This window comes from Bos indicus x Bos taurus, chromosome 15, assembly GCF_003369695.1.
Source record: "Bos indicus x Bos taurus breed Angus x Brahman F1 hybrid chromosome 15, Bos_hybrid_MaternalHap_v2.0, whole genome shotgun sequence".
NCBI lineage: Eukaryota > Metazoa > Chordata > Mammalia > Artiodactyla > Bovidae > Bos > Bos indicus x Bos taurus.
In genome coordinates this window covers 11,203,126-11,275,214 of record NC_040090.1, presented here as the reverse complement: position 1 = coordinate 11,275,214, position 72,089 = coordinate 11,203,126, and positions in this window count along the sequence as shown.

The following is a 72,089-nucleotide window of genomic DNA, read 5'->3' as shown; positions in this document are numbered from 1 at the left end:
CAGGTCTGTGAAGGCCAGGGAAGATACAATTTTAAGAAAGTTCCTTAAAATAGGCCTCAGGGAGAGGTGGCATTTGAGGAATGATCTGAAGAAACTGAATTAGTGAGCTATGTAGATATTTAAGGGAAGACAATTCCAGGCAGTATGTGTCCAGGGTCAGAGTTATACTCTTGAGTTCTTACAGAGAAGAGAATGACCAAGATGAAGAGAAAGAGGCAATGAGATCAGAAGAGTAGTAGGTGGGTAGAAAGCTATTACACGAATGACATACTTTGGTTGAAATGGGGAATCAAGGCAGGACTTTTGAGCAGGGAGTAGCAAGATTTGACTCAGGATTTTAAAGAATCTCTTCAGCAGTCATGTGAACAGAGTGTAAGGGACAAAGCAAAAATGAAGTGAGAGTACTTTGGAAGACAGATAATAATGACTCAAAGCGTAGTGGAAGCAGAGGAGATACAGAAAAAAACAGAAAGAGGAACACACGAAGTCAGATAAACACACATATCTAGACTGTGGAAAAGAGGTCCTGATGAATATATAGATTTGAGAGTCGTGAGTATAGAATCGATATAATCCTGAATGAAATCATGAAAAAGAGAGTAGAGAGAAAAAAGAGATAAGAAACAAGGTTGTATTCAAAGCAAGAAGATTGGGGGGAAAAAAGAGTTCAAAGAAGAGATTTCAGAAACAGAGGTTTTGCCCACAAACCTATCTATGTGTGTGATCTATCGATCACAAACTCCGGATGTCATAGTGGAAAAGATTCAGCAGTTTAGAGAGTGGACAGTTAGGAGAAACAAAGAGGATACGCAGAGCATTAGAGTAAAAAGAACCAGGAGGTAAGGAATAACCAAGCTGCTTCAGGCTCCTTGTCATGACTGACGGAAAGGATAAGGTTCATGATGATATCAGTGCTGGTCAGGTGGAAGCAGACAGCACGGTAAGTGAGAGTATTATGAAGTCAAGAGTTGTGAGTTTCTGGAATTTTTCTCTTGATCCTCTCCACTGGGGAAGCAGGCTTAGTTCCAGGCTGTGAGCTATTATTGTGGAGGGCATAAATCTAAGAGACATTATCTAAGAGCATATATTTAGAAGGTACTAACGTACCAAGGTGAAACAACACGGAATGATGAACTAGCTAAGCAGCCTCCACATTGAGAGCAGGGCCATCTGACATTTCCTAAACCATTTCCTCCATTAATAGATCATACCAATATTTTGTGAAGCTCTTTCCCCAGAGTCAGCTTAGACTGACTTCATCTCTGTGTATATCAGTTTCCCTCTTAGGAAAATGTAGTGGAAAATGTAGTTGAACCCTACCACAAAGGGTCGTTGGGACAATTATGAATTGGTGTTCACAAAGAAGCTAGTACAAAGTCAGAAAATTTTTAAATGTCTATAAATGTTATATTCTTGATATTATATATTCCACCAAAATAGCTTTCAAATCTGCCACCCTTCCAATTCTATATACTTCTACTGCTACTGCTTTAGTCCTGGTCCCCATCGTCACTGACCCTGAACTGCTGCAATATGTCTCTAAATAGGTTGTCAGCATGAACACTCCCATGGTGGCTCAGTGGTAAAGAATCCACCTGAAATGCAGGAGGCCCATATTCCATCCCTGGCTCAGGAAGACCCTCTGGAGAAGGAAATGGCAACCCACTCCAGTATTCTTGCCTGGGAAATCCATGGACAAAAGAGCCTGGTGGGCTCCAGTCCATGGGGTTCCAAAAGACATGACTGAGTCAATAACAACAACATATAGTCTTTACAGAAATGTCTGTTCAAATTACAGCCCATTTTGTGGCTGATTTGTCTTTATGGTTGAGCTATAAATAGTCTTATTATTCTGGATAAGTGTCCCTTATCAGATATATGATTTTCAAATATTTTCTCCCAATCAGCAGATTGTCTTTTCACTTCCTAAGGGCAATCCTTTGATGTAAATATGTTTTTTTTTAATTTTTATGAAATCCAACTTGTCTATTTGCTCTCTTGTCACTTCTGCTTTTGATGTCAGAATTAAGAGACTGTTGCCTACTAAAGGTTCTGAAGATGTACTCCTATGTTTTCTCCCAAGAGTTTTCTATTTTTAGCTCATATTTAGGTCTGTAAACCATTTTAAAATATTTTTGGAATAGAGAATAACATAGGGATCCAACTTCATCCTTCTGTATGTGACTATCCAGTGGTTTCTGGACTATTTGTTTTCAAAACAAATTTATTTCCCCGTAACATGGTCTTGGCATCTTTGTCAAAAGCCAATTGACCGTAAACATAAAGATTTGTTTCTGGACTCTGACGTCTCCTTCACTGATCTGCATGTTTACCTTTATACAACTACCACATTGTTTGAGTTTTATCACTTTTCGAAATTTTCCAATCGTGATGTGTAAGCCCTCAAATCGTTCTTTTCCAGATTTTTTCTGTCTCTTTTTTTTGCTATTCTAGGTCCCTTAAAATTACATGTGAATCTTAGGATCAGCTGGGCTTCCCTGGTGGCTCAGACGGTAAAGCATCTGCCTGCAGTGCAGGAGACCCGGGTTCGATCCCTGGGTTGGGAAGATTCTCTGGAGAAGGAAATGGCATCCCACTCCAGTACTCTTGCCTGGAAAATTCCATGGACTGAGGAGCCTGGTGGGCTACAGTCCATGGGGTCGCGAAGAGTCGGACACGACTGAGCGACTTCACTTTCACTTTCACTCATTTCTACATACAATCCAGATGGGATTTTTGCTATGAATTGCACTGAATCTGTAGGTCAATTTGGAGAGTACATCATTTTTTTTTTTTAATGTTTTATTCCTTTATTTCTCATGTGTTCCCCATCCTGAACCCTCCTCCCTCCTCCCTCCCCATACCATCCCTCTGGGTCGTCCCAGTGCACCAGCCCCAAGCATCCAGCATCGTGCATTGAACCTGGACTGGCATCTCGTTTCATACATGACATTTCACATGTTTCAATGCCATTCTCCCAAATCTTCCCACCCTCTCCCTCTCCCACAGAGTCCATAATCCTGTTCTATACATCAGTGTCTCTTTTGCTGTCTCGTATACAGGGTTATCGTTACCATCTTTCTAAATTCCATATATATGCGTTAGTATACTGTATTGGTGTTTTTCCTTCTGGCTTACTTCACTCTGTATAATAGGCTCCAGTTTCATCTACCTCATTAGAACTGATTCAAATGTATTCTTTTTAATGGCTGAGTAATACTCCATTGTGTATATGTACTACAGCTTTCTTATCCATTCATCTGCTGATGGACATCCAGGTTGTTTCCATGTCCTGGCTATTATAAACAGTGCTGCGATGAGCATTGGGGTACACGTGTCTCTTTCCCTTCTGGTTTCCTCAGTGTGTATGCCCAGCAGTGGGATTGCTGGATCATAAGGCAGTTCTATTTCCAGTTTTTTAAGGAATCTCCACACTGTTCTCCATAGTGGCTGTACTAGTTTGCATTCCCACCAACAGTGTAAGAGGGTTCCCTTTTCTCCACAACCTCTCCAGCATTTATTATTTGTAGACTTTTGAGAGTACATCATCTTAACAGTACTAATTCTTCTTATCTATGAACACAGAATGTCTTTAATTTAGGTCATCTTTAGTTTCTTTCAACACTTTGTAGGTTTCAGACTATACATTTTGTATTTTTTAGTGTGTATGAAATTTATTTCTAAGTATTTATTCTTTTTGATGCTACTATAAAGGGAATTAATTTTGTTTCTATGTTTATAGCTAGTATGCAAAATTGCAGTTAATTTCTATATATTGAGCCTATATTTTCCAATCTTTCTGAACTCATTTATCAGTTCTAATAGATTTGTGTGGATTTCTTAGGAATCTCTCAGTACAACTTCATGTCATCTGTGACCAAGGATAGTTTTACTTCTTTCTTTTTCTTTGAGATTTGTTTTATTTCATTTTCTTGCTAATTGCTCTGACTAGAATCTCCAGTGCAAGGATGATTACATGCGAGTGCACATCACTGTGTTGCTTCTGATTTTAGGGAGAAAATGCTAAGTCTTTTATTTCTTAGTATGATACTAGCTGTGGTGTTTTGTAGTTACCCTTTTTTCACATTGAAGAAATTCCTTTCTTTTCCTAGTTTATTGAGCTTAATATCATGAATTTTTCAAGTGTTTATTTTGCATTTATTGATATTATCATATGATTTTTATCTATTATTCTATTTATATAGTGTATTACATAAATTAGTTTTCAGATGTTAAACTAAACTTTTATTCCCAGAATAAATTCCAGCTGGTTGTGGTATAAATTTTGTTTTATGTATGTTGCTTGCTTTAGTTTTCTATCATCTTTCAAAGGAGTTTTGCATCTATATTTAAAAGAGACATTGATCTGTAGTTTTCTTCTCTTGTGATGTCTTTGTCATGTTTTTATATCAAGGTAACACTGACCTTGATATTCTGTATCAATAACAAGAATACAGAATATCTGTATTGACATTTTATATCAATGTATATTCTGCTGTTGTTGGATGGAATCTTCTATAAATACGTGAGGTACAGTGAGGTTACAGTGTTTTATGAGCCTTTCATTTCCTTGCTAACCTTCTGCCTACTTTGTTATATCCATTATTGAAAGTGTGTTATTTAAGTCTCCTATTTATTATTTCATTTTTGCATGTTCAGTTTAGCTAAGGTTTTGTTAACTTTGTTGTTTTTTTCAAAAAAATATTGCTTTTCCTTTCAATTTTCCCCATTTTTGCTTCACCTTCACATATTTTGGGGCTCTGTTGTTAGGCACATATATATTTACACTATTTGTAAACCACTGGACGTTTTCCTTTGGTTCTTTGAACATATTCATGACAGCTGGTTAAAGGCTTTGTAGTAAGCCTAATATCTGGACTCCCTCAGGGACAATTTCTCTTGCTTTTTTCCCTTGTGTTTAGGCCACACTTACCTGTTTCTTTACATGCCTTCTAACATTTTTATTTTTAAAACTGGACATTAAAAATACTTTGGCATGTAAATAATTATACTGTGGCAACTCTGAAAACCAGAACCCCCACACCCCACAGGGTTTTTGTGTTGTTGCTGCTTTTGTTACTGTTTGTTTAGTGAATTACTTTATCTAATTCTGCAAAGTCTGTATTCCTTACTATGTCTGACTACTGACTGAAATCTCTCCTTAATTATCTCTGCAGCTGCTGCTGCTAAGTCGCTTCAGTCGTGTCCGACTCTGTGCGACCCCATAGACGGCAGCCCACCAGGCTCTGCCATCCCTGGGATTCTCCAGACAAGAACACTGGAGTGGGTTGCCATTTCCTTCTCCAATGCATGAAAGCGAAAAATGAAAGTGAAGTCGCTCAGGCATGCCTGACTTTCAGCGACCCCACAGACTACAGCCCACCAGGCTACTCCGTCCATGGGATTTTCCAGGCAAGAGTACTGGAGTGGGGTGCCATTGCCTTCCTTGAACCAGGCAGTCTCTCACTCTTTGCGATGGGGCTCTGATAGAATAGTAGGGTGCATCCTCAGCCCCTCAAGTTTACAAATCTGTCTCCACCTTTACTTCCCGCTTGTACAGATCTTTAAGGTCAGCAGAGGTGAAAGGACCTTTTTCGGTCTTTTTGGGTGGGTGCACTGCCCTGTACACATGCATGGCCTCCTAAATCCCCAGGAATATTTCAGAGCTTTCCAAAGCCCCCCATAGACATGTTATATACCAGATTTTTTCTTTCTTTTTTTTTGGTTAGTCTCTTGTTTCCCTCAATTGGCAAAATTGCCTTAGGCAGTTATGGTGTTAAACAAATGTCAATGATTATCAGCAGATGCCCTGAAAAAGGGAGCTTTTCCCACTGAGTGATCACTGAGTCAGATCAAAAATAAACAAGCTCTGTGAATAGCTTTTTCCAGGGAGCTGCCAGGCAGGTCAAATAGGGACAACTCTCCGAGGATAAGGCTTTTTGAGAGGCTCCATAACCTTTGCACGCCTTCCAAGGGCTGCTAGCCTTCTGGATTTCATAGCTACCATGTTTGCAAGGCTGCCATTTTCAAAGCTATCCGAGAGCTGGGGAGTGGGAGACAGGAATGAGGCAAGCTAAAACACACCAACTCATTGTTCATATTGAGTTTCAACTATTTTTCTTAATAAAACAGTCCTTAAATTTTTGCAAACCTTTGGTTAATCTTGAGTTCAGGAAAGCTGATTTTTGCAATTCTTGCCACTATTTCTTTTATAAAGGAGTGGGTTTTTGATGTTCTTACTTTGTCATTCTGGAAACTCTTTTCCTAAAGCAGTATCTTTAAAAGATGTCTCAGTATTTAACTCTTCTTAAAATTATGCAATAGCTTCCCTTTAATTTTCAGGTAAAATCCCCAAAGTAACCTACAAAGCCCCCAAATAATCTGGCCCCTCCCTCCCTCTTAGTCTCAAACTTCATGTTCTCCCCCTGGACCTCCTTTTTCAGTCCCTATCATAAACCTTTTTCCCACTGGCCTTTTGCACAAATCATTTTTTCACCTATAACTCCCTCTTTCCCCTTTCCACCACTCATTCCTATCAACTAATTCCTACTTCTCAGTTCTCCCAGTAAATGCTACCTCCCAGGGAGCCTTCTCTGACTCACAAGCTAGATTCAATCTATCAAAGGCTCTCACAAACGCCCAGCCTGTTTCCTTCCTAGCACTTATCATAATCGTAACAAAATGCAATTTGTGTATGTGTTGAATTTTAAGATCCACGATGCCAGAGATTTAATCTGGTTCAGAGGCAAATGTTCAATAAACATTTGTTTAAAACAATGAATGAATAAACAGAAGAATAGAATATAAATGCATGGTGCAAATACCTGACCACAAAAGTAGTTCTATTTTGGTGAAAGGTGACAGAGGAAAGGGAAAAGCAACCTCACTTTAAAGCAGCTCTGAAGCTTCATGCACATGTTACTGCTTCAGTGAGTGCAGCTCCTCAAAATATCTATGTTGAAAATTAAAGAGGATTATAGTCTTACAATGAAAATCTTTAAGTCCCTCATTTTCTAAATGAACATACCCACTCCAGGGGAGCAAGGAACTTTTTCAAGAGTTGCCAGACTGCAAACTACACAAGGAAAAAAATTTTAAATACCGCAATGGCACCCCACTCCAGTACTTTGCCTGGAAAATCCCATGGATGGAGGAGCCTGGTAGGCTGCAGTCCGTGGGGTTGCTAAGAGTCGGACACGACTGAGCGACTTCACTTTCACTTTTCACTTTCATGCATTGGAGAAAGAAATGGCAACCCACTCCAGTGTTCTTGCCTGGAGAATCCCAGGGAAGGAGGAGCCTGGTGGCTGCCGGCTGTGGGGTCACACAGAGTCGGACACGACTGAAGTGACTTATCAGGAACAGCAGCCCAGATCACAGTTCCAGAAACTGTCATAATTTGCCCTTCACTGTGACCCAAGAACATGGGTATCCTTGAAAAGCCCACTAAAATTCTCCCAATGTGCAGCCAGGTTTGGGAACCATTAGAGATAAAAAGTATCTTGTATCAGGTTTGTTCCTGTCAACCTTCCATTCAAGGTGCTCCAGTCCTTACAGCGAGGAATGTAACAAGATCTGGGGACAATGTGATAAATGACCACCTTAGATAGATAGGAAGATAAGCCACGTGGGTGTCCCTCAACCAAAAAGACTAAAGCAAAGCGGCTCTTCGCATTGGAAGTAACAGAAAAAGCTTGTCACTGGGGCAAGAGACAACCTGTTTCCTGCTAATAAACTCTAAGGTGGCTTTTGTGGCTGCCTTGATTAATTGGTGACGATGAAATAACCAGTGCTCAGGGATACATGAGATGGCAAAGGATTGTAAGTGACAATCTGCTGTTAAAATTCATCGGCCCCTGCAAAGCGCTGTGATTAATGAAGTCTCTGTGCCTGCCTGGGCTCCGAGGAGGTGGGGCCGCTGTGGGAGGGAAGGGAAAACAAATTTGCAAGGATGCTCTCGCTAAAGAGGTTCGGCACCCGGTTGCATTTAATCTGTCTGCTGTTCCATTACGCCTGTACCTTCTCCCTCTCGATTGTTCACTGGCGCTGCCATTAATCACAGACTATTGTAAAGAGAAGGAGCGTAGGGAGGAGGGAGGGGAGACCGAGTTCTCCTTCCCGGCTTGTAGCGGGGGAGGATGATGCGTGAGCAGGGGGCCCAGGCGGGGGACCGCTGGGTTATGACCAACCAGAGGAACTTAAAACCAGATTCACAGAGTTGAGCCTCAGCAGGCCACAGCTGGACGCTCCCCGCCTGCCGCGGCCTCTGCGGAGGTTCTTGGTGCAACATCGCCATCTACAGCCAACATAGTGAACTGCTCCGAGGGAGTTGCTGAGCGCCAGAGAAAGCGCCTATTTCAGATCTCTTGCAAATCCGTTGGTTTTAGCAAATCCCTGCGTTGGCCAGGAAGGCAGGATTACTACACTGGCTTCCATGACACAGGACTCCCTTCCTTACTTGGTGTTCGGACAGCGTGTTCTCCTGCACAAGGGTCAGCTACTGCCAATGGAAATATGTCATAAAGTACAGGTTCCCATAAAATCAATTGAAGGTCCTCTTTTGTCCCTAGAGAAAAAACAACAGCAGCCTGTCCTCATATTCGCAGTTTACTCAGCTAGAGGAGCCTTCTGCAGTGCGTTGGTCCTTTCTTTGAAAACAGTCTTCAAAGTTTTCAAAGTTAGTGTTAAAATCTCTTTATGTTGCTATATTCAATATAAGGACATCTCAGTTCAGAGTTCAGTCGCTCAGCAGTGTCTGACTCTTTGAGACCCCATGAACCACAGCACGGACCAGGCTTCCTTGTCCATCACCAACTCCCAGAGTCCACCCAAACCCATGTCCATTGAGTCAGTGATGCCATCCAACCATCTCATCCTCTGTTGTCCCCTTCTCCTCCTGCCCTCAATCTTTCCCAGCATCAGGGTCTTTTCAAATGAGTCAGCTCTTCACATCAGGTGGCCAAAGTATTGGAGTTTCTGCTTCAGCATCAGTCTTTTCAATGAATATTCAGGACTGATTTCCTTTAGGATGGACTGGTTGGATCTCCTTGCAGTCCAAGGGACTCTCAAGAGTCTTCTCCAACACCACACTTCAAAAGCGTCAATTCTTCAGCCCTCAGCTTTCTTTATAGTCTAACTTTCACATCCATACATGACTACTAGATAAACCATAGCTTTGACTAGATGGACCTTTGCTGGCAAAGTAATGTCTCTGCTTTTTAATATGCTGTCTAGATTGATCATAACTTTCCTTCCAAGGAGTAAGCATCTTTTAATTTCATGGCTGCAATCACCATCAGCAGTGATTTTGGAGCCCAGAAAAATAAAGTCTGTCACTGTTTCTACTGTTTCCCCTGTATTTGCCATGCCGTGTTGGGACCAGATGCCATGATCTTCGTTTTCTGAATGTTGAGCTTTAAGCCAACTTTTTTACTCTCCTCTTTCACTTTCATCAAGAGGCTCTTTAGTTCCTCTTCACTTTCTGCCATAAGGGTGGTGTCATCTGCATATCTGAGGTTATTGATATTTCTCCTGGCAATCTTGATTCCAGCTTGTGCTTCTTCCAGCCCAGCGTTTCTCATGATGTACTCTGCATAGAAGTTAAATAAGCAGGGTGACAATATACAGCTTTGACGTTCACCTTTTCCTATTTGGAACCAGTCTGTTGTTCCATGTCCAGTTCTAACTGTTGCTTCCTGACCTGCATACACGTTTCTCAAGAGGCAGGTCAGGTGGTCTGGTATTCCCATCTCTTTCTCAGTTTTAAGTTTATAGAGTCATAGTCTCCAAGTCGCATTATACTTAACACCTGAATATTTTCTAAAATGTGATGAATAACAACTCAATATTTGAACGGCCCTAGATCCTAGTATACCAGGAATGGAAGGGTCTATTTGGAATTTCTGTTACTCAACAAATTCCTAAAGTGTACTAAGAGTTTACGGACATCATCTCATTTAACACACACAAAATCTAAGTAATAGAGGAATTCCCAATGTATAGATGAGAATAATTTAGATGAGAGGTTTTCAAAAATATCTAGGTAGCTCCCTCAAGATCCCACAGCTACAAATTTCATTCAAACTTTGGTTCAATCAATAATATAATGTCATCCTCCCAGGTTCCATGAACACTGCTATTCCTCTCTGAAGACAATGGGGCTAATATCCCAGCAAAGGATGTCATCCCAGCTCTGCTAGTATAAGCTGTGTGACTTTGAACCAGTCACTTGACCTCTCTGAGTCTTCCTTATTTTTGCCTGTACACTGATAAGGTTGGGTGAATGAATTAGCTTTGGGATGCTAGAATATAAGTTGAACTTGTTTTAAAGATACTGAAAATTGGAAGTGATTCAGTGATTGAAAGTAGCTAAATACAATTGGACTATTAAACTGTTTATGATAATACAAGGCACTGGTCATCCCTGGACAGCCCCGATCCACCTCTCTGCTTTGGGCAGGAGGTCAATTATTGACAAGAGGAAGCATCTTTCTATCCTTGCCTCTGACATGCAGTACGGGAGACCGCTTTGAATTTGATGGCCTGAGGAGCCTGTCTGCCTTCCTGCTTCGTAGCATTCAGAGAAAGCTAGCCTGCACAAGTGTATCTTGGCAGCACGTGGCCACCTCTGAGCCCACTTCAGAGGACTACACCTCAGAACAAGATGTGGGAAGCAGCTACTCCCTGGCAATGTTCAAACAAAGGAAAATGTATATTCTAAGAATCTGAAGTTTTTTTTTTTTAACAATCTTTTTAACAAAGCCACCTTGGGATAGGACATGGTTGACAGCATCTCCCCAGACAGAATGTAAAATATTGCATTCAAACCAGAAAATGACTCATTGATTTGCCCTGGAAAAAGATAAATGTCTATCTGACTCTGTTCTACTCCAGTGTGGACTTTATCATTTTTAGTGAAACAGTCTGAGCCAGCCTCCCTAATGAAGCAACAGAGCGCATAAACATGGCAAGCACATGAGGCAGGAACCAGCCCTTGCCAACCACACTCAGCACCCCAGAAGGCCACCCACAGGCGCTGAAAGCAGGCTGCACACACCAGCTTAACAAGGTTGTCTTCACTACCCTGGCACAGCGGCAGACACAGCCCAGGAGAAAAACAGAGGTGGCAAATGAAAACTCTGGCAAAGGATGGAGCGGAAGCAACAGCTTATCATTCCCTGCCTCAAGAGCCACGAAAGTCACCACCGGTTCGGCTTTGGCGCGAGACAGTTTTCATAACAACAGGTGACTGCCATCTGTAGGACCCTGCCAGACCACATATGCCTAATAATGGTCTCTCATTTTTACCTCGTGCTTTACAGCTCACAGAGGGCCACCGCGTGCCCAGGCTCATCTGATTCTCTTAACAACCCTATTAAGCAGGTGGTGCAGGTCCTGACTGCAGCGGCTGCGTTTTGTTTCTCAGAGAGATGCTGTCAAGTAGCACTGTGTGTCTGAGTTGGTTCGGCGAGCATGAATGGAGGGTCAGGTTGGTTCTAGGGGCTGGGGGCGGGAGAGATGCAGAAGCACAGAGAAGGACGCAGAGAAAGCAGAGGTGAGTCAAATATGACCTCCCTGTCAATGTTTTCAAGGAGTTAATAAATCTCAAGAGGAGGCAGATGGGTAAACAGATACCTCTAATTGCATCTGGACAGAACTGAGAGGGAGGTATGCATAACCCTCAAGGGAAATGCAAGGGAGTAGTGATGTGGTTATGATGAGTTTTCTGAATGATCAAAGGAGTTTGAGTATATTTTTCACTCTGATTCTTAGGAGAGAATGTTACAGTTATGAAACAACATGCACTCTGAGTTTCAGACTAGTTAACGAGCTTATAAAATATTTTATTGTTGTTTATTTTCTTGAGACTAACAACAAAACCTCCAGGTAAGATGAGCAAGCACTTTTATCCTTATTTTACAGAGGCTTACTGAGGTCTAATGGCTTGTGCGAGGCAATAGGTCAGGAATTCTAATTTACTAGGGAACTGCTTGATCTCAGTTTGAATCTGGATTCTAATCTGGTGTTTCTCAAAATTAACGAATCTAAAAACCACTTGGGGATCTTGTTCCCCCAGATCTTGTTACAGATTCAGGTTTATTCAGTCTGAAGTGGGGTCTAAAAGTCAGTGTTTCTAACAAGCTGCCCGACAACACGGATACTACTGGTTCATGGGCCTGGCTTTAAGTAACAAGAATCCAGAGTGATGTCCTTGCCCCAAATGTGTGCATTATATGGGGAGCGGGGGGCGGGAATCAATACCTGAATGCTAGCAATGGTGAATTAGTTTATCATAAACTAGAGGGGAAGATAGTAGAAAATTGGGGGAAAATCAAACTTAAAATTTAAGGATGGGCCCAGGGTTTTGAAGACCTAACTTAGCTGAAGGGACCTTAGACAAAGCCAGTAGTATGTAACCTGGAGTTCTCAATTCTCCAGGGGTCCAAGGAAGCAGCGGGGAAGGTCTTTGAATTATTTTAGATATTAAAAAAATAACTACAAGAAGTTGAATATTTACACAAGATAAGGCCGCATTTACCAACGAAAACCCAGACTCATTAAAAAAAGATTCACCACTGCTTTGTTCGTATTCTTGGCTTAATTCTACTGTCTGTGCTGTCTGCTCATATATATGTATGATTAAGAATAGGAAAACAAATTAAGTATTAATAATGCAGTTCAAGTAGTAGATGGAAATTAAGAAGAGGAATACTTGGTAGTGAAAATGTTGGGAACTAATTCAAACCCCTTATTTTATGCAGTTGTTTTTATTTGTTGCTTTGCTTTATATTTTGTGGGGTTTGTGCACTGGTTTTGCTTTAAGAAAGAGTTATTCACTCAGTCGTGTCCAGCTCCTTGCAAACCCATGGACTGTAGCCCATCAGGCTCCTCTGTCCATTGGATTCTCCAAGCTAGACTCTGGAGCAGATTGCCATTCCCTTATTCAGGGCATCTTCCTGACCCAGGGATCAAACCCAGGTTTCCTGCATTGCAGGCGGATTCTTTACCATCTGAGCCACCAGGGAACCCCAGTTTTGCATTAGATTAGGCCCATAAATATTAAATAACTAAGCAAAGGTTTAAGAGTAAGCAAAAAGAAGAACCAGAATCAGATCCCAATTGTTTTGACTTCAAGTTAATAATAGGTACCATTTATGAACAGCCTATAATGTGCCAGGCACCTGCATTAATTATCACATTAAATCAAAATAACTGTGAGAAAGTAACTTAAATCACCATTTTATTTTATATGTATATTTTTTATATCACCATTTTATAGGCAAAGAATCTGAACATCAGAGACGAGCAGTAACTTGCCCAGGAAAACACAGCAAGTAAAATCTTTATCCAGGAATAGAGCTGAAATCTCTGCCCCAAAGGCCATTCTTGTCATTGAAATCCCAGTTTCAATTCTCTCAAGTTGCTGTTAGATTCCAGGATCGTCATACTGGGTATTTGAGCTCTGAGGAGAAGTTACTGGTTTGTTTATTTGAACCTGGCCTCTTTGCGAAACTGTCTGTGAGATCTAGAGGAAGCCTGAACAGAGTCACCCAGAGTTCCACCCATAACAAAGTTCCCCTCAGCAGCAGATCAGTGTGTTGCCATTTCTCTAAAAAACTCTGAAACTTTCACTCCTACAGACACACAAAGAGGGGCATATATTCGTGGAAAGAGATTGCTGAGAATGGCAACTGAATTTTCTACCTTTTACCCTATGGGTACAGCAGAATAAACACAAGTTTAGGAATCAAATAAACCCAGATTTTCATCCAACTCCCCATGTATTGTACAGACTTGTGATCACTGACAGATCACTGGCCTCTCTGAGCCATTTTTATCATCTGATAAAAGAGAAATAATACCACCTGCTTCACGGGATGGTGGTGAGGATTAAATACCCTTGTGTAGGTAAAAGCCTCTGGCATAGGTCAAGAACTAAACAAATGTGTCAGTAGCCCTTATTTGATGAGCTAGCAATCACCTTAGAAGACACAATTTAATTCTGCCGTGTCTCAGCCAGGCATGGGCTGCCAACAGAAGTTGCCCTCATGGCTTGAGATAATCCAGTATGAAAAACCTGAGCATTTGTTTATCCAACTTTATTTCGGACATATTCCAAAATACTGTGCCCGGTGACCATAGGTTTATGACAGTATCCATTTTGAAAATAAATGTCACTTGGCAAAGACCACTAGTGTGACCAGGGTGGAATCACAGTAACCAGACTGAGGATAATGTCCATTTCTCAGGTTAAGTATCAGACTCTTATTGTTTAGTCGCTCAGTCATATCCAGCTCTGTGCAACCCCATGGCCTGTAGCCACCACGCTCCTCTGTCCATGGGATTCTCCAGGCAAGAATACTGGAGTGGGTTGCCATGCCCTTCTCCAGAGGATCTTCCCAACCCAGGGATCGAACCCATATCTCCTCCATTGGCAGGCAGGTTTCTTTTACCACTGAGCCACTTGGGAAGCCAAAGTATCAGACTGGATATCCTAGTTTGGACTTCATTTTTAATCTCTGTCTATTGCCAACTAAAAATTGTTACTGGACATCAGCTTCTGTAAGAATGACATCGCTAATCACTGCAGTTCCTGACCTTTAACAGAGGCTGAAAGAGTTGAAGGAGGAGATCAGGAATGAGGCACTCTGTGCTCTGGAAAAATCTGGCAGAATGGACCTTCAGAGAATTAGATATTTTCTGGAGAGGATTTTATGAACCCAATTGCTCGCATCTTCTCATATCTACAAAAGTACTAAAAATCATTAATGGGGACAGCTCTCCCTCGTGACTAGGAGTGACCTTCTTGTGACTAGGAGAAAACCTCTACCAAAATGTGTGCTTGACTGCCCATATCCCCCTTCACCAAAATCACGTCTATACTGACCTTCCCTCCAGAGCAGTTCCGCAGAGCTCTCTGAGAGGCTGTCTCCTGGGCTAGAGCCCATGTTTTGCTCCAAATAAAATTTAACTCACAACCCCCACATTGTGTTTTTTTTTCTCAGTTGACACTGTCGAGGTTGCAAAGTGAAGTCATGTCTCCCCTGGCTTCCTCCAGCCCAATCATGTTTTGTTTACCTCACTCATCTGGGAAAAAAAAAAAAAATCAATTTTCCCAACTAGCAATCCAAACAAAGGAAGACAACATGAACAGAAGAACCCTGTGGTGCCAAAATGGTTATACTGTGACAACTTGGAAAGTAAAGGGGTGGGTGCTGAGACACAGCAATGCAACCCTGTTCGCCTGCCTTTAAAAAGAGAATGATGGCTTTGTTCAGGGAACTAAAGCAAAACCCTAGGGTGTGTGTGGGGGGAGGGGGGAGTTGTGGACACAACTTTAACTTTCTACGACTTCCGATGCTCAGTGAAACCAACTGATGCCTGATTCTTTGGCTCTATCCAGATTCTCCTTGCACAGCCAGCACCAGACCTCCCATATTCAAACAGACTGATGAATACTGATTGTTAACACTGCCAGTGAAGGACTCCTTAGTCAGCTCTAGGGAACACATGTGTGTGGAATGAATTTTACGTGTTAAGTCAAGTCAGCCCCGGCTGGATCCCTTCTCCTGCTGCCAAGGCAAGCCCAGTGAGGCAGCCTGGACCCCAGAAAAGGGCAATCTTCTACCCAGGGTGGCCACAGCTTTCTGAAAATCCCCTGTACTTCCTAAGACATAGGTCACTCTACAGAGTCAGAAAGGGAACTACAGGATAGACCTGAGTAAAAAGATATTTGGGATTGAAGTGGATAAAGTGAGTGTTAGTCGCTCAGTCATGTCCGACTCTTTGTGACCCCATGGACTGTAGCCCGCCAGGCTCCTCTGTCCATGGGATTCTCCAGACAAGAATACTGGAGGGGGTTGCCATGCCCTTCTCCAGCAGATCTTCCCAATGCAGGGATTGAACCTGGGTCTCCCACACTGCAGGCAGATTCTTTACCTTCTGAGCCACCTGGGAAACCAGATGAACAGTAGGGAATTCAGGAGTCCCTTCTCAAGGCTGTGAAAAACTCAGAAGTTCACCAGGACTTGACTTAGCTCGCTTCTCCAGTCCCATGACTGTACTTTCCTGCCCTTGTAGCTCCAGCCGGTTGAATCATCGGTTCCTTGAACTAGCCATGCCTGCTCTCATATTCCACGTCTGCTCAAAAACGTGTCCTCCAAATACATCCCCTTTTAGTAGCCCTTATCCCAGTGTATTGCAAATGCCTTTTTTTTTAACCTCTCTTGTCCCTGATACGGTGAGTTCTTTGAGCCTGATGGGCTGGATCTTTTTCATTCTTGTGCCTTCAGTGCCTAATAATTTGCACTTATTAATATTTTGACTAAATACTAAATCTCTGAGTGAATGAATAAAAGAATGAGAAAAGGCTGTTTCCAGCCCTATCACTGGTAGGCTCTTGAAAACATATTAAGCCATACCATGTATTGAGTTCTCACTTGTGCTGGTAACAGCTAAGTGCTTTATATACAATGTTCCTTTTCATCTTCACACTACCACTGTGAGATAGTAAAAATTATTAGCCTCATTTCAGCAGGAAAAAAATAATAATTAGAGGCTCTGGAAACAGAGAAACTTACACAAGTTCACACGTTTAGAAAGCAACAGTCAGGATTTGCATCACGATGTGCTGTCTCCCTTTGTTCAAGGTTTGAACAAAGGCTGGGGACACTCCAGGTATAGAATATTTAAAGTTCCTCTCTTGAAATATTATTTTTCATTCATTCGTTCATCCACCAATTTTCATATCCATTTGGTATTTATTTGGAAACTACCTTAAATGAGGTCTGTGTAAGGCTTCCCAAGTGGTGATAGTGGTAAGGAACTCACCTGCCAGTGCAGGAGACATAAGAGATGGGAGTTTGATCACTGGGTCTGGAAGGTCCCCTGGAGGAGGGCATGGCAACCTGCTCCAGTATTCTTGCCTGGAGAATCCCACGGACAGAGGAGCCTGGCGGGTTACAATCCATAAGATCACACAGAATTGGACACGACTGAAGCGACTTAGCGCACAGGCGCAAGAGGCTCCATGAGGGTGCAAAAATGAACAATACCCCTTATTTTCAAAGACCTTGCTGTTTAAATGGAAAGATGATAACTCAGCTGCTGTAAAAGTTAAATCCCTCAAAAGCTATGACAGGTAATAGAAATTAAAGCAGAAAAAAGTCTCGATCACAGCAGTTTTCAACAGACCCTTTTGTCTCTTTCCATTGCCCAAATAGTCCCCCAACTGCTCCACCAGCAGGGATCCGAGAAGAAGCACCTCTTTTATTTAATCAATTAAAATGCATTTTGATCAAGGTACTGCCTGTTGTAAGGGAGGAGGAAACTTTCCCCTCTACCTTTCTTAAAATCTTCTGGCTTGGACTAACAATAAAATTAACATAAAACAGATAAAGAGAAAAAAATGAAACAAATTTCAATTTGTGTGCAATTTGTCTCATAGAAATAGGACCTAAGAAGTAATAAAAGCAAACAGTTCTTTTTTTTGGATTGAGAAGCAATGCATTTGCAAGAAATTAACAGGACAAAGAAACTTGGATTTTGGGTGCTCAATTAATGATGACTCTACACTGCAATGGCAACCCACTCCAATATTCTTGCCTGGAGAATCCCAGGGACAGAGGAGCCTGGTGGGCTGCCATCTATGGGGTCGCACAGCATTGGACACGACTGAAGCGAATTAGCAGCAGCAGCAGCTACACAGAGTTTGGGTTTGGGGTGGTAAATTAAAGAAGAAACAAGATCTGTTTATATAGGCTTTGAGGACTGAATTCCCTGCCTCTGTTACTAGATGTCCTTCCTTCTCTAGATTCAGGTACTGCACCTTTCACACGGGAGATTTATCTCCTGCTGTCAGCGAGGGTCAGAATTTACCTTATTCGCTGGCCGTTTCTTACATAAGTTTACGTAACTTTAATTCAAAATAATCAATATACCATTGTGGTATATTCCAGGGCAGTCTACCCTGAGCCCCCAAACGTTCAGTGACTTCTCATTATTAAGCAAAAAACGCTGAACTCGTTAAGAAGCTGCTACATTCCCAGGTTTATCTCCTTCCTCTCTTTTAAAAGTCCTGACTGGTTGTCACCATTTAAAAAATCTACCCTGCACCCTCCTGCTTCTGCATTTTTGCTCCAGTTACTTGCATTGGGGTGAGATTTATTCTTTTCATTTAGGCTTTTCTGCCACCTGTACAATTTCTCCTGGATTCTCCTAAAACATTTTTCTTCATAAAGATATCTCCTTTTTCATACAACTTTGTCAGAAAATATTGCATTATCCTAGGTTGGAATTAACTGTTTATATCTCAGAGTCCTGTTCTAGACTATGAACATCTTAATAACCACAATAGCGTCTCATCTATCTCCATATCCTCAGTGTCTAACACAATGGCATCTGCTGCATACTCGGTGAATGTCTGCTTAAATGGATGAACTGACTGGTCTTGTGTAACATTTACTTGTTCAGACAGCCTATTTCCTATTCAGTTTGGAAGCTTTGTGAGAGCTGAGACTGTATGTATGTTTTTGCATCTTTCACGTTCACCTCACCATAGTTTCCAGTACAGCCTTTGTATACGGAAGGCCACCAGGAAATTTTTTTTTTTTTTTTTGATGAATGGAAAAATTGTCCATTTTATGAGAGGAGTGATTTTATCTAGTTTACTCATTGCGGCGTTTCTTTGTGTCTACCCACGGTAGATAGTCAATAAGTGACTGTAAAGTACATGGATTGTTGTTGTTTAGTCGATAAGATGTGTTCGACTCTTTTGCAACCCCATGGACTGTAGCCTGCCTCTGTCCATGGGATTTTCCAGGCAAGAATAAGGGGGTTGACATTTCCTTTTCCAAGGGATCTTCCTGACCCAGGGATTGAACCTGTGCCTCCTGCGTTGGCAGATGGATTCTTTATCGCTGAGCCACCAAGGAACCAATTCCCAAATGTCTAGCCAGGGAATGAGACAGACATACTATTTGCCTGACCTGCCCTATTCTTCTGGGTCTTTCCCTCCTCCACATATGGTAACTCCAGAAGCAGACCTTTTACAAAAGGTGTGACTTTCTCCCAACTGGAGTTGATGAGTCCAAGGAAGAGAAACCATAATCAAACTGCTAATTCCAGCTCTTTCCTACAGTTTTTGGAATTACAACACAATGAATGAAGTTAACTAACTAGAGTTGTTAGATGAACAAATTAAGGCAGGAGATAGTCATGATGACCCCAGGTTTTTGAGTGCAACTGTCCCTTAGGTGAAGTTGAAAATTTGTTCTTTCCCTGACACAGTTGTGTTGTACGGTATCTGGGAAAACAAACATCCAGTGTTTTTTTCCTCAAACTGTTCAAGGTGGATTTTTGTCACTTATTTCCAAAAGAGCCTTAATGATCGCAGAGATCATTCTGATAAAAGACGCAGGTGATGTTAGAACCTGAGGGATAAAGAAGGATGACTGATGGAATTCTCCAGGCAAGAATACTCGAGTGGGTAGCCATTCCCTTCTCCAGAGGATCTTCCAGACCCAAGGATTGAACCCACATCTCCCATATCGCAGGCAGATTCTTTACTGTCTGAGCCAGTAGAGAAGCCCCAACACTAAACTATAGAACTACAAACATTTATCAAGGACTTCTCTGAAACAGGGCCTTCCCTCATAGCTCAGCTGGTAAAGAATCCACCGGCAGTGCAGGAGACCTCGGTTCGATTCCTGGGTTGGGAAGATCCGCTGGAGAAGGGATAGGCTACTCACTCCAGTATTCTTGGGCTTCCCTTGTGGCTCAACAGGTAAAGAATCTATCTGCAATGCCAGAGACCTGGGTTCGATCCCTAAGTTGGGAAAAATCTCCTGAAGAAGGGAAAGGCTACCCACTCCAGTATTCTGGCCTGGAGAATTCCATGGACTGTATAATCCATGGGGTTGCAAAGAGTCAGACATGACTGAGAGACTTTCACTTTTCCAAAACAAGGGGACTCACACAATCACGAAAGCCACTAAGAGGTTGTATGATAAAATAAGACACTGTTTGATAGTTTTATTTTTAAAATTTCTAAGCAATAGATAAACGAAGCCAGACCAGGAAATGTCAACAGTATTCAATGAGAAATGATCAGCAGCCCAACTGGATTTGGAATGACAGAGATGAAGGTAGAGGATGACAATGGGAACTTGGCTAAGTGCCTAATTTGTCACTAAGAAATTCCTTCCTTCCTTCCTTTCTTTCATACACACACACACACAATATCTTGTATATGCCAGGCATACTGTGTGTGCATGCAAAGTCACTTCAGTCATGTCCAGGTCATAGTGACCCTGTGGACCAGAGCCCTCCAGGCTCCTCTGTCCATGGAATTCTTCAGGCAGGAATATTGGAGTATTCTTTCCAATATTGGAAAGCTTGTCTTACTCAATAACCAGAATGAGTAGTATATTCTCTCTGCTCCAGAAGCAGCAGGGGAGGAGAGTGTAATTTCATTAGCACTAAATATTTTCTTCCTAGTGAGGCTATATTCTAATGCTCAGGTAGCAGATTCAGTATCAGTTCAGGTCAGCTTAGTCACTCAGTCGTGTCTGATTCCTTGCGACCCCATGAATCGCAGCACGCCAGGCCTCCCTGTCCATCACCAACTCCCGGAGTCCACCCAAATTCATGTGCATCGAGTCAGTGATGTCATCCAGCCATCTCATCCTCAGTCATCCCCTTCTCCTCCTGCCCTCAATCCCTCCCAGTATCAGAGTCTTTTCCAATGAGTCAACTCTTCGCATGAGGTGGCCAAAGTCCTGGAGTTTCAGCTTTAGCATCAGTCCTTCCAAAGAACACCCAGGACTGATCTCCTTGAGAATGGACTGGTTGGATCTCCTTGCCATCCAAGGGACTCTCAAGAGTCTTCTCCAACACCACAGTTCAAAAGTATCACTTCTTTGGCACTCAGCTTTCTTTACAGTCCAACTCTCACATCCATACATGACCACTGGAAAAACCATAGCCTTGACTAGACAGACCTTTGTTGGCAAAGTAATGTCTCTGCTTTTTAATATGCTATCTAGGTTGGTCATAACTTTCCTTCCAAGGAGTATAGGAAGCATAAAATCAGTGTTAATGAGGCAAACAGTCAAGATGGATGGGGTTAAATGGGAGTTGACACTTGGCTGCCATTTTGAGAGGCAAGAGGGAGTGGTGAAGACTGTGTCCAGGCAGATAGTACAGGGCCTGTATACATGTACAACACTCTTCGGTTCCAAAAAATTGTTGTCATGCAGGAACACAGCCTCAAAATTTCTAGATCTTTCTTATTGCCAAGCGGATACAGATTGTGTGGATGTAAGAAATTTCCTGACAGTAACTTAACACTCCATTTCATGAATGTCAGTCTTTAAGTTACACAAAATACTTCTGAAAGTCAGAAACATATCGGAGCCCTATAGCTTGTGATGTTTGAATTAAAATTTAGATGACAGACATGCTAAAAATGTATCTCAATCATCTGTCATGAATCTCTCCCTTCTAAGTTTGAGTTAAACTTCAGAGTTAATTGGTATGTGGTATAGTGACTTTTTTCCTAAAGGAAAAAACCTGATTTTCCCGCATTTCTTTATATCCTAAGATCTGGCCTAGACTGAGAATTATTTTGGAATTGAATAGGGATGCTCTCACTAAGTAGCACATGGCATCCTGAATAACCCTGATATTTCTCAAGTGGCCGATATAATACTTAGGAAAGTCCAGATCTTAGAACTTAAGGGGACAGGAAAATTTGGCTTTTATGGTTTTTCTTTAAAGAAAATATCGAAAACCATAAAAGCCAAATTTTCCTGTCCCCTTAAGTTCTAAGATCTGGACTTTCCTAAGTATTATATCGGCCACTTGAGAAATATCAGGGTTATTCAGGATGCCATGTGCTACTTAGTGAGAGCATCCCTAACTACAGAGTCGGGGGAACAGAAGAGAAGCAGGCGATGTAAGAGAAGAATCCTTATAAATATCTATTCTTGCTTCATCTCTCTGCTTATACTCACCCTAAATGCTCCCTGATCTGCCCTGTACTTATTACCCCTAAATGCCATTCACATGGCAAGGAATATTAGGTTTTCACCATCACCTGCCTCCATGGAAGACATAAATGGTTCATGTCACTGTGTTAAAAAGAGTGATTAAGTAGAACAAATGTTACAGTTATGGAAATTGAGGCTCAGAGAGATCAATAATAATGTTTGGCATTTATGTGATGCTTTTAGTCTTCCAGGGGCGTTTCTACCACCTAACTCCTGTGACATATGTGATAAGGTTTTAGGTAAATGGGGCAGAGATTATCATCTTTATTATGCAGAGGAGACTGAGATTTCAAGCAAGTCACTGCTCTAACCACACATTAAGTATGTGAGATCAGACAAGGTATCTTACCTCTATGTATGTGTCAGTTTCAAATCTGAAATAGGAACATTAGTTGAACTTATAAGGAATGAAATTGGGTCATTTGTAGAGAGGTGGATGGACCTAGAGTCAGTTGTACAGAATGAAGTTAAGTCAGAAAGAGAAAAACAGAGTATTAACGCATATACATGGAATCTAGAAAAATGGTACAGATGGCCTTATTTCCAGGTCAGGAATAGAGGCTCAGACAGAAAATAGACGTGTGGACACAGCAGGGAAGGGGATAGTGGGACAAATTGGAAGACTGGGATTGACATATATGCTCTGCTGCTGCTGCTGCCGCCAAGTCGCTTCAGTTGTGTCCGACTCTGTACGACCCCATAGACGGCAGCTCACCAGGCTCCCCCGTCCCTGGGATTCTCCAGGCAAGAACACTGGAGTGGGCTGCCATTTCTTTCTCCAATGCATGAAAGTGAAAAGTGAAAGTGAAGTCACTCAGTCGTGTCCGACTCTTAGTGACACCATGGACTGCAGCCTACCAGGCTCCTCCGTCCATGGGATTTTCCAGGCAAGAGTACTGGAGTGGGGTGCCATTGCCTTCTCCACATATACGCACTATCATGTGTAAAATAGCTAGCTAATGGGAACCTGCTACAAAGCACAGGGAGCTCAGTGTGGTGCTCTGCGGTGACTTAGAAGGGTGGGATTGGGTGGGGAAATGGAAGGGAGGTCTGAGGAGGGAGGGATATATGTACACATTGAGCTGATTCACTTCACCATACAGCAGAAACTAATACAACATTTTAAAGCAATTATGCTCCAATTAAAAGAAAAAAAAGAACTTATAAAGTCGCTGTTTTAAAAACCAGAAGAGACAGTTCATGGGAGCCCAACGCTCATCTTCATGCAAGGGCTCAAAAATATCAGCTTCTCTTATCACTGCTATAATTAAGGTGTTAATACTATCTTGGAATACAAATACAATACAAATCTTGGAATCTCAGTGGCTGTACCCACTTATATAAAGTCCAGTTGGCAGGCAGAGTGGGGTGAGCAGATTAGGGAGTAGAAATGCTCTTGACTCCACTCAGGAAGCCCCAAAGTCTTTTGTCTGTTTCTAGGTGACCCTAGAAAGATCCCCTGTACTTGGCCTGCATGAGGAAAAGGAGAGACAGAGAAGGGAGGTTTTTACATTCTACGCCTGTAAGTGGCCTTCTTTCCTTCCACCCACATCCCATTAACCAGAATTTAGCCACGTAACCAAACTGACTACAGGGAGCCTAGGAAATGCAGCCCAACTGTGTTTAGGAAGAACAGAGAATCACTTTGTATGAACACAGGGCTGACTCATTGGAAAAGGCCCTGATGTTGGGAAAGATTGAGGGCAGGAGAAGTGGGCAACAGAGGATGAGATGCTTGGATGGTATCATTGACTCAATGGACATGAGTTTGAGCAAGCTCCGTGAGATACTGAAGGACAGGGAAGCCTAGCATGCTGCAGTCCATGGGTTTGCAAAGAGTCAGACATGACTTAGCAACTGAATAGCAAGAGCCATCCGTGCCACGGGAATGACTTTGCCCAGGTCCACCCAGCTGCTAACTGTGAAAGCTGGAACTTTAAAGCAAGTCATAGGACTCCAGGTCCAGAACTCTTCTCTCTACAATCGCCCAAGGTCCGACATGAAAACAGCGACCAGGTGTTCAGATTTGGAACTCCAGGATCTTTGCTGCCACTCGCTGTGCCTGGCAAAATCATGTTGATGAATTATAAATGGCAGGGCTCTTTCCATCACTACGCTGTGCTTCATTACAAGCTCTGATAGTCAGCACATTTCACTAAGCCGTAACAGTAACCCAAGCTTTCTCTTCTTTGATGGCTGAGATCACCAAGAATGGTCTTACCCTGTATCTGTTTCACGTCTCCCTTGTGGGTGACAGAACCGACCATTCGCTTCCCTTAAACGAGAACAATTTAGAGCAACAACTAATTACACAGGGAGTGTTTGTGTGGGGGGGATTTATGGTATGAGGTCACACTGCTTCATCATTTTTCTGCATGCTGCAACTGAGGATAATTGGGCTGTTTTTCAAAGCCAAAGGAGTGTGGCTTTACTGAGAGGTATAAGCCACATCCAGATTCCTCGTTACTTGCTCTTGGTCCTGCTTTAGGTTCTTTCTTTAACTTTGGATCATGCCAGCCTCTTCACCTGCTTCAAGGTGAATTTAGAATGACTCAGGGAGAAGCCCTTCTGGATGTTCCAAGCTAGAGGGTGCCAAGGCCCAATCGGAGTGCATCTCACCCATCGGTGTCATGACTGGCCTCAGGCAATCCGACCAAACATGCCAAGCCTGCCTGAGAGACACGGCCATTTCTTCCCAGACATGAAACCTCTAATTCGGGGAATTTCCCCTGAGTTAGCTACCATACCAGTTTTTAAGCTGTGGGCTTTCCTTAACGCTTGGGAACTGAGAACCACCATCTAGCAGGATATGTTCGGGTTTCTTTCTAATCTCAAAACTTGTTAGGGAGAGGGCAGATATGAATGCAGAGTGTATATTCTCTGAAGGCAGACAAAACACATTTCAAATAGTCATTTTACTTCGTAATCACTCCAACCTATGAACCAAATCCGTCTCATCATCTGCCTTAGAAAATAAAGTTGTGTTGGAACAGGGCCACATCCATTTATTGACGTATTGTCCGTGGCCGCTTGCCCTGCATGCTACAAGGCACATGTGGGTGGGACCTATGTGCCTGCAAAGCCATAGAGCCTCTGGCTTTGTCCTCTTACAAAAAAGATTGTGGATTTCAGTTTTCTTTTCTCAGTTAAGTACAGGTAATTATAACACAAAGCTGTGGTGAGAATTACATGCAAAGAGTTATAAAAAGCACCTGGGGCAATTCCCAACACAAAATAGTTTCTCCCTAAGGAGGGGGTTCCTTTTCTCCAGCTATTTTGCGTTGTAGTACATTTGGGTGGCTGGAGCACAGAGGCTCAGGGACACACAAATTCAACATTTCACACACAGAAGTAACACTGTTCAAGGAGTAACCCTCTCGTCCCCCTACCCATGTGCAACTCTTGGGCTAAAAGAACAAAGGCAACAAAAAGTGAACACTCTCTTTCTTTTACTAAAGTATAGGAAATGGCAACCCACTCCAGTATTCTTGCCTGGGAAATCCCATGAACATGTAGCCCTGGAGGGCTACAGTCCCTGGGGTCACAAAAGAGTTGGAAACAACTCAGCAACTAAACAACAACTAGAGGTGATCCACAACGCTGTGTTAGTTTCTGGTGTATCGCAAAATGATTCAGTTACACACATATGCACTGTCTTTTTTCACATTCTTTTCCATTATGGTTTATTATAGGACATTGAAAATATCCTGTTCCCTGTGCTGCACAGCAGGACCTTGCTGTTTATCTATTTTATATATTGCAGTTTGTACCTGCTAATCGCCTGCCCCTAATTTATCCCTCCCTCCTCTTTCTCCTTCAGGAATTATAAATTTGTTTTCTATGTCTGTGAGTCTGTTTCTAGAACATGAACACTTTTCTAACGTTAGCTGTATTCATGAAAAAGGCAGGGAGATCAGGAAGGGGGCCTTCCATTAGCTTAATATTCACTGTTACAGGGCAAATCAGCCCGTTTTAATGTTCTTTTATCTTATCTACCTGAGCTTCCCTGGTACGTCAGATGGTCAAGAATTTGCCTGCAGTACAGGAGACCTGGGTTCAGTCCTTGGGTCAGGAAGACCCCCTGGAGAAGGGAATGGCTACTCACTCCAGTATTCTTTCCTGGAGAATTCCATGGACAGAGGAGCCTGGAGGGCTACAGTCCACAGGGTCTCAAAGAGTCAGACACGACTGAGAGACTAAAACTTAACACTACCTTATCTACCTAAGAAAGAAGTATATAGCAATTTTGCACTAAAACCTCCTCCTCCAACAATCCATTTTACTCTGGAATTTATTACATGCATCCTTTTATGCATTTATTTATTATGCATATGCATTTATTTATTATGCATATGCATTTATTATATGCATCCTCTTGGAATTTAGTATATACATACTTCCTCCAAGAGCCAAATATATTCTGTAATTCAGAGGAAGGAAAGTATTCTCAGTGTTCTAAGACCCATCATTAGTAACTGATGCATGCGGCTCTAGATTAGGCCATTTATCAATAAAATTGCACCTTCTCAACAACCCTTTAAGACATCTATTAGCATTCTGAATCTACTGATGAAGAAATTGGGAAATGGAATAACCTTCTAAGTTTGTGCAACCAGTAACAGGCATAGTTATAATTCAAAGCCACTCTAAGTCTCTTCTGAGTCTGCCTAATCTTTAACAAAATTGGCAGGGTCAGGAACTGCAAAAGGACTGGATTTTAACTGAACCGAAACAATATTGTCAAAAGCCTGGACAGCTGGCAAGAGGGCAGAAGAAACAACTTTTACAAATATACTCTGAATAACAAGCGTCGATATATTTTAAATCCTTTCTATGGGTACTTTATATCTCTCACTCTCAAATAAAAGTGTGGTGAGAAACCTTTGTATCAGAAAAACTAAGTCCTGGGCTCTAGTAGTGATTGAACCATCCCCCTGCTCTCAGCTTTTCTATTTGTAAATGGAAAACTCAGACGGTCTTCCAGGTCACTCTATCTGAGTGTTTAGATACATTCCAGGGAGAATGTACCTATCTCAGGTACCAGGGAATGATGCCTAAATGTGCAGCATCCTCCTGTGAGCCTGGTCCAGGGCTCCTGCCATGGGGAAAGACATGCACACACACACAAGTACCTATTTTCTGCTTGATTTAAAACATATACAAATTAAAAGAAGTCAGAGACAGAAAAATAAACTCCATAAACATGCAGAGCTGGGTGGATAAAGGAAGAAAATAGAAACAAGATATTTGCTTAAGGTTTTCTGACACTGATTGGGAATAAAATATACATGAAAAGACAACAAAAATGAAAGCATACCAATTGACAAAAGCAAAGAAAAGCTTAATCAAAAATATGTGCCTGTGTGGACACACACACACACACACACACACACACCCCAAAGACATACTCCCTCTATGAGCAAACAGGAAAAAAGTGAAATTTTTAGGTTTTCTCAGTCCAGGCACTTACTTGAAGAAGAAAAAAGACCAAAGTGGGCCTGGCTAACACTTATCAAGGGACTACCCTGGGCTAGACCCTGGACATAGCTGACTGACACAGTAGCATTTTCAGGGCAGCCTAGCCCAACTAATTTTTCTCACTTAGAGACGCAAACATTGCTCATAGGGGTGAATGTTTTGCCCAAGGCTACACTGCGAGTTTCACTATTCTTGCCTGGAAAACTCCATGTACAGAGGAGGCTGGCAGGCTACAGTTCAGGGGGTCGCAAAATGTAGGACCCAACTGAGCACTGCACTGCCCTTGACAACTAACCAGCATTCTTTCCTGGAGAATTCCATGGACAGAGGAGCCTGGAGGGCTAACCAGCTCGTTCACGTCCGACTCTTTGCGACTCCCAGGACTGGAGCCCACCAGGCTTCTCTGTTCATGGAATTTTCCAGGCAAGAATATGGGAGTGGCTTGCCATTTCCTCTTCCAGGGGATCTTCCCACCCCAGGGACTGAACCCACGTCTCTCGCATCTCCAGCAAGGGCAGGCGGATTTCTTACCACTAGCGCCACCTAAGAAGTTCAGTTAGTTGTTAAATTGACCATCAAATTCAGATCCAAAGATCATGTTCTTTCCTCTCATACTACCTTACAACCAAGAAAATTCTCATCATCATATTAGCCTCTCTTAATTTTTAAAATGTAAGACTAGGAGGGCGGATATTAGATTTAAAAAGAGAAACTAATGCTTAGAAATGTTAAGCACCTTGCCTAAATTCACACACCAAGTAAAAAGAATGATACGAATCCATATGTTCTGAGTAGTAAATAGTTCCTCAGCTACCATTTTATGATGAGACTATTGACTACATGGCAGGCTTTTTCTATTGAGAGGCACATGTCACATGTCCAGAGAATAGATCTTAAGAGTTACATGAATCCGTGTTGAAATCTGAGCATCAGTACTTTTTGCCTATTTAGGAAAAATAGGCAAAAATTAATGTGTTCCTCTGTAATGGAGGGTTAATGATATCTATCACAAAGGGTTTTGTGTAAGAATGAAATAACAGTGTGACTGGAGCAGCAGTGCTTGATTGAAAGCTAGCGGTAGGCTTAGGTAGGGCTCTTCAGAAGCAGACCATGAAAGGAGGATGTGTGCTCCCAAGAGAAAATGAAAAGGGAGTGGGAGATGCAGGACAGGTACATGAAAAGAGCCAAGTAAAGGCTTTTCTTTCAGGAAAAACTCCCACTACAGCCTGATCCAACAGGAAAGGACAAGAGAACAGATTATATCTCAGATTTGCCGTACTTCCCACCTTTTCGACTCCTGTCCCGCTCAGTCACTAAGCAAAACTTGTGGCCAGAGAAGTGAGGAAAGATAAGATGCCAAATCCCAGGACCTTCTGGCTCTGCTAGTCTGCAGGTAAACTAGCTGGCATAACGGCAGAGTTACAGGACAAGACGGGGCAGGAGCAGAACTGGAAGGAGAGAATGTTATAAACAAGTAAAAGGAGATTCTAGGGCCTGGGTTGGATGAAGCAGTGTCTGCTACATTGACATTATTATCATTATTACCTTTTATTAGGATGGAACTGCATCTTTCCTTTATGTGCCTCATTTCGATGAATACTGGGAAAACCCATATATTCTCCTTGAGTCCAAGGTAGAAATCAAGCCAAGACTGGGAAAAGGATATTAGTTCACAGGAAGATATATCCATTCCAAATGATGGTCGAAAATGGAAGCCCTAAGCTGAAAGCTTTATTAGGCAACCTGCGGCATCCATCGTAGGCACTGTTCCCAGCCAAGGGACTAGAGTCCAGCCTCTGTGATTTATTGGAGATGAGATGCAATGAAACAACACAGAAAATGGAGACTGGGAGAGACAGCTCTTTTATCACAGTAATAAATATATGTTCCCAGAGCCACTGAAACCTTTTTAAATTCTCCACCCCTTATTTAATACAATTAAAGCCTGAATTAATTGTACAAGGGGTAAACAAAGCCATATACTGCTGTCCAGAGACTCAAAAGGAGATCTAGATTACCTTCCTACATTAATGCTACCTAACAAATAAACCTCTGGGCTGGACATAGGTTAGCACTAGGCATACATTGAAAAGAAATTAATCTGCCCCCCAATTTTATGGTCCCAGCTAGTTTCCTGTAATAATTCTTTTAAAAAAATGTGTGCTTTTTATGCTTCACATTTTTCTCTGAACAGGACATGTTATCTCCTAATTTTATGAGAATAGGCCATTGGGTAAAAAGTAAGGAGATGGACACCTGCAGATTTTTCCTAAGTAATGACTCAGAAGTCCTACTATGTCATGAAGAAAACAAATCTGACCCTAGCTTAAAGAAGTAAAACTCCATGATTTTGAGTTTTGTGCTGTATTCATGGCATTCTTTTGGGTGTGGAGAGCCTTGATTAATTACAATTGGTTCTTCAGGGTGGAGGAAGATTTTTTCAAAGTGGCTCAGTGGTAAAGAATCTGCCTGCTCATGCAAGAGACACTAATTCAATCCCTGGGTCAGGAAGAGTCCCTGAAGAAGGAAATGGCAACCCACAAAGTATTCTTGTTCTGGAAATCCCATGGACAGAGGAGACGGGTGGGCTATTGTCCATGGGGTCATAAAAGAGCCAGACATGACTTAGTGATTAACACTTTCTTTCACTTACCTCATTGTATGGTTTTGGGTCAGCCTTGAAGGCTTGGAAAAGTCTAAAAAAAAAAAAAAAAGTCAGCTGATATACCAATGATCTGAAAAGTAAACTAGCTAGAAAAAATTCATGTTAGTTGTATGACATCATTGGGAAGGTAGTTCTAGGGAAAATCATGTGAAAAATTACTTGGTTGGAGTGTATCTTAGTTTTCTCTTGCTATATAAAAAAAATTACCACAGATATAGAATAACACACACATTGATTCTTGCAAAGTTTTGTGGGTCATGAACCTGGTCATGGCTTAGCAGTGTCCCAAAGCTGTAATCAAGGTTTGTTTTGAGCTATGTTCTCATCTGAAGGCTTGACTGAGGAAGTATTCATCTTTACACTCATCCAGGTTGCGGCCAGAACCCACTTCCTGTGGCCAGAGGATTCGGGACCTGGCTTCCTGTTGGCTGTGGGCTGGAGGCTGCCATCGGGTTGTGGAGGCCACCTGCAGTTCCTTGAGGCTACCCACAATGCTTTGTCACGTGGGCTGTCCAACCTGGTCATGCACTTCATCAAGCCTCTGTGTAGTGCATGGTGATGGAATCTTATTCAGTTTAACACAGTCACTGGAGTGATTTTAACAGAGACCATCCATTACCTTAGTCATATTCTATGGATAGAAACAAATCACAAATCCCACTTCTACACCAATGGATGGGATTATACAAAGATGTGTGTATATAGAGTCTGCCTCCATCTTTTTTATATTTGACTGATGACAACTTTTGAGTCTCACCCCTTCCTCTTTCCTTTCTGCCTCATATCTGGGCAAGCCGATAAGAAAGCCTGCATACTCTCCCACTTGACGCTGGCAGGAAGTTCAAATCATACAAGCCTCTGGCCATGCGCAGGAACCCTCACTCCCTGCTTCACCCCTTAAACTCCGTAAAAACCTCAAGCCATTTCAGACCTTCTTGGGAGCCACCGTGGCCTCCCTTGAAAGCCTCATTATGTGCATAATGAATATTTTCATACTCTCTTGGGCTGTGTGTAGTGTCATCAGTCTTGACGTCTGAATCAAATTTCAGGCAGACGTCCATTTCCACTCTGTGTGGGGGCTGTAACTGTGTAGTTATCTCTGGGAGGGGCCATGGGGGACAACCTAAGGGCAGAACACCAAAGTATGATTACTGCCAATGTCAGGAATCTGAAGTTTTCTAAATTATGACTCCAGCTGTGTCTGGGAAATTTTTAAAGAGCTTAGTAGTTTTAAGTGTAAATGTTTTAAGAGGAACTCTTTAACTGCTGGGAGAATTAACCTACATATTTTGTTCATTGATTCATGATTTCATCCACCCTTTCATCCTAAAAGGAGTTAGTGAATGTCTGTTGTGCACCAGCCATGTGTCTGATGCCAGGGATACAGTAAAACACAACATGCAGTATCCCTACTTTCATATACTTCCCACTAATAGAAACTGTAGAGGAGTGAACAATTGCATCACTTAAATGTTGTGACCTGAAGTGAGAACTGGAAGATGAGTAATAGTCGAGTAAAATGTATAACCATAAATACGGGGGAGAGTGTTATGGAAGAGCAGCTGGGGGCATGGGGGAATGGTTCCAAAAGATAGGAAAGCATGCGAAGATGTCCAGTAGCAAACAAAGAACTGGAATATTCAGGGGACTAAAGCGACTTCACTTTCACTTTTCACTTTCATGCATTGGAGGAGGAAATGGCAACCCACTCCAGTGTTCTTGCCTGGAGAATCCCAGGGACGGCGGAGCCTGGTGGGCTGCCGTCTATGGGGTCGCACAGAGTCAGACACGACTGAAGCGACTTAGCAGCAGCAGCAGCAAAAGTATTTCAATAATTTAATGTAATGACATAATGTGACTGTTATTTTAATCCCTAAAGAGCTGCTCTAAAATAACATGGAAAGCAGAGAACATCAAATGTTAGGAATAGAGTCTAAACTTTATATTCAGAAAGGTTTGAGTTTTTTCTCAGTTCTGGTGCACAAAAAGAATATCTAAAGATTTTGCATTAAAAACTTTCTAGAAATTTTTCACTATTAATTGGGGATTCTAACAAAGGCCTATTGGATCTCCTGTGTAACTATTAAGATGGGTTCAATTCTCCAATTTTCTCTGGAATAATCACAGTGGAACATGGAACACCTACGTGCATGATCATCATGGTGAGTGCTCCGTACATTCAGATTCATAGTTTAGCTTCATCTCTTAAGAGCTATGTAGTCTGGGGTTTCTTTGATTCCCAGTTGCTTCATTTATGAGCAAATAACAATAATATTTGCAAAGATGTCACTTAGGAGAATATCGGATTTCTTTGATTACATGAATTCTTTTTGTGTTCCATATTCCAGAGTTTTGTCATTACAAAGTTGGAAAGGATGGAAAATCTCTCCAGAGAGAAAAACCAAACATGACTTCACAATGACGTCTCCTTCGATCTGAGCGGTGCAGAACTGCCACTGTTGATTCATTTTGTGCCAGAAACTTAGTGAATTGTGTTTATAGTTATGCTGGCATTTGGAATCTCAGGAGATGTGACTGAGGTACTAAAAAAGACAAGGGAAAACAGAAAAAAAAAGGGCCTTCTAAAGCCAGAGCAGGTGCTAAAGTTTGTTTCTTCACTTTGGATTGACGTCTAAAGAATTCAAATATAATTTCAATTACTATTTACTGAATCTCAATGTGTAGGGGCTTACTTTCTTAAAATGCTACCTAATTTCTTAATTTTATGAAATAGATCTATGCAGAGTAAAATTTGTCCAAGCACAAAATCAGAGGCAGGAAATTGGGAGTCTTGACATAGTTTCTATGAGAACCTGACTCTGCAGATCATACATGTTCTCTGAGATTGGCTGAGAACAGGAGAGGATAATAGATCAAGGTTAGTGCAATGGGGCAAACCAAAGGACCATTGTCTTCCTTCATGAATGATTCCCAGCAGCAGTGAAACACTTCTGTCCTCAAACTCAATTAAATGAGCATGCCTGCATGCCAACACAATCCTTATGTATCTTGAATTTATTCAAAAGAGAAGTCTAGCCAGCAAAACAGCCTATTTAGCCCTTCTGGGTGTTCTTTCCCCTGGAGAAGGGAATGGCTGTCCACTCCAGTATTCTTGCCTGGACAATTCCATGGACCGAGGAACCTGGTGGGGGGGGCTACCATCCATGGGGTCACAAAGAGTTGGACACAACTGTTCTTTATTTCTTGATCAGCTTGAGGAAGAAGGACCTTATGGATGACGAAAGAAAAGGCTTCAGGTTTAAAAAGGCTGCAGTTATGAAGTCTGTGAGCTTCCCAGGTGGTGCTAATGGTAAAAAAAAAAAAACCCAACAGCCAACACAAGAGATATAAGAGACATCAATTTCATCCCTGCCGGCAGAAGATCCCCTGGAGAAGGGCACAGCAACCCACTCCAGTATTTTTGCCTGGAGAATCCCATGGAAGAAGAGCCCGGCAGGCTACAGTACATAGGGTCACAAAGAGCTGGAAATGACTGAAGCAACTCAGTACAACACATGAACACTGAGCTTCCATTTCACTACCCAAGCTTCCAGTTTAGATGGTTAAAAGAACCATCACGCCCTTTGTTATTTTGTTACCCTTACTCCAGATGGCACTTCTAGTTGTTCAATATGGTAATCATACATCCCATGAACATTTTCAAAATTACCCTCTTGCACACCAGTGATGAATCTATCCCAAAGATTGACAATAACAGCCCCCAGAACTGAGCCCATTCTATCTTTTTATGAAAGAGCAAAACAGTGGTTCCTGAAAGATGACCCAGCAGGCCCTGGAAATTGGTTCAAGTGCTTTCAGAAAATCAGGACTGTCAATAGGGCTCATTTATAATAATGGAGTTGTAAAATCAACCTAATTGTCTAAAAGCAGGGGATCAATTAAGTAAAATATGCCATAACCTTAAAATGAAGTTCCACACAGTCGTTACAGTAAAGACATATTTGATAGCAAGGGGAACTTAAACACTCCTGCATTGTTAAATTACAGAAGACAATGTGCAACCCTGTGATTCTATTCTTGAGGTAAATTAATGTCTATGACTCAGTAAAGAATTTGCCTGCAATGCCGGAGACCCATGTTCCATTTCTGGGCAGGAAGATCCCCTGGAGAAGCGTGTGGCAACCCACTCCAGGATTCTTGCCTGGAGAATCCCATGGACAGAGGAGCTTGGCAGGCTATAGTCCATGCAGTCATGGGGTCGGACACAACTGAGTAACTAATACTTTCACATGCCTAGAATGTTCTCTTTTTCTCCCCCGACCTCTCTCTAATTATCTCTCTCCCCACCCCTGCCTGCCCTGTGTGTGTGTATGTGTGTGTGTGTGTGTGTACATGTGCAAGTGTGTGTGTGTAGAATGTGTACTCACTCTTACAAAAATCAGCCAGAACTCACTTTTTCTCAACCCTTCCCTGGACACTCCATCTAAAATCCCACGCTTTTCTCAAACACTTGTTTATATTTCCTTTTTAGCATTTATAACTTGTAGCATACTAAATGTATCTGTCAAAGGCTTAGAGAGAAACAGATGGCACCCAGAGTATAGTCATTGAAAAGAATTTAATGCAGGGACTGTTTACAAAGGTGTGGGCAGAGTTAAGTAAAACAGTGCAAAGCATTCCAGGATGAGCAATAATGGAAGAGCCAATGGGAGTGAAGGAGTTAGAGGCAAGTGCAGTTATCAGAACCTGGAAACTAAGTGGTAACTGCAGACAAGGGCTGCCAGACAAGTGCTTTGGTTTCAGCGAAGGAGCAAAGCCTCTGTATACCCATGACCCATGAGCATTAAATAGCCTGGCCTCTCTCGCTTTCCACCTCCTGATCTCTAGCCAGTGCCTCACACTTTCTGAAGCCAACCAGAAGGCAGAGGACAAAGGAGCTGGTTGATGTGGTTCTTAAATAAAGTTCATTCTCCCACCGCAGTGTGGAAATATCCAAGCAGAGTATCCAACAACTGCCAAGTATACTTATTTATTTACATATTACTCACCCCCACTAAATCCAGTTTCTAAGAGGGAAGGGGTTTTTTTCTGTTTTGGTCAGTAGATTTATTCCCAGCGCCTGGAAGACTGCTTATGTCTGGTAGATGACTTAGTTAATAGTTGATGAATGACTGAATGTTGAGTGATACATGGGCTTCCCTGGTGACTCAGACGGTAAAGAATCTGCCTACAATGCAGGAGACCTGGGTTTGATCCCTAGGTCAGGGAAATCCCCTGGAGAAGAGAATGGTTGCCCACTTTAGTATTCTTGCCTGGAGAATTCCAGACAGAGGAGTCTTGAGGGCTACAGTCCATGGGGTTGCAAAAGAGTTGGACACAACTGAGTGACTACCACACACTGAGGGATATATATACAGTGTTTGTATCTGGGTCATGAGTGAGTTTAATTTGTTCACGAGCCTTTTTATATTTTCTGAGTTTCTTCAATAAACATATTTGTTTTACATTCAGGCTAGATAGGTAGATAACTAGATAGATAGACAGACAGACAGTTTGGAGTCTAGCAAGAAAGCAGGGAGGAGGAAGAGGAGGAAGGCAATCTGCATTCTGGAATTCATCAAATAATACTCAGGTGTTCCTCAGCTCTGGACCATTAAAACTCAGTCATGTCTAGGAAGCACTGATCAATATCACCTTTCCAGACTTTACAAATACTCCAGACCAATTGCCTATATATTATTTACGCTGTCAAGATAATATTTAGGCAATACATAATTAAACAACAGCCAACTCTGGAGACACAGGCAGAGCACTGATCATGGAAGAATCCAGCTTTATTTTGACAAAAGGAAGGAAAGGCGTCCTTCAGGGTTTGACAACTACTTTTTAATAAAACCAGACAAGCAGCTTGGCAGTTCTTTTTTCCTGGCAGGGCCCCCAGTCTTTAGCAGTGCATGTCCCAAATGAATATCATTAGTTACACTTTTATCTAGTTATCTGTAATTTATAGTTACCTGTATTACGAGCCCAATTGAATCACTGGTCCCCAAACACAAGGCCAGAAATGGATTCTAGCAATGTGTTTCCAAAGGCAGAAGTTATTCTGTCAGCGTCAGAAATGATGATTGGATGATATGAAATTGCATTTTATTAGTTGACCCAAAACATATATAGTAAAATTCTGTTAAAGACGCCTCACTGTACCCAAGTTTTACTTGCCCTGGATACTAGGTGCTCCATCATACAGCTGTCACCAAAGGCCTACCACAGAGTTGTTATCTTATACATTCATAGCAGCCTTATAATAGGGCCTGCCAGGATTTTGAATGCAATGTAATAGATATTGATTTGCACACCCAGGTGTGAATGTTGTGCTTTTTCTTTTACCACCTTTCAGCTTGGAAATAAATGAGCTTCTATTTCTGTTCACCACTGCCCCGTTCCTCACTCCAGATGTTGCTGCTTGCTTTTCGGTATGATAATTGCACATCTAAAACCTGAACACTTCTTGAATACAGAAAAAAATTACACAAAAGTGTTTTGTCAATCAATACGAAGAAAAAGTCTTAATGTAGTTCATAAGTTAACTTGCTTCATCTACATTATATATTTGCTTATTCATTTGTTGGTATATTTATTGACTTTTTCTCATATTTATCATGCAGTTTTCTGAACAGTATCTTTTACTCCAAGAACAATTCCTATTCAGGTCAATGGTGATAAGAATGTAAAACAAGGCAGTCTGCTAGGAGCAAGGGAGAAGATATGATGGCTATTGCTACCTGCTATTTCCGGACACAGCATTAATCCACTGAGAGTCTCTGGCTAAAGACCATTAATACACGTTCCAAGGTTCCACAGAGACCTGGCAGGATTTCACCGGCTCACCAGGAGTGGCAGCACAGGAAGCAGCATCGGTACCTTTGATTGGAGTGAGGAATTGATTAATAAGTAGTAACCAGATTTATACAGTGTGACGATGATTAATTTGACATGCCAGTTCATCAGGGTAGTATCTTCATGCTAGATTAGCAATGGCAGCTTCAAGAAAGGGGAAAGGTCAGGGCTAAGAAGAAAATACAGTAGCCAAGGTAAGAGCATAAAGGCCTTTGCTAGGAATTGAAATGGAAAAGGAAAGAGAGTTCCTTGGTAAATCCTTCACTCTGTGGCTCAGCATCATTTAGAAAACTAATTGGTATGTTCTTCTAATTGCCTTTTATGCAGTGAGCAAAAGTCACTAAAAGACTAAAGCAAATAGAGAATCAAACAACACTGAGAAGATAGATATAGATGTGTGTATGTAATAAATTAAAGATCCATAAAGATATACATAGAGAGAGAGACCCTGATGCTGGGAAAGACTGACGGCAAGAGGAGAAGGGGGTGAAGAAGCCTGGTGTGCTGTTGTTCAGTCGCTTGGTCATGTCAGATTCTTTGCAACCCCATGGATTGTGGCACTCAAGGCTTCCCTGTCCTTCACTATCTCCAGGAGTTTGCTCAGACTCACGTCCATTGAGACGATGATGCCATTCCAACCATCTCATCTTCTGTCACCCGCTTCTCCTCTTGCCCTCAATCTTTCCTAGCATCAGGGTCTCTTTCTCTATGTGTATCTTTATGGGTCTTTAATTTATTATGTACACACATCTATTATCTATCTTCTCAGTGTTGTTTGATTCTCTATTTGTTTTGGTCTTTTAGTGACTTTTGCTCACTGCATAAAAGGGAATTAGAAGAACATACACATTAGTTTTTTAATGATGCTGAACCACGGAGTATAAGAAAGCAAGCCCATATCAAATGAATGAAGGATTTGGCTATGGTTTTGATAATATATATCATTTGACTAACATTCCTAAGTATCTACTAGGTACTACAAATCCTGTTAAGCCTTGGAAAAATATGAAGTCCTGTGCCTCACAGAAGCTCAGTGCTGGTGGAACTTAGCCACTTCAACAAGGCCTGAGATACAAAGAGATGGCAGAATGTACAAGGTAAACTAGATACATTAAGGGAACTAAAGTAATTCTAATAGCTGGAATAAAGGGTGTTTTTAGCCAGTGAAGTGATTTGGAGAAATCACTTTCACTTTGCTTCATGCAACACAGTATGGAGAGTATGGCCAGACTTAGAACTGAGTCCAAACCCTCAATACATCACCTAATAGCTCATAACTCTGGGCAAATTATATAACCCCCTTGAGCCTTAATTTCCTTATGTGGAGAAAGCAGATAATGATACCAGTCTTCCCATAGAGTACTAACACATACTAGATTCCAAAAAATCAGTAAATTTGATAGCATTATTAAATAATAGTATTACTATTGAAACCCACTGATCCATAGTTCTTGGGTCATCCCTTAAAGCAAAATGGTTTCCCTTTAGTCTGCTGTCTCCATTCATTTCTGGAGAGAAACTGTCCACATCTTAGGGAGGATAAAATTCACGACAGACTATCACAGAAACAGTAGGATGGCAAAGAGTGCCACAATTGAGTCCAATCATATATTTTTCTACCATGCCTGTGGGTAACAGCTATTGGAGGTAACAGCCTGGGAAGCAGCTCTTGTGATCTGCAAATGCCGAGGGGCCACTGGGTTTCATCTCCTCACCCCACTGCTAGAACCTGCACTTCAGAACCGCAGCTCAGGCTCTTCAGCTAGGCTCACATGGGTTCCATCATCATGACATGGTGGTTCTAAGAGCCCCAAAATCCAAAAGAAAAAAAGCAAAGAAAAAAAAATGACTCCTTTTTTTCTTTTTAGCCACCGATACTGAAAATATTAATTTTCCCCCAACTGCTGCAGTGAGAATTGATGATTGAAAGACAATAAGGCTTCTATTGACTCAGAGTACAAAGGGATTTGATTTATCACAGAATATGGCAGAAAAAGTATTATACAGGTGTGTCCTTTGTCATAAATAATGCAGATTTACTCTCTGCAAATTTCATAACTGCCGTGATACTGAAAAAACCTTGATTCAAGTGTATATGCCAAGACTCCATCCTGGCAATCAATTGTTTACACAGTTGACATTCTTCTAACATCTGTTTTAAAATTTTGAAGTTTAAAACTGCTATTTTTCATTGACCACACTGACACATTTACCAAGCTCTCCTTAGCTAATCTTGGACCTTGGCTTGTTTAATACACAAAGCACAGGCACATCTTTAGAGTTTCTGGGGACGGTGCAAATGGTACGACACTCCACTTCCTACCCTCCTGGTGAAGCTGCAGCGCGGTACAAGGAGCCCAGGCTGGTGCTCCATGATGACCCGGGGGGACGGGACTGTGGGAGCGGGTATATGTATAATTATGACTGATTTATGTTGTAGTATGGCAGAAACCAACACTGCTAAGTTACTTCAGTCGTGTCTGACTCTGTGCGACCCCATAGAGAGCAGCCCACCAGGCTCTCCCATCCCTGGGATTCTCCAGGCAAGAACACTGGAGTGGGTTGCCATTTCCTTCTCCAGAAACCAACACAGCATTGTAAAATAATTTTTTTCATTTAAATAAAAAAGAATGATGGAAAAAGGAAGCAGCATGGAGCTCTGTTGTGAGAAGACTGACTCACAGAACTTAGGACAAAATTTACTTCGTAATTTTTTAATGTGTGTATGTGAATCCTGTCAAGTCAGCCTATTGCTTACTCCAAAAGAAAGAAAAATCTTGGGTTCTTCTGTGCATGTGAACAGAAAATGATAGCTGGCTGGTTCAATTCAGAAAATAATTGAAACTATTGCTTTGTTTATCACTGGGCTCCGAGGTTGAGAATCAAAGGAATCCTGCAGAAAAAAATTATCTGGACTTTCTGTAAGGTATTTAACAGGTACTGTTTTATTATTTTTTGTGAATGAAATAGGAAAAAAAGGTGGGGGGACACTTAATGAAGCTGGCCATTTTTACAAGAAAAGAATAAATAAAGTCAGACCTTCAAATAATAAAAGGGCTCCCACGTGGAATAACAACAACATTCTAATATGATTCAGAGGAGCTTAGAGAACTCTAAGATGCTATTGAATGTCTTCCCATTGATGAGTCCAGGGTAATTTCAGAACAATTTTCTGAAGTCCTAAAATAGGTAGGTCATCTAGATATAGGAAGAACCTGAGAAGCTGTTGTAACTACAAGGTCAATCCCCATCCCATGCCTTTTCTCATGGTCAAAAAAAGGTCCACAATGTGATTCTCTGATGTTTCAACTTGGCTAGCCATCACTCCTGCCAATCCTGTAATTTAAATACTAATGTGGATGTTTCTTGAAGATATATGGTATATGCGAATAAATCCATAATTGATCGACTTTAAGTAAGGGAGATTATCCTAGCTATTCAGGATGGGCTTCATTTAATCAGTTAAAAGGGTTTAAGAGAGGTTCAAGGCTTCACTGATGAAGAAATTCCACCTGGATTGCAGCTTCAGCACGTGTTAAGAGTTCCAGCCTGCCTTTCCTGGTTGTCTGTCCTATGATTTAGAACTTTCCTAGCCAGCTCCCATAATCATAACCTTTTTTTTTTTTTTTTTTTTCCTGCAGTAAACTTCTTAATGTAAGTCTCCTACAGGTTCTCTTTCTCAGTTGAACCCTAACTAGTGCACTCAGATCTCAGCGATCTCATGTGGTTCAATCTGATATAAGGTCGTTTGGCAAAGGAAATAGATGTGAGAATGATGTAAAGTTTACTGAAAAATGAGAAAATGACTTTAAAATGAATATGAGGAAGCTGTTATGTTGTAATTGAATATTACCTTCTCTGTATATTATGTGGTTAAGATTTTGTACTTCCTTCTACTTGGTATCTGAATATAAATACTTGAATATGTGTAATAAATATAAAGCACAGTTAAAACATTACTATATTTTATTAGTTATTATTTAGTGAGGAGCAACTTCACTTTCACTTTTCACTTTCATGCATTGGAGAAGGAAATGGCAACCCACTCCAGTGTTCTTGCCTGGAGAATCCCAGGGACGGGGGAGCCTGGTTGGCTGCCATCTATGGGGTCGCACAGAGTCGGACACAACTGACACGACTCAACAGCAGCAGCAGCAGCAGCAGCAGTGAGGTTTAATCTATCTCAGGGGCTTCCCAGATGGCGCTGTGGTAAAGAGCCTGCCTGCCAATGCAGGAGATATTAAGAGATGCCCTGGATTCAATGGCTAGGTCAGGAAGATCCCCTGGAGGAGGGCATAGCAACCCACTCCAGTATTTTTGCCTGGAGAACCCCATGGGCAGAGGAGGCTGGCGGGCTACAGTCCATGGGGTCACAAAGAGTTGGACATGACTGAAGTGACTTAGCATGCACACAGGCAGTTTCTGTCACCTATTTCTAGTCAATTAATTTTTTAAAAATGGGACAAAGGAGACACACATTTTGATAAGAAGGTTAAAAAAAGGTCTTCGAAGTGTCAAAATTGCTCAAGAAGAGCGACCGGCAAATTGCTTTGGTGATGGGGATACCTGAAGTGTGGTACTTCGCTTGTCATTGGAGGTGATGTCTTGCTCCACGAGATGAAGGGTTTTGACAAGAGGCCCTCTTGTTGGCCCAGTTTCCCTACTTCTTACAGTATTAAACCATTGAAGTGTTGCTTAATGCTACCGTAAGCCAGAAAATGCTAAATATCTGCAGATCCAATTCTTTGTCACCTTCTACAATACTACAACTGTGGCCATCACCTCATGGAGAAGGCAATGGCACCCCACTCCAGTACTTTGCCTGGAAAATCCCATGGACGGAGGAGCCTGGTAGGCGGCAGTCCATGGGGTCGCTGAGGGTCGGGCACGACTGAGCGACTTCACTTTAACTTTTCACTTTCATGCATTGGAGAAGGAAATGGCAACTCACTCCAGTATTCTTGCCTGGAGAATCCAGGAACTGGGCGCCTGGTGGGCTGCTGTCTATGGGGTCGCACAGAGTCGGACACGACTGAAGTGACTTAACAGCAGCAACAGCCATCACCTCAAAACATTTTGGAGTGAAGTACAGCCCTAAGGTTGAAGCCAAGAAGCCAACTCAGGCTATAATCGTGAAAAGTATACTTGAGTAATAAACAGCTTCAGTGAAAATCATCAGCAATGTGAGTAGCACAGGTAAATTCAAGGCTCTTCAATGGTGTTTCAGAATCAGACAGATTCCCTTTAAATGAGAATTTACGGTTTTACAAACACAGAGCTTTTGAAAATGGACTCACATGCAGGGGAAATAATGAAGAGAAATACTAAAGGTAAGCTATAAAGACAGCAATGGCTCTTGCATGTTTTCTCTAAAATCCATCACAAGCGAATCACCAACATGTTCTCTATTTAATGGGAGGTTGCTCTCTGACACCATAAATCCAGCAATAGTAATTTAGTTATTTACCAAGTGATTAAATTGTAGTAATTTATTCTGCTTTTGCACCCATATTTTTCCCCTCAGGATCCTAAAAGCTTTTACTGCCTCTCATAAAGCATTTTCACTCTAAATGATCAATATGGATTTAACGATATCCTATTATTTTTTGGATTTATTTTCCTGTTTTTGCATGAAATTCAAACTTCCATACAGCTTATAAAAAGATAAAGTAGCTCACTTCCAAAAATCCTCTCTGAGGTCCTTCTTCCATATCTCTACCTGGCTGCTGTTTCTGGGGAAATTACATTTGACAACCCCCCAAAATGTGGTTTGATTTAGTTGTTCTTCATACATATTTTTAAAGAGAGAAGGGATGAAATGGATGTGCTATGTTAAAGATAAAAACTGCATTAAAAATGTAAAATCTCAGGCCTCTGAGTGGATATTTAAGGCAATATTGGGCTGACTAGCTAGCATACGTGATAAAACAGTGTTCTTGTCACATGTCCCTTATATCTCTAGGCCATGATGGTTATGACGTTGGGGAGGAATCTTCAATAAAAGAAGAAGTCACTGCATGAAGTTCACACACATCCAGGACAATTATTTTCCCTCAAATGTTTGGGGGAGATATTTTATATCAAATCAATAAGAATCATATGATTTTAAATGTGAATGCATTCTGGATTAATATATTATTACAGTGATATCAGATATTAAAATCGCATACAACTTTATACAATCTGGCACTGTATACTGTAAAATAGAATAATGAATTGTGGTAGGAATTTATAAGATAAATTGCAATAATTTCCCAAAATATCAGACTTTGGGATATACTTTCAGATATCACTTAGTATGTCACCTTATATAATGTTCTGATTTTTTCTGTTTTCCTTCCCTCATCCTATTTTAAAATATACGTTCACTCTTCTCTTTATTTATGGGTACTCTGGTGAGACAGTTTGAGAAATATTATGCTAGAGGTGTTGATCTTGAGGAAAGGTATTTTCAGCATTGTGATCAGGATAGAGCATGGTCAGGATGAGTCAGACAACTTCTTAGCAGGTAATAGCTAAGAACTATAGTTCCTCATGGAAGATTTTAACAAATGTCCAGGTTGTTTAAGGGAGCCATGAGGATGGGGCTAAGTAAGGAGTCATGCTTCACAGATCCTTGCATCCAGGCACCTCTAACAGAGATCCAAGGTAGTAATTGCTACCACTGTGCTTCTGCTGGCATCTAATACAGAAAACCTGGGCATCAATGGGTAAGCTCTTCATAAATTGAAAGGCTTCTGTTGGCCTCCAGCCAGTGTACCTTATCACTAATGTCTTTAGACAGAGCTGCATCTTTGAGACAATAGGCTGGTCTGAAATAAAGCAAGGGACATGCAGAACTGAAACCAAATGCCTCAACATCCCCCTTTAGAGACTTCCTCAATGGTTCAGACAGTAAAGAATCTGCCTCCCATGCAGGAGACCCAGGTTCGATTCCTGGGTCAGGAAGATCCCCTGGTGAAAGGAATGGCAATCCACTCCAGTATTTTTGCCTGGAGAATTCCATGGACAGAGGAGCCTGGTGGGCTACAGTCAATGGAGTTGTAAAGAGTGGGACATGACTGAGTGACTAACACTTCCACATTTTTTCTTTGCTCCCTTTATAACAGCTCTAAAACTGTTAGGACTGGACAAGAACTCTTGCCAGAGGTTAAAGTGACACTGTCCCATCCCACTCCACCTCCTGTTCAGTGAAAAATATTCACAGGAGAAAAAACAGTTTTTTCTTTCCATGAGAATCAGTTCAGTTCAGTTCAGTCGCTCAGTCGTGTCCAACTCTTTGTGACCCCATGAATTGCAGAACACCAGGCCTCCCTGTCCATCACCAACTCCCGGAGTTCACTCAGACTCACGTCCATCAAGTCAGTGATGCCATCCAGCCATCTCATCCTCTATCGTCCCCTTCTCCTGCCCACAATCCCTCCCAGCATTAGAGTTTTTTCCAATGAGTCAACTCCTCGCATGAGGTGGCCAAAGAACTGGAGTTTCAGCTTTAGCATCATTCCTTCCAAAGAATACCCAGGGCTGATCTCCTTTAGAATGGACTGGTTGGATCTCCTTGCAGTCCAAGGGACTCTCAAGAGTCTTCTCCAACACCACAGTTCAAAAGCATCGATTCCATGAGAATATCACTCAGTAAAAAATTTTGTCAATACTAAGAAATGTCATGCAAGAAAAAGGGGTGTTGACCCAGTGTAAATGGAAGGCCACTGAAATCCGAGGGGCTCTGTTTCTCATCACCTCTGAAATGCCTGCTTTCATTATTTCTTTGTGCCTATTCCCCAAATTACTAAAATGGAAAGCAAAAGTGAAAGTTGCTCAGTCATTTCTGACTCTTTGCAACCCCATGGACTACACAGTCCATGGAATTTTCCAGGCCAGAACACTTTCCCTTCTCCAGAGGATCTTCCAAACCCAGGGATTGAACCAGGGTTTCCTGCATTGCAGGCGAATTTTTTACCAACTGAGTCACAAGGGAAGCTGTAGACCCTCAACAAAACCCCACTGAGATAAAATGCTCTCTACTTTTAAAACAATTTAAAAATAACATTTATAGATTTGTTTCATACACATGCATATATATCTTCTTCAAAATAAGTGCAATTGTGTATGAAAACAAGTAAAGACATTTAGCATGGTCACTAGCTAAAGTTAATCAATAGCTTTATCATACAAGTTACGATTCTGTGAGTTGAAGTATTGTCTTTAAACTATTCAAAAAGAATGATTTACAAAGAATACCAGCTGAGGACAAATCCAAAGCAAGATGTAAAGTTTAAGAACATCTTTGGATAATGATATATTAAATGTACTTTGTTTATTCAGTTTTGCTCTATTGAAAGTAAAACATCTTAATCCAAACAGGCATATGACTATGACTGATTAAAAAGACACATTTGTCCTTTGCCTTTGATTTCTATCCTCTACCTAAGAGTGAAGTCTACTAACCAGACTCCAACTCCATACAGACGGAGACAACTCATAATTTATACAACTTCTCTCCCTTTGTGCGAATACGAGCGCACCTTAAATTGGAACTTCTCTGTGTATTTTCCACAGACAATTTTAAAACAGTAAATCATAAATTCTGATATTTGTCAGTGTATTTTCTTAGTCCCACTCTAATGCCACAAATTAAGTAAAATCAGATTTTAACCTAATTTAACTCCCTTTTTAGCAACTAAAGTATAACTCTTCATGCTAAATTCCACACGAGCAAAGATACTAGAACTTCCCAACATGTTGCAAATAGGCCAATGAATTTCCTATCACTTGTACCAAAGAGCACTGCATCCCCCCATGCCTCATATTCAGAGCTTGGATAATTCACTCTCTCTCTCATACACACACACACACATGCATACACACACACACATAAACACACAGAGACCCATACAAACATAAGTACACATACACACAAACACACACACACACACAGTCATACACACACACACACACCTCTTTCATTTTCAACATCACCCTTAAGTAACTGTGTGTTCACAGACAAGATTCTTTTCTTACCCACACTAATAATCTTATTTTATGAGTGAGAAACAACAAAAAGCAATTTATATAATTTATTTTTAGATAATTGGGCCCTTATCTAATCCATATTTACTGCACAGATGTCAGGAGTGATCAGATGCAAGGAAAAGGAGATATATTTTTTTCTGTATTGTAGAATAAAGGATTTGGATTTGGGTCTGAGTTTTCTATTTATGCATCCTTAAAATGCAAATGCAATAATGCTGTCCCAAAATGACCTGACTGTGTTTTTCAATAAGCAGCAAGACTGTTATCCAACTCATTTCACAAGCTTATCTTAGAGGTAAAAAAAAAAAAGAAGAAGAAGAAGAAGCATTAAAGAAAAACACAACAACAATTATCTTAGAGCTGTATTGCACCTTTCCTCTGAGACTCTTAAAACATTCTGGAAATTATGGTTCAAATACTGTGCCCAGCATCTAACTATCCTCCACTGGTCCTCTCAGTGAGAAATACAAGTACATCGCAGTGGATAAAGATGACCCTCCAAATAAATACAGTTCATCATTCTCTCATGAAGTAACAACCATTAGGGATAGATACCCACAATGAAAACCAAAGGTGTGTGAACCGTAAGAGGTCCCTCCCAGGAGTTTCAGGCTTAGTGTCCCCGGGACTGAATCCAGTTCATGGGCTTTGCTTCACCTGCAAGTGTGACAGATTAGACGATTTCACGTAAGTCTAGGTTTCTACCCTCCTGAAAAAAGGAGGCATGTGGAAACACTGAGCCCACATCCCTTATGGCAGTAGTTTGGCTGCATCTGAGAGCAACTCTCTCCTCTTTACTGGGTACAGGATATACAGTTCTTTTCCTCCATTTGCTACACTTGCTGTATTTATGTTAGCTGCTCACCTCTGGAAGTAACCAAGCTTGAAACCCTGGTGTTAATCTGTGCAGACATACTACCATCCTTACCTAAAATAGGTTGTTTTTCTCCAAGTGCTTCATAATCATACCTTAAAATTTAGCTATTGAGATAACCTTTGGGATGACAATTCATATTGTAACCTGGTCTTACTCATTTCCTCAAATATGTGTTAAATGCAGGGCAAAAGGCAGGGACCTGGAGAATATACAGGAATGGGAAGCCACTGGCTTAATAAGGAAGATAAAACATGAATGGCAATTTCAAGGCAGAAATGTATTAACCCAGTAAGAGGGATATGGAAAAGGGCTAGAGGTTACAGAGAAAGGACAATTCATGTCCACTGGGAATGGATGAGGCAGAGCTCGGTGAAGGAAGTCTCTTGGGTCTCTTCCTCTGTGAGCAGACTCAGAGATGGATGTTTGTGTGCAGGTTATGCACTAGGGATGCTCTCAGGATCAACACCTGTGGGGGAGGGGAAGGAGCAAGCCTGGGAAGAGCAGATGCTGAACCAACATGCAGTCACAGCAAATGGTTTCAACAGACCTCACGTGGAGCTTTGGAACTGGGATGGCCCTGCAAGTAATTCCAAATGGGGACAAGTAGACCAACCCTTAGGGGCCTATATCTGCCAATCTCAATGTGTGGTTTATCCAGGCAAAGATGCTGGTTCCCAATAACTCTTCCCTCCTCTCACTTTTTGGACTCATCTATGGCCAAGCCTGCCTTATACACTGCTGACTTCGCTAAAGCCTTTGTGTAGATCACAACAAACTGTGGAAAATTCTTCAAGAGATGGGAATACCAGACCACCTTACCTGCCTCCTGAGAAGCCTGTATGCAAAATCAAGAAGCAACAGTTAGAATTGGCATGGAACAACAGACTGGTTGAAACTTGGGAAAGAAGTACATCAAGGCTGTATATTGTCACCCTGCTTATTTAACTTCTATGCAGAGTACATCATGTGAAATGCCAGGCTGGATGAAGCACAAGCTGGAATCAACATTGCTGGGAGAAATATCAGTAACCTCAGATATGCAGATGGCACCCTCTTATGGCTGAAACCAAAGAGAAACTAAAGAGTCTGTTGATGAAAGTGAAAGAGGAGAGTGAAAAAGCTGGCTTAATGCTCAACATTCAAAAAACTAAGATCATGGCCTCTGGTTCCATCACTTCATGGCAAATAGAAGGGGAAACAGTGAGAGACTTTTTTTTCTTGGACTCCAAAATCACTGCAGATGGTGACAACAGCCATGCAATTAAAAGACACTTACTCCTTGGAATAAAAGCTATGACAAACCTAGACAGCATATTAAACAGCAGAGATATTACTTTTTCAACAAAAGACCATCTAGTGAAAGCTATGATTTTTCCAGTAGTCATGTATGGATGTAAGAGTTGGACCATAAAGAAGCCTGAGCACTGAAGAACTAATGCTTTCCAACTGTAGTGTTGGAGAAGACTCGTGAGATCTCTTGGACTGCAAGGAGATCAAACCAGTCAATCCTAAAGGATATTGACCCTGAATATTTGCTGAAAGGACTGATGCTGAAGCTGAAGGTCCAATACTTTGGCCACCTGATGCAAAGAACTGACTCACTGGAAAAGACCTTGATAATGGGAAAGATGGAAGGCAGAGAAGAAGGGAACGACAGAAGACAAGATGGCTGGAAGGCATGAGCGACTCAATGGATGTGAGTTTGAGCAAACTGTGAGATGGTGAAGGACCGGGAAGCCTGGAGTGCTGCAGTCCACGGGGTTGCAAACAGCTGGACACAAGGGAACCGAATAGCAACAACACGCAGTAGGACTTCCACGGTGGCCCAGCCGATAAAGACCACCTGCAACGTAGGAGCCCGCCTGTAATGCAGGAGGCCTTTTCAATCCCTGTGTCAGGAAGATCCCCTGGAGAAGGAAATGGTAACCCACTCTAGTATTTTTGCTTAGGAAATCCCATGGACAGAGCAGCCTGGTGGGCTACAGTCCATGGAATCACAAGAGTTTGACACAACTTAGCAACTAACCACCACCCAGACAGTAAGCAAACAGGGCTGGGCCTACTCTGCCGTTTTTTCCTGGTTGAGGCTCTGACTGCATAGATGAGGCAACGCTTGCTCTCCTAGGCAATAATATGTGTAAGCAAACCCAGGCTACTCTGTGTTCACAGTCACTCTTTATCTTGGTCTCATCATCTCTGACTCACTCTTGCTATTGCTCTCACTCTTTCCTGGACATGCCTGAATTTGCAGATCCCTAAGTGTAAATTCAAAATGAAAGATAAGCAGTCCCACTTTGGCGTGAGGTCTATCATCTTATTTAAGTCAGCGTTTATCAGAAAGTTCCACATTGGAATTAGATTATTTTTTCTACTTTGCTAACCCTTTGATATCCTTGCATGGATATTCTATCAGTCAGAATGTCAGAAGAGAGGAGAGGTGAGTGGCACCCCAACCTAAGGAATGAGTGTGTTTTGGTACCATTACTAGAATCACCCTAACTTATGCCAGCATATTATTGCAAGCATTATTCTATGCCACTGACTTAGACAGATGCTTAATGGCCATGACCACCTTGATAACAATAAAAAATAGTCATAGTTATCAATTATTGACTTTTTATAGTAACAGGTACTGGACTGGCCAATTTACTAATATCTTCTTTAATTCTAATATCGACTCTTCAAAACAGATATTATTTCCCTTTATTGGCTGAGTAAACAGACGATAATAAAGAGAAAAATCCTGCTCATATAATTAGTAATTTGAAAGTGTCTTCACTGTGAGTGCGTTCAGTCACTCAGTCACGTTCAACTCTTTGTGACCCCATGGACTGTAGCCTGCCAGGCTCCTTTGTGCTATGGAGTTTTCCAAGGAGGAATACTAGAGCAGGTTGCCATTTCCTTTTCCAGGGGATCTTCCCAACCCAGGGATCAAACTCACATCTCTTGTGTCTCCTGCATTGTCAGGCAGGTGTTTTACCACTCTGCTTCCTGGGAAGTAAGTTGAAAACTACAGTTCAAATACTGTAGATAAGGCTCCTTTGGGGGTACCTCTTTCTCCTGTATGCACTTACCTTTAAAACAGTAATCGATTATCAGTCCCTACCTTATGGCAGAAAGTGAAGAGGAACTAAAAAGCCTCTTGATGAAAGTGAAAGAGGAGAGTGAAAAAGTTGGCTTAAAGCTCAACATTCAGAAAACGAAGATCATGGCATCTGGTCCCATCACTTCATGGGAAATAGATGGGGAAACAGTGGAAACAGTGTCAGACTTTATTGTTTTGGGCTCCAAAATCACTAAAGATGGTGACTGCAGCCATGAAATTAAAAGGCGCTTACTCCTTGGAAGGAAAGTTATGACCAACCTAGATAGCATATTCAAAAGCAAAGGTCCATCTAGTCAAGGCTATGGTTTTTCCAGTGGTCGTGTATGGATGTGAGAGTTGGACTGTGAAGAAAGCTGAGCACCGAAGAATTGATGCTTTTGAACTGTGGTGTTGGAGAAGACTCTTAAGAGTCCCTTGGACTGCAAGGAGATCCAACCAGTCCATTCTAAAGGAGATCAGCCCTGGGATTTCTTTGGAAGGAATGGTGCTAAAGCTGAAACTCCAATACTTCGGCCACCTCATGCGAAGAGTTGACTCATTGAAAAAGACTCTGATGCTGGGAGGGATTCGGGGCAGGAGGAAAAGGGGACGACAGAGGATGAGATGGCTGGATGGCATCACTGACTCTAAGGACATGAGTCTGAGTGAACTCCAGGAGTTGGTGATGGACAGGGAGGCCCGGCGTGCTGCGATTCATGGGGTTGCAAAGAGTCGGACACGACTGAGCAACTGAACTGAACTGAACTGAACCAGGTGTAAAGTTCTTTACATTCATTACTTAACTGAATATTTACGACTACCCCATGACATTTATTATTGCCTGCTTCTCCCATGTGGAAAATGAGGCTAAGAAAATTTGCCAAGAATCAATGAGCTATTAAGTGGTCATACCAGGATTCAGTCCTAGGTCTGACAGTTCCCTGAGCCTACAGATCTTCCACTCTATCTCAAGGTCTGTCTCTTTGGTAAGAGAATAGAGGACTTGGAGAAGTCAAAAGGAAATGTTCATTCATCACTACAATCTATAGAAGTCTTCAAATACTGTCAACATTAACTACTACATAGGCAGATTAATGTCAGAGGCCCATGGGTCCCTATATTTCAGCAGTAAAACAGATATAATGATTGGTATTCTCCCTGGTGGCTGAGATGCTAAAGAATCTGCTGGCAATGCAGGAGAACTGGATTTGATCCCTAGTTTGAGAGGATTCCCTGGAGACAGGAATGGCTACCCACTCCAATATTCTTGCCTGGAGAATTCCATGGACAGAGGAGCCTGGCAGGCTACAGTTCATGGGGTCGCAAAGAGTCAGACACAACTGAGTGACTTACACTTTCAATTTCCTCCATATTGAAGTCCACTTGTAAGCCTTTAGGAACACAAACCCCTGGGTCTCAAGACAAATCTCAGAATTCTCAAGGAAGATAGTCGTCACTTTACAGAACCATTGGGAGACTCACCAGCACCCATGAAAGTCTGGTAGAAGAGGAGAGATGGGAACGAGAGAGTTCAATGAAATGTTTGTAAAACTTACTGAACCTATCACTGGGTTACCAGAGTACTTGGGACCCAAATATAACTTCTTAGAATGACTTCAGATACATACAGGCCTCCACCAGACCCTGAGGAGAGATCTAGGAGAAATAATATTTATATATCGTAGCCCTTCCCAACATTCACTGTGATGAAATCACAGAAAGATGACTTCCAAACAGCAATTCAAGGAGCTGGTGAGTCAGGATGGATGGAAGGATGCAAGATTGGTCACAGTTTCAGGGTTCTTCCACAATGTGTCTAAAAGCTGGAATCTTAATAAAGCTGACTCATGATACCCGATGCGAAAGATGCAGACACAACCAGCACACACCGTATAAGTCCATTCACAGAGAATGTCCTGAATAAGCAAGCCTAGAGACATAATATAGATTAGGGTTGCTGATGGCTTGGTCAGGGGATAAAGAGCAACTGCTAATTGGCACAGTTAATTTTAAGGTGTTAAAATACTCTAAATTAGACTGTATTGATGGTTGCACAACTCTTAAATACCCCCAAACATCAAACTGTACATTTTGAATGGGTGACTTTTATGGTATATAAATTATATCTAGAAAAAGTTGTTTACAGGAAAGATGATTTACCACATAATAATAGATCAGATCAGATCAGTCGCTCAGTCGTGTCCAACTCTTTGCAACCCCATAAACCGCAGCACACCAGGCCTCCCTGTCCATCACCAACTCCCGGAGTTCACTCAGACTCAAGTCCATCGAGTCAGTGACGCCATCCAGCCATCTCATCCTCTGTCCCCTTCTCCTCCTGACCCCAATCCCTCCCAGCATCAGAGTCTTTTCCAATGAGTCAACTCTTTGCATGAGGTGGCCAAAGTACTGGAGTTTCAGCTTTAGCATCATTCCTTCCAAAGAAATCCCAGGGCTGATGTCCTTCAGAATGGACTTGATGGATCTCCTTGCAGTCCAAGGGACTCTCAAGAGTCTTCTCCAACACCACAGTCCAAAAGCATCAATTCTTCGGTGTTCAGCCTTCTTCACAGTCCAACTCTCACATCCATACATGACCACAGGAAAAACCATAGCCTTGACTAGATGAACCTTTGTTGGCAAAGTAATGTCTCTGCTTTTCAATATGCTATCTAGGTTGGTCATAACTTTCCTTCCAAGGAGTAAGCGTCTTTTAATTTCATGGCTGCAGTCACCATCTGCAGTGATTTTGGAGCCCAGAAAAATAAAGTCTGACACTGTTTCCACTGTTTCCCCATCTATTATTTCCCATGAAGTGATGGGACCGGATACCATGATCTTCGTTTTCTGAATGTTGAGCTTTAAGCCAACTTTTTCACTCTCGACTTTCACCTTCATCAAGAGGCTTTTTAGTTCCTCTTCACTTTCTGCCATAAGGGTGGTATCATGTGCATATCTGAGGTTATTGATATTTCTCCTGGCAACTTGATTTCAGTTTGTGTTTCTTCCAGTCCAGCGTTTCTCATGATGTACTCTGCATAGAAGTTAAATAAACAGGGTGACAATATACAGCCTTGACGTACTCCTTTTCCAATTTGGAACCAGTCTGTTGTTCCATGTCCAGTTCTAACTGTTGCTTCCTGACCTGCATACAGATTTCTCAAGAGGCAGGTCAGGTGGTCTGGTATTCCCATCTCTTTCAGAAGTTTCCACAGTTTATTGTGATCCACACAGTCAAAGGCTTTGGCATAGTCAATAAAGCAGAAATAGATGTTTTTCTGGAACTCTCTTGCTTTTTCCATGATCCAGCGGATGTTGGCAATTTGATCTCTGGTTCCTCTGCCTTTTCTAAAACCAGCTTGAACATCAGGAAGTTCACAGTTCACACATTGCTAAAGCCTGGCTTGGAGAATTTTGAGCATTACTTTACTAGCGTGTGAGATGAGTGCAATTGTGCAGTAGTTTGAGCATTCTTTGGCATTGCCTTTCTTTGGGATTGGAATGAAAACTGACCTTTTCCAGTCCTGTGGCCACTGCTGAGTTTTCCCAATTTGCTGGCATATTGAGTGCAGCACTTTCACAGCATCATGTTTCAGGATTTGGAATAGCTCAACTGGAATTCCATCACCTCCACTAGCTTTGTTCGTAGTGATGCTTTCTAAGGCCCACTTGACCTCACATTCCAGGATGTCTGGCTCTGGGTGAGTGATCACACCATCGTGAGTACCTGGGTCGTGAAGATTTTTTTGTACAGTTCTTCTGTGTATTCTTGCCATCTCTTCTTAATATCTTCTGCTTCTGTTAGGTCCATACCATTTCTGTCCTTTATCGAGCCCATCTTTGCATGAAATGTTCCTTTGGTATCTCTGATTTTCTCGAAGAGATCTCTAGTCTTTCCCATTCTGTTGTTTTCCTCTATTTCTTTGCATTGATCGCTGAAGAAGGGTTTCTTATCTCTTCTTGCTATTCTTTGGAACTCTGCATTCAGATGTTTACATCTTTCCTTTTCTCCTTTGCTTTTCGCTTCTCTTCTTTTCACATAATAATGAGGTGTTATTAAATTACGTGGGTTGTGCTATGCTTAGTTGCTTTGCCATGTCTGACTCTTTGTGACTTCATGGACTGTCGCCCGCCAGGCTCCTCTTTCCATGTGGATTCTCCAGGCAAGAATAGTGGAGGGGGTTGCCATGCCCTCCTCCAAGGGACCTTCCTAGCCCAGGAATCGAACCCAGGTCTCCCACATTGCAGGTCTCCTGCATTGTGAATTCTTTGTGAATTCATTCTGAATCCTGCAAGGTGAATTCTTTACTCTCTGAGCCACGAGGGAGGGCCATGAATACTGGAGTGGGTAGTTTATCCCTTCTCCAGGTATCTTCCCAACCCAGGAATCGAACTGGGGTCTCCTGCACTGCAGGCAGATTCTATACCAGCTGAGCTATCAGGAAAGCCCCATCACTAAATTATACTTCGTAGTAAAAATAATAATCAAAAGACATTAAAAATATGATAGAAACCAACATAAGATTTTATCGAAAATCATTCATTAAAATCTAAGTCTGAAGTTCAGTGCACACTTTGTCGAATTTGAATTGCTTTTCCTATTTTGAGTCTTTAGTTAAGGTTCCTTGAGAAGAGAATCTGAAATCACAAAAGGAAATCAATACCACAGTTAACCAAGGTCAGGTTCAATACTGCTGCCCACATTGGAGTGCAGTGAAGGAAAACAGTATTCATTAGTCATATAATAACTACATGGCCTCCCGCTTATCTCAGAAATTTCTCCAAGGAACACAACCATTTCCCTCCTATTATTTCTTATTGATTTTTACCACCCATCAAGCGGCAGAGAGGAGTTGTTATCAAGGAAGGTGAGACCAGAGAGGGCAAAAGGAGTGGGGAATACTGCACAGCTCCTCGGATGTGATAGCAGACAGGCATGCAAAGCTTTCAACTCATAGCTCATTTTTCTGTGTATTCAGTTCTCTGATCCTCTGATCCAAGCTGATTCTGTGAGAGTAAGAATTCTATTTGCTCACCTGAAGCCTAGGTTCAAAAGAATTTGAGGGCAGATCATTGGATTGATAATTCCATCATTATCATTATTATCCTGTTGTTATTACACATATTAACATATATACAAATATACTAATATTATCATAATTTCAGCTATTTTTTAATTATGAATGATTATCACAGCTAACATTTACTTTCATCATCAGCGAGCTCTCCCCTGAGCAACCAAGGTTTTCAGAGGATCCCTGAGATGTCAATAGCAGACAGGACCTGTTTCTTACAACATGTGAAGAAACTTAACACATACAGTGTTTAAGTGTTCTGTTCTAAGGGTTTTACATTCAGTAAGTCACTTAATTCTCAGAACAACTCCATGGGGAAGGTATTTTAATGAAAGCCTCTATTTAACAAATGAGAAACTGAGGCATGAAATCTAGGAAGTTATACAAGGTCACATAACTATGAAGTGGTGGAAGGGAACTTGAGAAAGCAGTGTGCTTCTAAACGCTCAGTCACGACTGCTCTGCAAACTGGCTTCACAGGAGATGAAGCTCTTTCAAAGAGGAACATTTTAACCTAGATTTATGTTGTTCACAGAGACCCCTTGTAGCCAAAGCGTAGTAGAGGTAGCAATTCTGATCATTTCCTAAGTGGTTAGGTTTTATCTTGCCAATGACAAATACTAGCACTTTGTCTTTATCTAAGATCATGATTTTATCAATCTTTTAAGATCAACAAATTGCAGAAATACTACGTATCAGATCCTATTAAGACCTTACAAATACTATGTTCATATATTTATTGATTTGCTGAATGTTTGATATATTAAAACATCTGGTCTTGTTCTAGGCATGAGGCACAGAACATGACAATCCTTGCAAAGCCTGTGCTCTTTCGTGCTTTCTTCTGGTGCAGAGTTTCTCAGCCTAGGCCACTGTGAACATTTTGGGGCAGATAAGTATTTTTGTGGAGAGCTCCCTAATCTATTGTAGAATGTGTAGCAGGAATCTAGTCATGGGAACCAAACATACCTCCAGGTATTGCTAAATGTTCCCTGGGGGGAACAAAACCACCCCCAGCACCACTGTTCTAGTATAAATCAAATTGAAAATAAATGAAGAAGTGAATCAGCAAAAGATAAAAAGGATCACATTGTGAAAAATTGTTCTGCAAAGTATTAAAAGACTTATATTTTAGGAAACAATAGTGTGGCTACTTTACACTGGGTGGTCAAGACGACCTCTTCGAGGAGACAGCATCTAAACTCAGATCTGAATGTCAAGAAGGAAGATTAAAAAAAAAAGAAGGAAGATTAAGGAAAATAGCATTCTGAGTACCGGGTGAACTAGGGCAAAGTCCCCGAGAAAGCAAAAGCTTAACTCGTTCCAGGGTCAAAAAGCCCAGATGGATAGGAAAGAATGAGAAAAGAGAGAGTAGTTGAAGGCCAAATCACAAAAGAAAACACAGCACCAATCCACAAACCATGCAAAAGGCATCCACTGGAGAGCTTCAAGCAGAATACTCTACTATGTACAGGGTGGACTGTAGAGAGATAAGAGTAACAGCAAGAAAACTGGAGAGCTGGAATACTGCTGCAGTATTAGAATGGAAACCCAGTGGTGGATTGGAAGAAGATGGTATAGGTGGGGATGGAGGAAAATGAATTATCTGATTGAGTGAACAAATGACATTTATCAGAACTTGCTGATGTACTGAATGTGATAAGGAAGACACAGAAATACCACCCTTCCTCCTTCCTTTTACTCTCTGGAACAAGAGAACGAACAGTGGTTGAGAAGAGTGAGAATAGAGTGAAGGGAAGACATTCAGACCTAAGAGTTTTAGTTTGCCTGTACTTAATTTTAGTTTGCTGCTGTGCTTAGTCACTCTGTGGTATCTGACTCTTTGCAACCCCATGGACTGTAGCCTGCCAGGCTCCTCTATCCATGGAGATTCTCCAGGCAAGAATACCAGAGTGGATTGCCACGCCCTCCTCCAGGGGATCTTCCCAACCCAGGGACTGAAGCCACGTCTCAGACCTCACTGCAGGCAGATTCTTTACCATCTGAGCCAGGGAAGCCTAAGAATACTGGAGTGGATAGCCTATTCCTTCTCCAGGGGAACTTCCCAACCCAGGAATAGAACCAGGGTCTCCTGCATTGCAGGCAGATTCTTAACCAACTGAGGCACCAGGGAAGCCCTTAGTTTTAGTTTGCATATGTTAAATCTGAGCTGCCTCTTAGACATTCATGTGCAGATACCATGTACCATGTACGCAGTTGAAGCTCCAGGGTCAGGCCAGAATTAGAGACAGAGTTTGGGAATATTATCTTAGGTATTATATAGTTTTTAAGTCGAGGGTCTGGATTAATCTATCCATGGAGACTCACTTGAAAGACAAAATAAAGGGACCCAGGAAAAAAAAATAGCAGGACTCACCAAGATTTAGAGATAGACCCTGAAAGACAGGGAAAGTAAAGGAAGAAAGTGAGAAAGAATCAGCCATGAATACTGAGGAAGGGTGACAAGCTGGATGGAAAAAGTATGTAGATTATCAGGAATTACCTGAAATAAACTGCCAAGCTTAGGGAAGCTACAAAAGGAGTATTTATACAGATATCTCATCATTAAAGCACTTCTGCCTTAAGAGAGCTATCAGATACCTAATCTGAGAACAGAAATGAGGGTAAATCCTGGAGTATGCTTATTAGCCTGCAATGTCTACATCTATCTGTTTAATATTATGGCTCCTTAACCTTAATATAAGTTAACAGAGCACACTGTGTGCAGAAGCATTATCCTAAGTGCTTTTTAATCAGCAGTCACTTTTTTAGTCCTCTCAACTAGCTTACAAGAAAGTACTAGTAAATGAAGAATAAACACGGATACAGAGCTCACTGTGAATCCAGCCCTGTTCAAGCACATTATATAAATTAACTCAAGAGATAGGAACTGTTCATATTACCATTCTCATTTTATAGATGAAGAAACTGAGGCAGGGAAACTTTAAGCAGATTGTCCAAGAACACACGGCTAGTAAGAGGTAGATCCAGGTTTGAACCCAGCAATCTAACTCCATTCTGTGCAATTTACCATTGAACTACATTGCTCCTGTTTAGCTACAGGCATTTCTGAAGTGCTATTAACAATTATACTAAGCTAATTTTACAAATGAGGGGACTGAGCCTTGACAGGGTTAGGTTACTTCACCAAGATCACTTGGATAATGAGTGGTAGATCTGTGTTTTGAACTTAAGTCTCTCACTCTTAACTACTATTAAGCAAGAACCATAATCAGCAAGATACAGGGAGAGAAACCAGAATTACAAGAGAAATATGATTCTGTGATTACACTTCTCTAAATTAATGGAAGAAAGAGAAACAAAATGAAGATCAAGGCTTTAGCTAAAAGACACCATGGCCTTGCTCTTGAAAGCAAATGCCAGTTTCTCTTTATTTCTTCTGTGGACATTTGGGGTTGGGTGTCATTTGCCATTCTTAGCACCTGATAACCCTGCTTCGCTTCCAAGGAACCATCTCCTTAGAATGGACCACTCTGCTTTTTAGTGTCTTCCCTTTTTGAACAATTCAAGTTTTATTAAATTTTATTTTTATTGAGATAGTTGATTTATAATATTATATTTATTTCAGGTGTGCTACATAGTGATTCAAAATGTTCCTACATTATACTCCATGTAAAGTTATTATAAAACAATGGCTCAAGAGGGAGCGGATATATGTGTACATATGGCTGATTCAGTGTTGTACAGAAGAAACCCAGGCTTTCCAGGTAGCTCAGGGGTAAACAATCTGCCAGCAATGCAGAAGACGTGGGAGACTCAGGTTTGATCCCTGGGTGGGGAAGATCCCTTGGAGCTGAAGATGGAAACCCACGCCAGTAGTTTTGCTTGGAAAACTCCATGGACAGAGGAGCCTGGCAGGCTATAGTCCATGGGGTCGCAAAGAGTCAGACACGACCGGGTGACTGAGCACGCATAGCAGGAACTAACACAACATTGCAAAGCAATTATATTCCAATAAAAAAAAGTAAGTAATGGCTATATTCCCTGAGCTGTACACTGTATCCCTGTAGCTTATTTGTTTTATATGTCACAGTTTCTACCTCCTAATCTTCTACCCTATCTTGTCCTTTTCCCATTCCTTCTCCATACTGGTAACCACTAGTTTGCTTTCTGTATCGGGGAGTCTGTTTTTATTTTGTTATATTCATCATTTGTTTGTTTTTTAGATTCAACAGTTAAGTGAAAATATAGAGTATTTGTCTTTCTCTGACATTTCATTAAGCATAATACTTTGTAGGTCCATCCATTGCTGCAAAAGGCAAAACGTCACTCTTTTTTAAAGTTAGCAGCATTCCGTTGCATATGGACCACATCTTCTTTATCCATTCATCTGTTGATGGACACTTAGGTTGCTTCCTTATCTTGGCTATTGTAAACAATACTGCTATGAACATTGGGGTGTTATGTATCTTTTCAAGTTAGTGTTTCATTTTCTTTGGATATATACTCAGGAGTGAAATTGCTGGATTGTACGGTAATTCTTAGTTTTTAGGGCAGTCTTCTTACTGCATTCCATAGGGACTGCATTAATTTACATTGCCACCAATCGTGTACAAGGGTTCTTTTCCTCCACATTGATCAATTCTGTTTTCTATTCAGATATCTATCTTTCAGTTTATTTTTCAGTAAATCATGCCTGCACAATGAATGTATGAATTCTATAGAGTGACTGTATGGATCAAATTAGATAATGCTTATAAACCACTTAGTTTTGCACAAGGACCACAGGGACTGCTCAATAAATGGTAGCTACTCTGTTATTCTTCTTATTGCTCTTATCATCATTTTAGTTATCATTATGGATGTTTATTATAGGAGAGGAAAAAATGTATAGATACATAGTAAAGCCCCAAATATGAGCCTAGTCACTGGAAAGAATTCATAGAGGAAAGAAGGAGAGATTCTTTTCCTGCCTTTCATTAGGGTGACCAGTAGAGAGTTCAGAGGGTATGACTACAACTCAGTATGGCACATCTTCAATTCAGAATCTCTCATTGGAAAAGACCCTGTTGCTGGGAAAGATTGAAGGCAGGAGGATAAGGGGGCGGCAGAAGATGAGATGGTCGGATGGCATCACCGACTCAATGGACATGGGTTGGAGCAGGCTCCAGGAGGTGGTAAAGGACAGGGAAGCCTGGCGTGCTGCAGTCCATGGGGTCCAGAGTCAGATACCATGAGCGACTTAACAACAACAACAAGGTGTGGTCTAGATTAATTGTCATATGTAGATTGGCTTAAATATAAAAATGAAGAAAAATTTTACTTAAAATAATAGTTTAATAACACTGCTATTTGGTTTATTTCAAATACACAGTTCTAAAGTACCTAGTTACTATTTTAATTGCAATAGATTGCAATAGAAACTAGAAAATTCAGATAAACAAAATGAAAACCCCAAATTAAAATTATTTATTATTAAATAGTTTTATGGATTACATATGAATAATGCTTCCCTAAATGTATGCATATATATATAGAGAGAGTTACTCTTTACTATTACTAAATTATTAAGTGTTTAGTTACTATTTAGTATTACCAAACTATTACTTGAGTCACATATATCCTTTTAGAATTTTCCAATCAAATTTGTATTTTCCTTCCCGCTGTACACACATGTGCACACACAAACATATCCACATACTGTATTTTTAGGGTTGCATGATTTTGTGGTTCTTAATAATTCTGTCTATATATATAAATAGGACCTTAGACCTCTTTCCTATTAGCAAGCATCTGATCCAGAATAAAAAGCAACAAGGCCTTTAGAACTGTATAGGACATTGATTTTTCCGACTACACATTAGCTTTTCCGTGTTTCATCCATCAGCTTCAGGTAGGGCGTCACTCCTGTTTCCAGATGGAGAACACATCGCCCAGCCCCAGCCACTCAGCAAAAGGATTTCGCTTGCCACGACGACTGGTTTAGGAACAGTGGACATACGACCTGTGCCGTGCTGTGCTAAGTCGCTTCAGGCCGGTAACCCACCAGGTTCCTCTGTCCGTGGCTTTCTCCAGGCAAGAGTGCTGGACTGGGTTGCCATGCCCTCCTCCAAGGGATCTTCCCACCCAGGGACTGAACCCATGTCTCCTGCATTACAGGCAGATTCTTCACCACTGAGCCACCAGCGAAGCCCGTGGACGTGTGACCTACATTGGTCCAATTAGAATGCATCTCAGGACTAAGGTAGGGCCTCTTTTTCCTGTTAGACCTGAAGCTACACATGGAGCCTGCAAGTGAAACTAACAAGGGTCACTTTCAATGTGATGTGGTAAAAATTCCAAGAACTTATGGTAATTTTTGAGCCCCTAGATCATTATCTGCATATGTTTGTACTCTGGCCTCCTCAATCACATCAGCAAGATAAAAATTCCTGTTTTGAATATAGCTGATGGACAAAGTTTTGCTTATGTGCAGCAGAAATCCTCTTAACCATTACAAGCACAAATCACAGAAGCCAAACGAGTTTTACTTCTAACACTTCCCCTATGTCCTTTTTTCTTAAAAAGAAATTCCTTTTCTCTATAAACTAATGGGCAGAGGGATTGAACACACTCAGACTCAGGCCAGCCAAGAACACATGGCCCCTTAGAACAGATCATGCCATCTGTCTCCTGCTGGAAAGGCCTTTCTTTCTGTATGTTTCAAATACCCCTCTGTGTCAGGGATCTCTAAATGGCAAAAGTTGTTCTAATTCCTCAAGCTCAACAAGCAAACAGAAACTATAAAATTTTGATGACCATCAATCAGGGAAGAAAATCTTACAATCGGATTACAAAATTTCCCTCATGAGATGGTTGCACTTGTAAAAGACATCTGTGGTTCAGAATAACAAGTTATTTCCCCACCAGTTCTCATCAAGCTTAACAAATACCTAACACATAGAGTAGCCCCTTCTATTACTGAACTCTTTGTTCTATTAGGCATCAGACTCTCTCAGCACACCAAAACGGTGCCCACCCCCGCTGGAGGCAATAATATCGCCAGCCATCCTTGCCATGGGCCAGTATGACAGAGCTTTTCCCAAAGTAAAACACAAACTTGGTATCAAAAAAAAGGCATCAGAAGACCTTATTTGAAAACTAGAGCAAAGAGAAAAATAATGCAGTCAGATATATTCAAGGGGCCTACTAAACATGTATACACTGTTTTACTGTATTGACATTTTGAAGGTATCACTTTATATCTATTTTAAAACCTTGTTGTGTTCTGTAATCTTCCTAGCCTCTCATACGCAGAGCAATTTATCTGTACTTCTCTTGTGGAATTTATCGTTTGCTACTGTTATTATCGCTCTCTGTGTAGTGTAAGTCTTATCTTTGCTACAAGAATTCAGACTCCTTGAGGGGAGGAAGCCTGTGTATCCCTGTATCTCTGACATGACATAACACAGAAGATTGTAGATACTGGCCTTCCATAAATACTAGAAAAATGAAAAAAATGTTTAAGTGTGTTTTTTAAAAAATCAGGGTAAACCTGAATGGAAACAGAAAACTTTTCTTCTCTTGTTAACGTAGATTGGTTAGAACAAAGTTGTAAAAGTTATTTAGTAAAGGATTGAAGCTCAAATTTTGGTGAATAAATCGTTTTTCATAGAAACCCAGTTGTTTCATAATATATATAAACTCACTTATTAATTGAAGTAATATTTTTAAAAGCTATTGATAAAACTAAGAATAGAATAAAAATTAGAAAGTGTTAGTTCCATGGAGAGACAGAAAATTGCTGTTTTTTCGGTATTTTATTCAGCCAGTGACATCATGGAATTTATTTCCCCAATCTTGCTTAATAGGACATGAGGGAAAGGCAGGGCACTAAGAGTAGAGAACTGCCAACTGAGAAGGTGCTTGTCCCCTAGCAAGCTAAGCAAAGAGAACTGAGGAGTTTATTTTTATTTGCTTTGTGGTAGGGAAATTGAAATCTAGAAGAGGAAAAAAACCATGAGAGAAAGAGAAGGTAGAAGTTTTCTCAATTCCCAAAGAACAAAAGACAGAATTATGAATGAGTCCCAGAAAGCCTGCTGAGATGAAAAGACACCATTTTGACCAAAGAATTCTTCCTTTCAGGCCTCATAGTTCATCTTAAAAACATGAAAACCTGAATTAAGAACAGTCAAAAATTAGTGTGATATGAGCAGAAAGTTGTACCGTGTTCATTGGTTTCATTCAAACCTAGCTCTAAAATACATAGATAGTTTAAGACACTGATATCTCCAAAGTCTACACTTTCCTACTGGAAAATGTGGGAGTAGTTACTTATTATTTTACCTTGTATTGAAAAAGAAATTATTAGATCCAAGTGGGATGGAATTGTTAAAATAAAGCATAAAACAAGGGGCCAATAATGGTGGTAGATGACTAAGAGACCCTAAAATCCTAGTCAATGTGCAGTTAGTGATAAAGAGCAATTTCTTACCAATTATACTTCATTAAAGCTGGATGACTGTATGTAAAACTTGTAGGAATTTTTCTACTATAATTACGTTTAAAAAGGAAAAAGAAAAACAAAAACCTTTCCTTTGAGCTGGCTCCCATTCATATAAATAAACATTACAAAATCACAAACCCCCTCAGTAAAGTACAAAGAATAAAGAAAAATATTTATTATTCTTCATTCTATAAGTAGAATCCTCGGTTCTATAAATAAGTACATTTGTATTCAACAAAATAAGTGTATTTGAATTAATTGTAATAAAAAAAACAACAAAATGTTTCTTCCATTCTTTTTTTCTTCCATTTCTCTGTGTACATGTTATCCTAGTCCACAGTTCAGGCATACAAAAGAAACTCTATTTTTTCTTCCATCAAAACATATTTTACCCTTCAAGATTTGGATAATGTCATGAAACCTCAGCCAATTTGATTGTTTCCCTTCTCTTCTCCCTGGGGAAGCTTCTGAGTTCCAGAGAGGGTTTGCACAAGCTCCATGGGTCAAGATATGGATTCTGTTCCTTAGTCTCATTTCTCCATGCAGGCACCAATTGGTAAGTCCATCATCTTCTTTTGTCTTTGCTCATAGGTCCACACAGGTAGCCAAAGTGATAGGCTCAAGTTCCACTCACATGAGCCCTTCAATATTGTTTCTACTGTTTCTGTGCAATACTTGGTTTTAGAGGAAGCATTCAGCTTCTAGGTCACTCTGGGCCACCCTCTGAGGCTTTGGAAAGATGTCCTTGGATGGGGAAATAATAGAAATAGTGAGAGACATCATTTTTTGGGGGAGTGGTTTTCCAAAATCACTGCAGATTGTGACTGCAGCCATAAAATTAAAAGACTCTTGCTCCTTGGGAGAAAAGTTATGAGCAACCTAGATAGCATATTAAAAAACAGGGACATTACTTTGCCAGCAAAGGTCTGTCTAGTCAAAGCTATGGTTTTTCCAGTAGTCATGTATGGATGTGAGAGTTGGACTATAAAGAAAGCTGAGTGCCAAAGAATTGATGCTTTTGAACACTGATGTTGGAGAAGACTCTTGAGAGTCCCTTGGACAGCAAGGAGATCCAACCAGTCCATCCTAAAGGAAATCATTCCTGAATATTCACTGGAAGGACTGATGCTGAAGCTGAAAAGCCAATACTTTGGCCACCTGATGTGAAGAGCTGACTCATTGGAAAAGACCCTGATGCTGGCAAAGATTGAAGGTGGGAGAAGAAGGGGACGACAGGATGAGATTGTTGGATAGCATCACTGACTGGATAGGCATGAATTTGAGTAAGCTCTGGGAGTCGGTGATGGACAGGGAAGCCTGGTGTGTTGCAGTCCATGGGGTTGCAAAGAGATGGACACGACTGAGCGGCTGAACTGAACCTTGGATTGAACTCAACAAACAACCATTTCTGGGGATACCACTGCTTCCTGGAATTCAGTGTGTTCTTGTGTTCAGTCGTGTCTGACTCTTTTGCAGTCCCACTGACGGTAGCCTGCTAGGGTCCTCTGTCCATAGAAATTAAAGTCAAGAATACTGGAGTGGGTTGCCATTTCCTTCTCTAGGGGATCTTCCCAACCCAGGGATTGAACTTGCAACTCTTGCATCTCATGCATGAGCAGGCAGATTCTTTACCACTGCACCATCTGGGAAGCCCAGCCCAGATTTCAGTTTAGATGAATTTATTCTAGAAAAGATGGACACAGTGATGGAAGGAATGTGCAGAGTCAGCAGCAGAGGGGGAACATTTTCTTCTATCTCATCATGTTTTTCCAAACATAATTGGCTTGGAGCCCTCTCAATTCTATTAAAGGTTTTAGGCTGGAAACCAAAGTCAGGGAAAAACTGGTGTCCTAATTTTTTTTTTTTTTTTCTTTCTGGCTTGCCACTTCCCTCTCCTGAGGCAAGGACTAGGGGTGCCCTGGCTTTTTGAATAAGAAGAAAGTCCAGGAGAACAGAATTATCAGGAGGGGAGAAAAAACAAATACTGTTTAATATTTCAAGAGTTTTCCAGGAAATAGGAAAAATGCCTATGAAGGTATATGGAAGAAAATTAGCATAAAGTTGAGTTTAGGTGAAATAAATTAGCATAAATTAGAATAAAGTACTGATTCTGCTGATCTCTTTGCCTCCAAGCACTCCTATAGAAATGAACTTTGAATCTCTTTCAAATCAAGAAATTTGACAAAGGCAGTATTTCCTATTACATATTCTTCTGTAGATTTGGTGGTATGCCCTGAAACATCTCTAGGGAAAAGTTTTTTTTTTTCTTCAGAAGAAACTTTCCCTCTATACAATTTATCTAGTACCAATAACTGGTCATCCTGGCCCTTGGATGTCTTTCTAAGACATACAGATAAAGTTCTTTTCAAACTCTTTAATAAATTAATCCTTTCCAAACCAATGTGGACTTCCCTGCTGGCTTAGCTGGTTAAGAATCTGCCTGCCATGCAGGAGACCTTGGTTTGACGCCTGGGTTGGGAAGACTCCCTGGAGAAGGGAATGGCTACACATTCCAGTATTCTTGTCTAGAAAATCCCATGGACAGAGGAGCCTAGTGGGTTACCGTCCTTGGGGTTGCAAAGAGTTGGACACACCTGACCAAGCACACTTGGGTTCTGATGAAGTGATAGAAACATATTTCTGAGCATATAAGAATTAATGTTCTGGCAAGTATGGTGAGAAAGGCACCTGGTTCCCTGTAGGTAGCAATAGCAGAGCTTCTGGCATCCAGACCTAAGTACAATAGAGAATCATAGGCCAAACAGTGATGGAGCAGCATTTTCCCACAAAAGGTCCTTTAATGGGCCTAAAAATTGTCCCTGTATTTGTGACTGAAGAATCTAGTACTCCTGCCCTCCTGGAGAGTCATAAGTTGCAAGTAACTTTTCATAGATTTCTTTTCTGGTTAGAGTTGCTATTATTTGAAATGTAAAACACCTTTACAATTACTGAACAAATAAATAGTTAATCAGAGAGTATTACATTTATATGTTAAATAAAAAAAAACTATTTTCATTCCTATTGATATGTTAACACTGTTACTGAGATTCTAAAGAGAAGAAAAAACCCAAACATTTAAATACTAGCCATTTTTTATATAGTCCAGTGGACATGGTAACCCAATCTTAGTAAGCTAATAGATTTTCCACTTCTTTTCTTTCCTGTTTACACTTATGGTACATATGCTTTTGAGTTGTTAAAAAGAGCGAGTTCTTACAGGTATAGTTTTATTATGGTGATTTGTTTTAATACAGTTCTATGAAAGATGAAACTGAACTGCCTAATACAATTACTCTAAACACCAAGGCACTCATTCTGTGAGCAATTACTGACTACTTTCTGTGTATATTGGGTAGCTAAAATGGAATGCACAAAATTAATAATGAGTTAATTCCAGCTATCAGGCAGTGCTCACTCCCACAGCTTCCACGGAAAAAGAATGATATTCAAACTAGAAAAGTTCTGCTTGCATGGCGTGTGTGCTCAGTCTTGTCCAACTCTTTGTAAACTCATGGACTATAGCCTGCCAGGCTCCTCTGTCCACGAGATTTTCCAAGCATGAATACTGGAATGGGTTGCCATTTCCTTCTCCAGAGGATCTTCTGGACCCAGGGATTGAACCCTTCCTTGTCTCTTGCCTCTCCAAGGCAAGAGATTGACAGGTCGGTTCTTGACCAGCTGAGCCACTGGGGAAGCCCCCAAAAGTTCTCCTTATACTTCCATAAGTTTCATTCATTTCTCAAATCAGTTGTTCTTTCCCTGGAAATTATTTATTGCTGAGACTACCCAAGGAAAATATCATCCTGTCCCTATAGGTCTCACTGGTACTATTGAGAATTGTCATTTTACATTAAAAAACAATATTATTATACTGCTTCCATGGACCATGTTAACATAACAACTGTCCTTTGGGAAAACAACCAGATGAATCAGTTAGGTGTCTCCAACAATGGCCATGTGCCTTGTGAGACTCCTGGAGTCTCCCACCCACGCTACTCTCATTCTAACTGAGCCCTGCTTTGTGGTATCAATAACTAATTACATTACAGTTCTGCTTCAGTAACATAGATTGATGATTTCATTATACCATTTAATTAGAAATGTTTTTAATTTATCAGGAAGAAAGGGTTTAATTGGTGAAAGAACAGCTGTTGCAGGTCACATGGAAAGAAAATGAGTAACAGAAAATGGCAAACTTTGCGGAGAACTCCAAGGGTCACTTAAGCCTTTAGGAGTATATTATATGAAGTATATTATATGCCATATTTCATCTAATCAACACTACTGAACTTTATCACTAATGTTACCAGTGCAGGATGCATGGGCAGCTACAAGAAGTACTTGCAGAGCCAAGGTCCACTCTAGATCAATGAATCCTATTCCCCATAATATGGTATCACCACAGTTTCAAGGTATACAAAGAAGAACTTTAGTCCCTGGATGTAGCTGCTTCATGGATAGTAAATGATTCTTCTTCTGTTGTCCAAAATAGTAGCAGGCATAACTATTTTATTAAAGGAATAACTAGGATTCGACTTGTCAGACTCTAGCTTGATTTCCTCATATCAGTCAGGGATGCTGGCAGACTGGAAATTTCAGGAAGGACTTCTATGTTAAGTTTTGACATGAAATTTCTTTTCTGAGAAGACCTAGTTCTGCTTTTAAGGGCTTCAACTGATTAGATGAGACCCACATGATTGAGAGTAATCTCTTTCACTTAAAGCCAAACTGATTGTAGATGTTAATGACATCTACAAATACCTTCACAGCGATATCTAGACAGGGTTTTGGGCAAACAGCTGGATATCATAGCCTAGCCAAAAGGACATAAAACATAACCATCACACTTACTGGCAAAAAACCTCCCAGGGTTCTATTTTCATATTTTACCCTTAGCTCTCTAGATAAGAACAAGACGTTTCTGCATGAATGCTATCTCTCTGTCTTCATGTATACAAGGAACACATTAATCAATTATGGTACACTTTTCCACTGAGTGCAGAAATACTTCTCAACCCAGTGCTCTAAAATGCCACTTCCATTTTACTAGAGCTAGCATGCAAAGTAAAATATATTGACTCTTCAGTCCTAAGCAATTGACTGCTTTTAGCTTTTGTTTATGTGCTGATTGTCACAATATAGTTGGGAGCTGGATATTGAAATCATTCAATAAGAATAATTCAAAGAGGCCATGGTCAGATATGACTGAAAAAAAAGAAATGATGGAACTGCAAAATTCCAACACTTGTACAGGGGGATGAAAGGATCCAAAAAAGATGTATCATAAGTCAAGTAATATATAGGGCAGTTAAAGTAAGTATGAACCAGAGAGCGAGACAAAGTTGCTGCAGGCAGTGACAAGAGGGAAGAGCTGAAATTTCATGATCAAAGGGGACAAGGCTGAGTCAAAGAAGACTTCCATGGCAAATCCAAGATGAGTGTTTGGGTGGAGAGGATGTTCTGAGTATGTTAAGGATCTGTCCTGGATTTTAAAAGTGTTCTCTGCCAAGTTGAAGAGCCACAGTGGTGGTTAGTAGAATGGCCACAATTACCATTTCATAAGCCTTGGTTACCATAGTCTTTATAACCTGGGAAGACACTGAGCCTAGTTTTTAGGTTTCCTGGTCAAGACGAGTGAGTACTATGACACAGTGGTCTTCTGCTGCCATCAACCAAGTTCATGGATCAGATCAGACAGTATAATCAATATGCGATTAAGCAAAACTATGATTCTAATTGCCACCTCCAACCTATTGAATTTTTACTGGGTTTGACTGATCTTTTATGAATCATGTAGAATCCATGTCCTTTATCCTCATGTTTCTCTCTGTTCCCTTATTTCTCTTCATGAGTTGAACAATGGCAGCCATCACTGTCTCATACAATCAGAATGCCAGAGGTGTCCTTGTCTCAGCATCTCCCTCAACGCCAAAGCACCAAGTCCTTTGATTTTGCTCCACTCCTTCCCTTTGTCCTTTGCCCTCTTTTACCTGGACATCTTTCAAGATCCCTTTAGAGAGCATCTTGTCTCCTATGTCTGCCACTCTGATATATATTCCCCCCTTTCGACAGACCAAAGGACCTTAAAACAGGATTCAGGTGTTACTCCTTTCATCAAGGGCTTGTGTGCTTAGGCGTTCAGTCATGTCTGACCCTTTGTGACCCCATGGACTGTAGCCCACTAGGCTCCTCTGTCCATAGAATTTCCCAGGCAAGAATATTGGAGTCAGTTGCCATTTCCTTCTCCAAGGGATCTTCCTGACCAGGGATCCAACCATATCTCCTGTGTCTCCTATATTGCAGGCAGATTCCTTACCCACTGAGCCATCAGGGAAGCCCCCATAATCCTATAAAGTAAGATACAAAGTCCTTAATTTAACATTCTGTGTCTTCTCTAATCTGGAAGGTTAAACCATCTTTCCAGCATTGTCCCCACCAGCATCCTACTCTGAAATTTACAACTCAAAAGGTTATGCTACTTGCCATTTCCAGACAATGACCACTATACACTTCCACACGTGTACTGCCTACTGTTGGTTTCTAAGCCTCTGTTAGACCTTTCTTCAAACTCCAATTATAAAAATACTTCTTTTAGAAACATCTTCCCTGACCTCTGACTACAAGGGAATTCTCCTTCTTTTTAATGAATCTCTACACCCCTTGTAACATATAGCATTTTACTATATTCTATCCAAGAACAGACTGTATTCCCCTTACCATATAAACTCCTTGATGATATGAATCATTTTTTCACTTATCTTTCTTTTACCTATAGTGTCTTTCACCACTAAACTAACTTTCACTGAGAATGTTAATTGTACACTGTATGTCTGGCAAGTGGAATAACACATTAAAGAATGAATCAATCCTTGGAGAAAACTCATTCCTCAGTCACCTCTCCTAATCCACGTGAATGAAAGATTTGGTTAGCAGAGATAATTGCAATCTCAAGAAAATCCCTCAATTTTGCAATAGGCACTTCTCTAGCAAATCCTTTTACTGAAGCAATTTACAAATAGTGAAAAAAATTCAATATGAGTTATCTCCTTCACTCTCTATACTCAGCCTCATTTATTCTTATATTCTTCCATTCAACAGGCATTTGCTGTGTTTTTAATATATTCCAGGCCCAATGCTAGATGCTAGAACTATGGAGGACACAATTCCTGCCTTCAAGGTCTTTCCAGTGGGTGTTATTTTTAAAGTCAACTTTAATGTAATCACAGTAAAGTAAGACAAGGGCTGTAACAGAAATGCAGATGGACTTGGAAGGCAAAGGAGGAATATCTAGATTCAGTGAAGATTTTGCTGAGATGGGACGATCTCAACTGGTAATTTTAAGGAAAAATAGAAGCTAGGTAGATTAGCACTTCCGGAGAAGGCAATGGCACCCCACTCCAGTACTCTTGCCTAGAAAATCCCATGGACAGAGGAGCCTGGTGGGCTGCAGTCCATGGGGTCTCTAGAGTCGGACACGACTGAGCAACTTCACTTTGACTTTTCACTTTCATGCATTGGAGAAGGAAATGGCAACCCACTCCAGTGTTCTTGCCTGGAGAATCCCAGGGACGGGAAGCCTGGTGGGCTGCCGTCTCAGGGGTCGCACAGAGTCGGACACAATTGAAGCGACTTAGCAGCAGCAGCAGCAGCAGATCAACACTTTAAGAGAAGGGAGCCCTCCAGGAAGAGAAACTGCATACGTGAGAGCACAAAGGCCAAGCCTGGCCTTGCCTCCTAATGGGAAAAGTCTCTTCTGAGCTTACAAAGAGCAAGGTTCAAAGATGAGTTCCTAGTGTCTTCTTTTACAATTCAGGATGCAGTAAGCAGGAAGTCCCAGAAAGTGTGCTAACATGATTGGTGTCCTTGAGGACACGATGCATACCTTAGGCCCTTAAAGTCCTGACTTCTTGTAGGGTTAGGGTTAGGTCACTCAGAGAGTCACCTCATGTGTGAAAGACATTACCGCTTCTGCCCTGCCTCTGGTGAGTGAGTCCACCATTTTAACTTTTAATTTGCAACTTCAGAAGCTTAGACAACCAAGCAATATTGATTTTATTGCATATTCCAAGATATCATCATCATAATTAATCTCCTAGAAAACAATATTGTCTTTGTATTTCCAGAAAAGCAAGGGGCTAAGTTTGTTCTTGGTGATTATCCCCAAAGGGTGCTACTAACCTAAATGTGCTAGTGTATTATTCAACTTTTAACAGTTTAATACAGTTCTTGATTATTAATATGATTTTAATATCTGATACTACAAAAGAATAATAATGTTATAGAGCAAAAACAGGAGGAAAAGGTAAAATTATCATCACTATTGGTAATTCTCTGCTGGTAGGCAATGCTAAAAACATGCTTTATTACTTGGGCCTAACATCACTGCAGATGGTGACTGCATGACAGCCATGAAATTAAAAGACGCTTGCTCCTTGGAAGAAAGGTTATGACCAACTTAGGTAGCATATTAAAAAGCAGAGACATTACTTTGCCAACAAAGGTCCATCTAGTCAAAGCTATGGT